This window comes from Miniopterus schreibersii (genome assembly GCF_964146895.1).
Source record: "Miniopterus schreibersii genome assembly, chromosome: 2".
NCBI lineage: Eukaryota > Metazoa > Chordata > Mammalia > Chiroptera > Miniopteridae > Miniopterus > Miniopterus schreibersii.
Window position 1 is genome coordinate 152,901,056 of NC_138102.1, and position 72,089 is coordinate 152,973,144.

General features: G+C 40.8%; 1 protein-coding gene across 2 annotated transcripts; it reads left to right on the forward strand.

Annotated features, from left to right (window-relative positions):
- The first annotated feature begins 9,855 nt into the window (after nt 1-9,855).
- On the forward strand, nt 9,856-58,223 carry IPO8 (importin 8). 2 transcript variants are annotated; one of them, XM_081129089.1, is made up of 25 exons: nt 9,856-10,166; nt 14,282-14,363; nt 16,751-16,907; nt 19,358-19,516; nt 21,073-21,229; nt 22,938-23,027; nt 24,209-24,303; nt 24,917-25,001; nt 27,415-27,549; nt 29,664-29,763; nt 30,916-30,992; nt 31,267-31,383; nt 32,204-32,293; nt 33,675-33,840; nt 34,871-35,031; nt 35,826-35,951; nt 39,789-39,855; nt 42,584-42,709; nt 43,367-43,464; nt 46,190-46,285; nt 48,965-49,185; nt 51,274-51,479; nt 53,371-53,574; nt 55,053-55,169; nt 56,012-58,223. In XM_081129089.1, the coding sequence occupies exons 1-25, from the start codon at nt 10,083-10,085 to the stop codon at nt 56,107-56,109; spliced, it is 3,114 nt and encodes a 1,037-aa protein (XP_080985215.1). In that variant the 5' UTR covers nt 9,856-10,082; the 3' UTR covers nt 56,110-58,223. The 2 variants fall into 2 exon arrangements, with proteins under 2 accessions (XP_080985215.1, XP_080985216.1); XM_081129090.1 differs by having other exon boundaries at nt 9,858-10,166; nt 55,053-55,196.
- The last annotated feature ends 13,866 nt before the right edge of the window (nt 58,224-72,089 follow it).

Consider the following 72,089-nt stretch of genomic DNA (forward strand, 5'->3'; position numbering starts at 1 on the left):
CATTACTTTTATCACCTTTTGTCGTCTTGGAGTTTCACTTTCCTGGGAGGTTTCCTGGATTTTATCTCCCTACCTTTTTACAGAGTTTTAAATTCCTGCCACATTTAAAATTTATGAGTACACTTCTGTTATCTGAGGGTTCCTTGCATACATGTAGTCTCCTGTTTCATGACTGCATTTTCTAATTCTAAGGATAAAGGTTTTTTAACAAAATTTGTTCCCTCTGTAGTCTATTTCCTACACTTTTTTGTTTTAGCCTCTTATCTGTATTGTTATATTTAGTTTCTTGTGATAATCAGTTGACTGTTTATGTTTAGGATGGGGCAGCAAAAATGACTGAAAGCTTTGAATGTGGAGATGGGACTTGCTGACGTCTGGGGAGAGCACCAATGGGGAGGTCTGCAAGAGTTTCCGAAAGTGGGACACACAAACCAGAAGCCATCAATTTAGGATGGACCAATTTGACTCAGACAATTTATTCCCCTAAAACTTCTGTTTAGGGAAAATAATGGCAGAAGACAGATGATCACCTGCAGTGGGAGGAAATCGAGAAGAAATAGATGGCCCCAAACAGGGCAGCAGATGTGGAGGGGCAGTTTGTACCTGCTGCAAAAAAGATCAGGAAGCATAGGTGGAGTTTTAAAGTACATATTTTGGCAAACGTGGGGAAATGGGCGTTCATATTGTAAATGGGGATAAAATTGGTACATTTTTGGAGAGTAGCAATCACTATCAAGATAAAGTACATGCTTTTGACCGAGAAATTGTTCTGCTAGGAATTTACAAGTAGTTCTGGGATTATGACAAGATATATGCATACGGATATTTTGTGTAGCATTAATTATAGTGAACTTGTAGAAACAACCTAGATGCCTGTCGATAGGGAATTGGTCAACTAAGTCATAGCGGAAGATACAGAACAGAACGTGCAGCGTTTGTGTAAAAATTCCTGAAAGCATGCGTCTGATCACCTAAAATCGTTTTTTTCTGGTAGTGTGTGTAAGAAATCTGATAGTGTTGGTCCTAAGGGGGTTGTACTAGAAGGAAGGGCGTCTTTTATCTTTCATTCTTGATCTTACCATAGAACTTGAAACGTACGTGTTACTCTTCTGTTAGGAAATCTCAGGTAAAAGGTAAAATGATAGATTTCTATGGTCTTTACCCTGCCTCGTCTCCCCTCGGACAGAGCTTGAGTCTGGGGTACTCCATCTTCTGCTGGCACGTGCCTGTCACCCCCTAACTGAGGGACTGGTCTTATCCCTGGCGCCTTGTCGGAGCCCCCGCGCCTTCGTGAGGCGCACGCACCGTGTTCCAGGGGCTGGAAAGCCGAGGCCCGGGCACAGGCGGCCGGGGCGGGCGGGCGGGCGGGCTCCCTGGGTCCGGGCGGCGCGGCGCCTCCCGCAGCTCTGTCCCGCGTCCAGGTCTCCCGCAGCTCTGTCCCGCGTCCAGGTCTCCCGCAGCTCTGTCCCGCGTCCAGGTCTCCCGCAGCTCTGTCCCGCGTCCAGGTCTCCCGCAGCTCTGTCCCGCGTCCAGGTCTCCCGCAGCTCTGTCCCGCGTCCAGGTCTCCCGCAGCTCTGTCCCGCAGCTCTGTCCCGCATGCCCGCCGCTGTGCCGCACGCGCCTCCCCCGTGAGCGGAGCCCGTGGGCTCGGCCGTCCGTCCTCAGTGGCTCCTCGGGGGCCCTGAAGCTGAGGCAGGGTGGCTCCTCTCTGCGCGAACAGGGCGAGCCTGAGGGAATGAGGAAGCGCTTTGGGGGGGGGGGGGAAGCTGATTTAAAAGTCGATGTTTCTTCTTTAGCTCTCGCAATGCTCCTGTTGTTAGCTTCTTTCCTGCCCACAGCCGCTACCATGTTAGTGTACAGGAACCTCCGTTACTTTCGCTTGCATATCACTGATTCGTTTTTCAAAACATTCCCCTTCGCCCGGCCAGTGGCTCGGCTGGGGTGTCGTCACACACCCCGAAAGGTGGCAGGGCCCCGGGCAGGGCACGTACAGGAGGCACCCCATCGATGCTTCTGTCTCACATCATGTTTCTCTCCCTCCCTCTCTCTCTAAAAAGTCAATGAAAACATATTCTTGGGTGAAGATTAAAAAAAAATTCCTCTGCTTGGCTGGCGTGGCTCAGCGGCTGAGCATCGACCTATGACGCGGGAGATGGAGGTGACTCCCCAGCAGGGCCCATGCCCGGGGTGCGGGCTCGACCCCCAGTGCGGGGCGCGCAGGGGGCAGCCGGTCCATGACTCTCATCATTGATGTTTCGATTTCCTTCCCCCTTCCTCTCTCTGAAATCAATAAGGACATATATTTTTTTAAAAAATTAAAAAAAAAATCCTCTTTAACTGAGCGGTCTGTCCTCTTAGTAAATTGTACTCAGAGCTTTTGGTTACATGGGATGTTTTAAAGGAGGTAACTGTTGACTTCTATTAACAAACTACGAAGAGTCTTACACTTACAGGATCCTTGTACATACTCCTGCGTATCTATCAGGTGCTGCGGATGCAGAGCTCTGCCAGTGGAGACGCTTTTTGAGTAGAGGTGTTTAATCACAAACTTCTCAGTATTCACTAAGTTTGTTTAACATGGTTTAAAGGCCATACTGTTAAACTTAAAGGTAGGGATTTTTGTGCACTGGGATTTGCTCCCATGTTCTCTCTGCCATGTGGACTAGACTTAAGCCTCCTCGTAGACCAGCAGATGGGCCGCTGCCAACAGATGGGGAGGACAGCTGTGATATTCCATCTCGATGATGAAGTGTTAGATCTCCAAGAAGGCCACAGCGGCAGTGCTTGGAGTAAAAAATTACTTTCTGGAATTTGAGCTGTAATCACGCCAGTTATTCTCACTGTGCGCTATATTCCTAGGGTAATGGCATCCACTCCTGTGGGGTCCCCTAACCTATGACCCACTTTTCTAACTCTAGCCCTTATTCCCTCTCCTCCTGCACAGCTTCCTGCCTGCTCACCCAGCTCTGCTGTGAGTGCCAGGTGTGGCTTTCCAGTGGTCACTGGAAATCTCTAGCTGTATGACCCATAAGTACTTCCATTTCAACATGTCCACAGGTAAATTCATCTTTCCTCCAAAATCTAATACTCCTTCCGTTTTCTCTGGTTAATGACTTCTATAAGCCATCAAAGCTTGAAACTTCAGCATCATCCTTTGTTACTTTGTTACTTTGTGTATCTTATCAGTCACAAATTCCTCTTTATTCAACCTGCAAAATGCTTTATGTCTGTCTGTCTTTATTCCCACTGTGGGTATCCTGTTTTGGACCCCCTATTTCTCTCACATGTTTTCATTGATTCATCCAGCCAGTAGTTATTGATCGCTTATTATGTGCCAGGCACAGTGTGAGACTGTGTCTCACTGTGTCACATTCATCAAAGATGGGTAAGGTTTCTCCTTTTAAACAGAATACAGTGATAATATTGCACCATGAACGCTGTGCTTATCTCAGTCTTCACAACAGCTCTTGGAAGCAGAAGAGGAAACAGGCACAGACAGGTGAGGCACATGCAAACCATGGTAACACAAGACAATACAGCTGGCTCAGACTCTACCTTAAACATGGCGACAATATCAATAGATACAGACATCCTTTCATACCGTGCAAAGAAATAGGAGGGGACTCATAAACAATGGACCAAATATAAGTTACACTTAATTTGTAGTTTAGGGAAAGCTACTTTAAAACACTTGCAAAGAGCCCAGCCGGGCGTGGCTCAGTGGTTGAGCATCGACCTAGGATCCAGGAGATCGAGGTTCGATTCCCGGTCAGGGCACATGCCCGGGTTGTGGGCTGCAGCCGATCAATGACTCTCTCATCATTGATGTTTCTCTCTCTCTTTCTCTCTCTCTCCCTCTCCCTTCCTCTCTCTGAAATCAATAAGGATATATTAAAAAAAAAAAAAAAAAGCAGTGTTGTGAGTTGTTCTGTTGAGTAGACATGATGAGAGTAGAGAAGGCGAGAAGTGGGCTGAGGACAGAGCTCTGAGGCTCTGGCAGTTGAGAGGTTGGGTGATCAAGTCCGTAATCAAAGGGAGAGGAATATATGCTTTAAGAGAGCACAAGGGAAAAGATTAAAAAGAAACAAGGGCATTTAGCATAATGCCAGATACCAGAGAGAGGATTTTTAAGATGAGAGCTGAAAATGTCTCTTGCATTTGGTATCTAAGGGATCAGTGTTGATTTTCGCTTGCCATTTTTTGGGAGAAAGGAGGGCAGAAGCCTGAGGATCGATCGCTGGTAGAAGTATTGAGTAGGAAATAAGGAAGCAGAGACAGTGACCGAAGACTATTCTTTGGAATGGAAAGTGCAAAAGATTGCACAGTAATTAGAAAGCATTACTGAAAAAAGATTGTGCTGTTTTTAAACTGGTATTTAGACTGAGATTGAGTCAGTGGAGAAAAAAGTTTGACAAATTGTCAACAATGGGCATGTAATAATACCCAAAATTTAATTAAAAAAATATAAAGAGAGTAGAGTTATGGAGCAAGGTCCCAGAGGAGATGGGACAGGATGGGGCTCAGGTTGAGGGGAAGGAGATTAATTCGTGTCTGAGTGAGTGGAGCCTGATGGCTTTGCTCATCTCTGCAGGGCTCTGTGAGAAGGGGCAGTTGCTGAAGGAGTGGAAGATGGTGCTGATCAAAGACAAGGAAGGGGATTGTGGAGCCAGAGAACACAGCACACATTTGTAGTGGTGTCGGTCTTCACAATGGGTCACGTGTAGACTTGGGAAGCGGGCGTCGGCCCACGGACTGAAGGGTCTCAGGTCTGATTCCAGGCAAGTCAAGGGCAGGTACCTCAGTTGCAGGCTTGATCCCGGCCCTGGTCGGGTGCAGGAAGCAACCAATCGATGTGTCTCTCTCACCTCGATGTTTCTCTCTCTCTCTCCCTCCCTTCCACTCTGAAAAGCAATGGAAAAAAATATTCTCTGGTGAGAATGAAAAAAAAAAAAAAGAAAGAAACATGACTCTGATTGCAGTGTGGAGAATGGGTTAAAGGAGGGGCAAAACTGGAAGCAATCAAACACACTGCTAGGCACTTTTGCACCCAACCGAGGGGCACTGTCCCACTTGCAGCCTTTGCAGAGGAGACAGCTTTCAGGCAGGCAAGTTTTCTGCCACATATACAGGGTGTCCTCCAACATCTATATACACTGTAACAGCTGGTAGTTCAATTTTCAAAAATGAAATGTATTTTAATAAACACTGCCTTTATAATTATTCAAGCTGTGTGTATACATTTTGGGGGGACACCCTGTATTCTACCCTCTTGATTAAACTGTGGTAGGCAGTGAGCCAGACAGGAACAGAGCAAGGATGATGGGCCAGGTACGGAAGGTCACCAGGGTGGAAAGCCCCAGGTGCCCAGCAACCGACAACTGTAGGGTCGGACCTCACCCCCAGGGTGGCCTTTCCTCTGCTAGCACTTGTGGTTTGGACCCCCTGACCTCTCCTCCCTAGAGATAACATCTAGGCCTCACTGTATTTCAGCTCCAGGTCCAGAAAAGCAACAAAACCAGCCACAGCTGACCTCAGGACCAGCTGCATTGGATAATGAGCCCCTGCCCTGGTGCAGATCAATCAATTAGTGGAGACCTAGACCCTGAAAGGACACACCTGGAAAGATGCTGAATATTCTATTGAGACCTTCCCTGAGACCTCTCCTAAAATCTCCATCCTTAAAACTATTAGGATGGGAGACAACAAGATGGTGTTGTAGGTAACTGCGGTATCCACCGCCTCCCACAACCACATCAAGATTACAACTAAAATACAGAACAACCATCACTCAGAACCTCCTGAAATCTAGCTGAACAGAAGTCCTATAACTAGGAACTGAAGAAGCATCGAGACCGGTAGGAGGGACAGTGACATGGGGCAAATTGGGGCTTAATCGCAGAGAGGTGGCTGTGGTCCCACACCCGGTGTCATGGTTGAAAACTGGGAGGGATATCTCGGCAGTGGAGGTTTCCTGGAGGAGCAAGGGGTCCCAGTCCCACATCAGGCCCCCAGCCCAGGGTTCCAGGGCCAGGAAGAGAAGTCCCACAGCTTCGGGCTGTGAAACCAGCGGGGATTGTGGCTGAGGGACGCAGAGGCTGTGGGAATCCCAGGTGTTCCTCTTAAAGGGCTGGCACACAGGCTCACTCAGACGCGCTCCCTCTGAGCCCCAGCGCTGGGCAACAGCTTGAAAGGAACCTGTGACGTTCCGGGAGAAACTAACTTGCCTGGAATCAGGGAGAGACCTGGAAGGGCAGCTTTTTCACAGACAGAAGTGCTGGCAGAGGCCATTGCTCCTTTGAAGAGCCCTCCCCTAACAGAGCCAGCAGGCAGGTGCCTTCTCTAAATCTCCATCATCCTGACTCACACCTTTTGCCCCACCCTGGTGATTCCCAGAGACTTCACCCCTCCCTACTTGCAAGCTCATCTAAGCCATTTCCAGTGGCTTTTCTATGCAAGTGGCCTCTCTAGCCTCATGCTTAAGACTTTCCTAAAATCTCTCAAACAAGCAGCAGCTGGCCTCAACGTGCCCCATATCTCTCCATAAGTGGCCCCAGGCCTGGCACTAGTGGCAGCCTGCATTGGTTCATAGCTTGGCCTCTCCTGGACACCTTCAATCCCAGCACAAGTAGCAGCCACCTACAGTTTGCTGTGTAGTTCATATTGGGTGGCCCTGGGCAGGGCAAAAGCAGAGGCTGACTTTGCATCTCCTGGGAGGCCCCAGAGACAGTGCACCAGATGGTCAGCTTTGACCATGCTGGATTACAACCCTACCACATCCATGAGTGACACACTCAAGGGGCAGAGTCAGTGAACACCAAAGCTCCACTAAAGTAAATCCTGCTCCAAAGGGATGTCTCCAGCACAGCAGCTCTTCAGCTGTAGCTGTAGCTGGTCCTTGCAGCTGACTGGCCTGGGGGTCAATTCCTCCCGGTGATGCCAACAGCAACCAAGGCTCAACTACAACAGGACAGTGCACACAGCCCACACAGGGGAGCACCTAGAAGGCCCAGCTCAGGTGACTGGGGAGACAGAGCCACTGGACCCTACAGGACACCTACTACACAAAGCCACTGTACCAATTCCAGGAGACATAGCAGCTCTACCTAATATATAGAAACAAACACCAGGAAGCAGCCAAAATGTGGAGACAAAGAAACACCAGGAAGCAGCCAAAATGTGGAGACAAAGGAAAGAACAGAAGAAATTTCTAGAAAAACAACTAAATGAAACAAAGCCAAGCAAGCTACTAGGTACAGAGTTCAAAACAATGGTTATAAGGATGCTGAAGTACCTTAGTAAGACTATTAAGGAAGAGGATCAATGGGGGAAAAGGGGACATCTGTAATACTTTCAACAATAAATGTAAAAAAAAAAAAAAAAAAAGACTTGTCCAGCAGGGTGTATTTCAGTGGTTGAGCATCATCGACCTAGGATCCAGGAGGTTGGGGTTTGATTTCCGGTCAGGGCACATGCCTGGGTTGTGGGCTGCAGCCGATCAATGACTCGCTAATCATTGATGTTTCTCTCTCTCTCTTTCCCTCTCCCTTCCTCTCTCTCTGAAATCAATAAAGATATATATATAAAAAAAAGACTTAAGGAAACTAGTGAGATCATCAATGACATAATAAGTAACTGGTCAGAAATGAAGGCTACACTAACTGAAATGAATAATTTACAGGGAATCAACAGTAGAGTAGAGGATGCTGAGAATCAAATCAGCAATATGGAATATGAAGAAACAAAAAACACCCAACCAGAAGAGCAAAAAGAAAAAAGAATCCAGAAATATGAAGATAGTATAAGGAGCCTCTGGGACAACTTCAACCAGCTTAAAATCTGCATTATGGGGGTGCCAGAAGGAGAAGAAAGAGACCAAGAAATTGAAAACCTATTTGAAAAAATGACAGAAAACTTCCCCTACCTGGGGAAAGAAATAGACTTACAAGTTCAGAAAGCACAGAGAGTCCCAAACAAGAGGAACCCAAAGAGGCCCACACCAAGACACATTATAATTAAAATGCCAAAGGTTAAAGACAGCGAATCTTAAAAGCAGCAAGAGAAAAGCAGTTAGTTACCTACAAGGGAGCTCCCATAAGACTGTCAGCTGATTTCTCAATAGAAACTTTGCAGGTCAGAAGGGAGTGGCAAGAAATATTCAAAGTGATGAAAAGCAAGAACCTAGAACCAAGATTGCTCTACCCAGCAAAGCTATCACTTAGAATTGAAGGTCAGATAAAGAGCTTCACAGATAAGAAGAAGCTAAAGGAGTTCACCACCACCAGACCAGTATTACAGGAAATGTTGAAGGGTCTTCTTTAAGAAGAAGCTAATGAACAAAATAATCTGACAAAATAGACCCAGAGACACTGAAGCATGCAACCGATGTTTGGTCGTATCTCAGAGGGAAGAGGGAAAGGAAGTGTGAGGTGGGAAGAGATTAACCAAAGAAGTTATATGCATATATGCATAACCCATGGACACAGACAATAATGTGTGTGAAGGCCTGGGGAGGGAGTGGGAATGAGGTGGAGGGGGTCAATGGGGGGAAAAATGGGACACCTGTAATACTTGCAACAATAAAGATAAATTAAAAAACAAAACAAGAAACTATTAGGATGGAGGACCCAGTGCACTCTCCCTCCTGGGAGCTCACCAGGGCCTTTCCCTTTCCCTTGCCCTCCCTCCAGGCAGATTACCATTAGCTTCCTTACTCCCAAACTCCAAAGCCTTTCCTTTGCCTCTATAACTTGTTTCCTAAGCCCATTTCTTCTAGGAATTGCTTTTTCTACGTCTGTGATTTACCAAATAAATGTTCTCTTATAGTTTGATTCTTGGCTCTGACTTCTTTCCTAGCCAGGACCCAAGTACCAAGGTTGCTGAACCCAGGTCCCATCTGACCCCACTGGTCAGACACCTGGTGCTGTGCCCACCACCTACAACAAAACCCCGTTGACTGAGCCAATATATCCCTTGCTGACCGACTATTTCCAACCAGAACTCTCTTGTGTCGCCAGCTACTTTGGTCAGCAAGGTGTTATTATCTGCTCCTGGAAAGATCACATTCCCTCAGATGTATCTTGCCCACAATATATAATCAGAATTTTCTTCTGGTTAACCTTAAGGAAAACTAGCTCCTCAATATTTTTATGCCATTGAAATTGGCCATAGTGTGTGGAAACGGTATAACCCTTCAATGCCTTTCACTACTTTTCTGAGAAGGTCTGGAAATTTTTCAGAAACTCAGGCAAGTAGTTTCTCTGATTTCCGTATTTCCAGAGTTGACATATTTTACCTGTTTACATTTGTCTCTTCTGCAGATTGTAAACTCCTTCATAGTAAACTGCATCAAATTCATGTTGCTACAATGTGGCACATGGATATTTCAGTTCCCTGGTTCCACAATAGGTTGGACAAACGTTCAGTGAGCGAATGAATGATTGAATATGAATGAGTGGTGGCTCCCACAGACCGAGGGGCCCTGTCCTCCCCGGGCTAGATGATCTCAAGGTCCTGCCAAGTCGGCCCTGGAGTAGGCTCCGTGGTGATGCCCGAACAGTTCTCGGGCTGACAAGAAGGGCTGGTCTATCCACATAAGGTGAATTTTGAAAGCACTTGTAAAGAGACACCTGGCCAGTCGGTTTCCGCAGAGCGGGAGAGGAGGGCGGTGTATTCTGCAAGCAGCTCCGCGGTCGCTGGGGGCAGCGAGAGCCGGTCCCCTCAGTCCCTCGGCCGAGACCGCGTTCCGTACAGCAGCATGGCGGCCGCCAGGGGGAGCCTCACAGGGAGCCGCCATGGCCCCCGCCGGGGGAAGGGGCCGCCGTAAAGCACGCGCGCTTCCTCTCCTCCCGCCTCCCGCCGGCTGTCGTAAAAGGGTGAATGGAGAGCGAGTTGTGGGGGGTAGAAAGGGAGGACAGGGGGCGCGGAGTCGGAGTGGCGCAGCAAGTGGCTGCAGGTGGCGACGGTGGCGGGGGGTGGGGAGTGAGGTGGTCCCGGGGTCACGGAGGAGGCGGCTGAGGGGCCGAGGGGAAACCAGAGCTGCAGCCTGGCCTACTGGCCCGGGGCCGCGGAGCCCCGCCGGGGAGATGGACCTCAACCGGATCATCCAGGCGCTGAAGGGCACCATCGACCCGAAGCTGCGGATCGCGGCGGAGAACGAGCTCAACCAGGTGAGGCCGGGCGGGGCCCGCCGGCGCCCCGACCCCCGCCCCGGCGCGGCCCCCGCCCCCGCCCCCCGGGTGCGGTCGGCGCCGGGCCGTCCCGAGCAGCCTCCACCTGTTGGCCCCGCCGCATCCCTCTCGCGGCTCTCCTGCCCCGGAGCCTGGTGCGCGCGGGAGCTGCGCTGCCAGCCTGTGCGGGGGCCCCGCCGCATCCCTCTCGCCGCTCTCCTGCCCCGGAGCCTGGTGCGCGCGGGAGCTGCGCTGCCAGCCTGTGCGGGGGCCCCGCCGCATCCCTCTCGCCGCTCTCCTGCCCCGGAGCCTGGTGCGCGCGGGAGCTGCGCTGCCAGCCTGTGCGGGGGCCACGGTGCATCTGGGGGCGCTGACGTGGGGACGCGGGTGGGAAAACCCCCTCAACATTCAAATCTGCGTTCAGCTGCTCTGCACACCCGGCCCTTCTTGGGTGCTGCTGTGGGAACCCTGCCCCTCGCCTGCCTCGGGGCGCTGGCGGGGCTGCCTGACGCCGAGGGGGCCGGGGTGGGGGGCGGGGCGGAGGGCGAGGCGGGGGGGAGGGGCGAGGCGGGGGTCGGGGGGAAGGGAAAAGGAGGGGGGCGGGGGTCGGGGGAGGGGAGAGGAGGGGGGCGGGGGTCGGGGGGAGGGGAGGGGGGAGGGGAGAGGAGGGGGCGGGGGGCGGGGGGAGCGATGGGGCGGGGGGAGGAGGCGATGCTCCGGGGCCCTGCCTCACACCTGGCACGTGCAGTGATTTCCTGCAAACGCTGAGATGTGCACGACTCTCTTACCCTGCATCCTCTGTTCCCACCAACCGGCCTCGGCCTTGTTACCCCGGCATTTCCAAATTCTAGCGACCCCAGACTCCAGCCTACGTTTCCCTCCTCACCTGCGGGAGTGACTCCGGGCCTCTCACTAACCAGCGCGAGTCGAGGCCACCCCTAGGTTAGGGCGACAGCTGCTGAGGGTGCGGTGACCCCTACAATATAAAGGAATGTTCCTAAGTGAGCGGTTCCCCCAGCGTGGCCCCGGGAGAGCAGCGGCCCCGTCACCTGGGGACTCGTTGGAAAAGCCAATGATGGGGCTTCAGCCCAGACTTAGAGCCTCAGCAGCCGGGCTGGGGCCCAGGTTTGTCTTCATCAGCCAGCAGGGCGGTTCCCTGCTCCCCCAAGTGTGAGCACCACCCGCCTCAGTCGGTTTGTGCGGGGTTCAGGGGGCTCCCCGCCTGGAGCTGAGTTGAAAGGGCAGGTGGGCCTCGTGAGCCTTTGAAAGGCTTTGCTTCCCTGGGACCCCGGCGGGGTCTGGAGTGAGTGTGACCCCAGGATTCCCGGAAGAAAAGGGACAGGGAGACACTGACTCGGGAGGGGAGGCTGAGCTGAACTGAAGCCCAAAGGGCATGTCTTTCTTCTTAAAAAGAAAAAGACTCTCACTCAGAATAGGAGAAAGTTAAAGTTAATACCCGTCCCAGGCTTTACAGGCAAGGACTGTGTGTTGATTGGTTAGGAAAATAGTCATCCTGGGGTTGGTTAGGAGGAACAAAGCAAGAGCTGGGCTTGCAATCTATTACCATGACTATTTGCGCCCCCTTCTCACGGTGACCAGATGTCACTTTGATAGTGTCCAGGGGGTTCCTGCCTTTGATACCATGATAGGCTTGCCGGCCTCTGTTAGCACGCCCTCGCTGTGGGTCGGGTTCATCAGTGCGTAAGTGCCGCTGATTGTATAGAAGTGGAAGAGGCAGGTGGGAGATCCCGTAGAACGAGAAGTGAAATTTAGAATCCAGTTCTATTTTTTTTCATGGTATTTTAATCCAAATTCATTCCATTCTCACTCTGCCCTACCCCATATTCACCCAAGTCGTCACAGACCGCAATTTCCTCTATAACTTCTAAAAGCAGCTTATTGCAGTGCACTCTTTCGCGTTTATATTTTGTATAATACTTTGGATTGTAATATGCGCTAAGTAATTTTTTGAATTGTCTGTAAGTAGAAGACTTCAATTATGAACCAGGTGAAGAACTGGGAGGGGGACAGAGAGGGAAGGGCAAGTTCAGTAGAAGCCCTCAACATGGCATGTTGGAGGACTAGAAAAGTGAATGTAGTGGGGCCCTTGAGGCAGAGAATGGGAAAACATCAAGTCTTTGTTTTAAATGAGCTCTCATGAAATGCAGAGTTTAGCTAAGCAAGTAAACTCTTTATTTTCAGAAAACTTCACAGATACAAAGTAAATAGCCTCAAGAAATCATTGAGAAATGTCTCCCCCCCCTCTTTGAAATGTGAAGCCCAAGGTGGAAAAAGAAATTGGATAAATATTTGTGAGGAAAGTAGTGTGAGAATACATCTGAAATTACCACTGAAGGTTTTAGCTGGTCAAATTAACAGACTGAATCAGGCCTAAATGAAAAGACAGAAAGTTGCAGATGTTCTTTGAAGTGCAAACAGTTGCAAAAAGAGGGAGTCCAAAATGTGTAAATGGCAACAGTGTTGAAATAAAAGTAGTCTCTGCAATAATTATTTTCAAATAAGTAGCATTAATCTAAGTATAAAGATTATTTTGTATTTATGTATAATAAGATTTAAAAAAAAATACTAAACTACATACATTAGAAGTAAACTATATAGATACTTAATTCACTATAAGATCTTCCAGAATCTCAAAAGTTGCAAACACAAGTTATTTTATAATGTAAATGTAGAAGGTGTAGAAGATTGGGCTAAATCTGTGTTAATTTTGACTCTTGTAAACTGTTGTTGAAAGAATTTTTTTTTCTTTAAAACTACTTAAAAATTCTGGTGGCTTCAATTATGGATGAAACAGAATTTACTTCATTTACAACAGATTGAGATTCTGAGGTTTATACAGGATGAAAGGAAGAACGATTATAAGATAATTCAAAATTATAGAAAGGTTTGGGAAGCATACTGTTCTTAGATGGAAAGGTTCAATATTTAAAGATGCCACTTTTCTCCAATTTTTTTTGGTCAGTCATTTATCTTAATAAATGCAATTATAAATAAATGAATAGGAAAGGTGATACATTAAAAAAATTGAGTGGTATGCCATCATAGATCCAGGCTCCTAGGGGAGGGTAAACTGAACATCATTTGTCTGGCTTTAGCTTTACTGCGAATTTATGAGTCTTTTCTGGGAACGTCAGCGGGCAAGGCCAAGTACAAGCTCTGGAAACCTTGCAGGGTTGTAATACGGTCCAGGTACCAGACATCTGGTGGGAGTATGTCAGAAGGAATGGGGTGCTTCTTTAGTTTTTTGTGCTTCTAAAGTCACCCTGGCCAAACTCAGAAGTCAGTCAAGTTAGAACATGGCTATGGGGTGAAATGACCCAGGCAGCAGGCACTTCAGCGCAGGCTCACTTGGGCATAGTTAAGTTTAAAAGATGCTCCGGCAGCCGAGGGCAGCGCCGATGGCAGCTCTGAGTGCTGTGAGGCATACTCTTCCCATCAGGACAGGTTCCCTCCAGAGCTCATGCACAGCTACTTAATGTCATCTTCTCCATTTTCCTGTGTTGGATCTTCTGTTTTCTATAGCACATGTTTTTCTGTTTTTGGTTTGTTAAAAATATACCATAAACAAAATCAAAGCACAAATAAGCTGGGAAGAAACACTTGCAATGTACAGGTCAAATAAAAGGTTGAGATTGTAGCTCTTAGAATTTATTAAGACTAAAACAGATATTCCATTTACAAAACGATAAAGGGAATAAGGGATTTGTAGAAAAGCAAATAGCCAACAAACAGGAAAAAGTTCAACACAGAGGAAATGTAATTTAAAATATGAATAAGATTTTAAAGTTTTTGAAGGAATGATAATGCCTATATTGGCATATAGGCACACTCACATGCTACTCTTGCTACTGTAAATTGCTAAACCCTTTCTGGAGAGCATTTTGACCATATATATGAAAAAACAAACAAATAAAAATGTTCATACTCCTTTATTCATCAACTTACTAAAAAAAAGTACTGTAGTAATCTTCATTTTGGAGAGTTTCTCTCACTCTGAAAGTCTCTATTATTCACAGTAGTGTATTTAGTAACAAGTACTAATAGTTATTCATTTATATTGCCCTATTTTAAAAAATATTTCTTTGTAATTTCAGTCCTACAAGATTATCAATTTTGCCCCCAGTTTACTTCGGATTATAGTCTCTGACCATGTGGAATTCCCAGTGCGTCAGGCAGGTGAGTTGGGTTTGTATCCTTTATAAATTTATTTGTGGTGAAAGGAAAATAAGAGTTTTATTTTAATTCTAAATATCTGTGATTTCTTGAAGAAAAAAAAAGGAAGTGCACAAGAAGTGTTTCTAATGGCTTAAAAATCACTTTCCTTTTCCGTGGAAACTTAGTGGTAGACACTGAGCTATTAAATTTTCCTTAGTTTTTTCTTTCTACTTTTCTTTTTTCTTTTTACTTTCTTCCTTGCTACTATACCTTTGCCGTTTTCCCCCCATCCTTCCCAATTTTAATAGCTTCATCTCCCTACTTTTTTATCATTCCTGGTGGCTTAGCCATTGGGCGCACAGATTAATACCATGAATTTATATATGTGAATTTGAGCTCCATTCATGCGTCAGATCATAGAGGTAAAGTATTACACAGGTGTCCTAACCACACGATTGGGGAGCAGGACTTTTGTTTTAAACTTAAAGGTAAATAGACTTACCTTTAAGTCTATTGGACCTGTGGTAATTCCATGGTGTTGTGTATTGGTTTATTTTGTTTTATTTTATTTTTTGCTTTTTTAAAAAAAATAAAAAATCTTTATTGATTTCAGAGAGAGGAAAGGAGAGGGAGAGAGAGAGATAGAAACATCAATGATGAGAGAGTCATCGATCGGCTGCCTCCTGCATGCCCCTGACTGGGGATCAAGCCTGCAACCTGGGCCTGTGCCCTGACAGGGAATCGAACTGTGATCCCCTGGATCCTAGGTCGATGCTCAACCACTGAGCCATGCATGCCCAGCTGGGCAACTTTTTGCTTTTTTAATAAGATGGTCATTAGAGCCCAAAAGGTAAAAAAAATGGAAAAAGTCTTGGAGTACCATGATTCCTAAAAAGAGAGTAACTTCAACATAGAGGGGGTAAAATAATAGCTAATTTAAAAATAAGTAGTTAAAAAGGCTTTTTAAAGTTATTATTTAACTGACATATACTCATTGTACATAATTTGGGCAATAGAGAAGAATACCAAGAAGAAAGTAAAAAATTACTCAGCATTCACCACTCAGAAATGAGCATCATTAACACCTTTGCATGTATTTGGGTAGAGGGATTGATGAACAGTTTTACAGAAATGGGGTTGTACTCTACATGCTGATAAAAGTATTTAATTTTACTTGAAATAATAATGAAAAAGTAAGGGATCATTAGGCTTCGGGAAAATACTTATAACTATATGTATGATTTCCTGAAAGATGCCTTTGTAGTTAAGAAAAATCTATAGAAAAACATTTGTATTGAAATATTTGTAAGACTTCTATGTATGTTTTTTGGAATGATTGCTCTCAGTTTATTTAATCTTTGTTTTATAAAACAGGCTGTTCTGAAGCCACATTTTGCTAAATGGAACCTATTTTAATAACCTAAGTATAGATACGGCCATTGTGAATTTCATATGGAAGCTTTGTGGAAACAGTACTTTTAAAGATCTTAAAGCGACTTATTAAGCTAATATACCTTTATATGACATATAAACATTACAGAAACACAGAATCTATATGTTAGATTGCTCTTAATCCCACTCCCAAATTAGCTGCCATCAACTTTGGTGCATGGTTCTCCAAGTCTTTTCCCCCCCCCGTAGATATGCTGGCTTTAAAAAGTAGCAAAAATCTGTTTATATTACATATGCCATTTTATAATTTCCTTTTTTTCATTTAACCATGTACCTTGGGGGATTGTTCCATGTCAGTGCATATGCATATACTTTATAACAATTATTTAGTATTTCTTTGTACAGAACTGCTGTGGTTTATTTAAACAGTTTGATGTTAATGAATATTTCCTTTATCAATCCTTTTTGTTATTGTTATTATAGAGGCAATGCTCAAATGAGCATCCTTGCACATATATTCCTGGATACTTGTGGGAATATTTTCTTAGAATACATTACAAGAAATGGAAATGCTAGGTCGATGGATCTTAATGATGTGAACATTTAGAACTTTGAACCTTATTGCCACGTTGCTTTTGCTTGCGTTTTCTAGCAACAGTGCATTAGAATGCTAGGTTCCCCATATGATGACAAAACCATTTAAATCCCTATAGAACTAGTCTCGAAAATAAAAAGCAAACTTCAGACAACAAAGATACATACATGGTAAAATCATGGACTTACAATTCAGTCATTGAATGCTGTTAGTTTTATAACTAGAAAACATTTTTATTATGGGGCACCACACGAGATGGCCTATAGAAAAGGCACAGTGTAAGATTTATAACTGTAAGATTTTCCATTTTTGCTGGCTGTCATGTTTAACATTGAAGGGCTTAGCTTTTTTTCTGTAAAGCTGAATTAAAGTCATCTTTTTGGTACTGCTACATTAACATTTTTTACCCCCTCTAACTTAGCTGCCATTTACTTGAAGAACATGGTGACACAGTACTGGCCAGACCGAGAACCTCCCCCGGGAGAAGCAATATTTCCATTCAACATTCACGAAAATGACCGCCAGCAAATACGTGATAACATTGTGGAAGGGATAATTCGATCTCCAGATTTAGTGAGGTACATTATACTGTATTTTCCTACTACTAGGAAGCACAAAAGCTATGGACAGGGGGAAGTTGGATTTAATCATCAGCCTCAAGTTTGGTTTTTCAAAGAGGTAAACTAATGAAGACGGACACTCAATGAATATTGTTTTACTGATTTGTCTTGCGTTTGTAACCCTTTGCAATTATTTTGGGAAAGATTTAGTTGCTTTAAGTTGCCACAAAAAAGAGTTAAGGCAAAAATCGCACTTAACTAAAATTGTTGCATAAATCCCTGCTGTGTAAATAACTTATGCTCTTAGTTACGATCTCTTGACTTTTTCCCGTCTGCTTTCCTTTTTCCTGACACAGGGAAATTGACTTCTGGGAGTTTTAACCTACCACATTTCTTAACACTTGACCTATCTTTTGATTCATTTTTCTGACCCGAGTCCCTCTGCCTTTGGAGGAGACAGGACAGAGTGGTCCGTGGTTTTTCACGTTCAGCTTAGGTGCCATGGAGCAGTGCTGCCAGGAGCCCTCTCTGCGGCCACGGGAATCTCCTGTAGCTGCGCCGTCCGGGGTTTAGCCACGCGGTGTAAGTGGTATTGAGTGTGTGAGACGTGGCTCTTCTAACTGAGAAGCTGAATTTTTAATTTAACTTTGATAAATTCAAAGTGTGCACATGTAGCTGGTGGCTGCCCCTGTTATTGGACCTCACGGCTGTAGAGTCATAAGCATTTTGCAGTCTTAAAATAGGAGAAACAAACTCTTTTCAACATGAACTAGTAATTAGATTTCTTTTGAAAATGGGGGAGGGAAATAGATGAAGCCAAGGTAGGGGAATGAAATTGTTTAATGTCAAGAGATTAGATATCACTTTCCCCCGAGGGTCTAAGGCACATTATTGACATAAGCAGGAGAAAGGGGAAGAAAGTGTGAGGAAAGAGAAGAAACGTTGAACTCCTCTTTGTTCAGTTATTTTGTCTGTTTAGAGGAGAAAATGGGTGTCCTGATTAAAGAAAATCACCATTATTCGCATTGGTTGTCCAAATGCCAACCTAGGCAGTGGCTCCTCTGATGTACCATCATGTATCCATTTCTTGTCAGAATCTTTGCATTTTCAGGTGGCCCTGAATCTTGCAGTGCTTCTACATAGCGATGTATGGAAGGATGGCTGTTCATAGCCGGCCTCTGCTTGGTTGCAGTGAGAAAGGGTTTGGAGGGTCAGCCTGAAGATGAAATTTGAAAAAGTGAAGTTTCAGTTTCGTTGCATGCAGATTACACTTACTAGTTGTTTAGGAACAGTTGCTGGTGGCACAAGGGGAGACCTTTATTTTTATAATGAGACGGTTCTTTGTGGCTTTGCTGCTTTTATGTCCTGAAGCCTTGACTAATCATTTTTGAAGAAATATTTTTAAAGTTCATTTAAGAGTATTGCAAAGAAAATTTTTCAAATAGGTTTGGTAACATAAGGAAAAGGCATTTTGTTTGTTTCATTTCAGTGAATCTAAGTTATTGGCTGTTCAACTCAACACACGCTTTTAATTTTTTTCACTGTAGAATTCTAATTTAGCCAGGCTCCCTTTCTAACCATTTACAAATGACCATGTAAGGACATATTAATAGTTTATAGAAGAGAACTTTTTCCTCTCATTTTCTTTTTAATAACAATTACAGTTGGGATCCTGTTGAGGAAATGATTACTGACCTAAGTGTTATGACATCACATCTTTTATTTTTTTACTTTGTGGTTTTATTGAAAGGATTCCTCTTTTTCTGTTTTTCCTGTGGCTTTTTTTCTTTATATCTTCAGAAATAGCTCTTAGATTTCCTCTTCAGAAATTGTCAGTTTGTCTCTTGTACACAAAGCACAAACTTTAGTATTTCAGGAAGCTTTGCTGGGCGCAGCGTTCGGTGTTGGTTGTTAACTGAAAGTAGATGCTTCCAGGTTTTGGCTCCCAGACGTGCTTCCCGTCACTGTGTAGGCCTCCGTTGTACTCTGACCATTTTTGGGCTAAGTTTGTCCACTTAAAGGGCACAATACTTTATTTGTTTTGTTTTCCTCTTAGGATGTGATAGCCAAAATATAAAATATAACAAGCTGGGAAATTTTGTAGAGCTAAATTCATAGTTTTTTTTTTTTTTTTTGAAAAATTTTAATGAATTTATTTTAAATTTATTTTTTCCCAAAACTGTATTTAGGATAAGACTGTTTGAAAGGTTTTATTTATTTATTTATTTATTTATTTATTTATTTATTTATTTTTAAAGAGATGACTTGTTCTCTTTATTTTCAGTAAGTTGAGCCACTGAGAAGGTTTGTCTCAATAGTACTGTTCTTTGTCTTCCCACCCCAGATAGATAACTATATAGTGTAGGTAAATAGGAGTTAGAGTGCTTGTATGTAAAATAGTAGGGGTCTTTGAAACCTGATATTTATTAACTACTTAGACTTTCGACTTTCCTCCCCCCACCTTATAGAGTCCAGTTAACAATGTGTCTCCGTGCCATCATTAAATATGATTTCCCCGGTCACTGGCCAGCAGTAGTTGACAAGATAGACTACTACTTGCAGTCACAGAGCAGCGGAAGCTGGCTTGGCAGTTTATTATGCCTGTATCAACTGGTGAAGACATATGAGTAAGTCGATTTCCACTGGCTGACAGTATCAGCCTTGCGTTACTTAGAGTTAACTTGCATAGAGGGGTCTGCTGTGGGTGTGCTGGGGAATCGGGTTAATTTGGCAAGTGGTGGCTGAGCACAATTACACTTGTTTATTTACGGCAGTCGTTTAAAGAACCTTTAATCTGCAAGTGTACATTGCTGATCTCTGAGGTGGTGATAGGATGTGAGAATGCTGTGCTTTTCAAAAATTATTTGTTAGTTTCAGAGGACCATTTATTAATAGCTTTCCTTGGAAACTTTGATATACAGGTATCTTCACATTTGTCTTCAAGTGAGCACATTATTTATTAAGTACACCAAACATTTAACTTTTTGGATGCAAAATAGGAAATATTAAAGCTTCTTTGCTAGTGATTTTCTTTTCCATAAAAGTTGCCTGGGAGGCGGGAGACGAGTGTCACATTTATTAGCACTGCTTTCTGGTTTCTAAGAGGACTGCTACTTGTACATGCAAAGTCCTGTAGTTCTTTTTACAAGCTAGCGAGTTCATACTCTGTAGAGCTTTTAGAAGATATTTTAGATTTGTAGAAGTTGAAGTGACCTAAGAGCACATAAGTTTGTGAACTGTTTTAACTTCTCAATTTAGGGTAGTATAAAAGGAAATGTTTTCCCCCACATTATTTGCTATATAATAGGAATGTCTATTTAAACAGACATATCAACTTGTATTTTATAGGAAGAACTGTGGTATAATAAAAATTAATTTAAGTTGGAGGAAAATTTATTTAGGAAAGTCACAAAATAGTCTTGGATTCTTTTGTTATTTTATTTTTTAATTTAATCCTTACCTGAGGATATTTTTTCCATTGCTTTTCAGAGAGTGGAAGGGAGAGAGAGAAACGTCGATGTGAGAGAGACACATCTATTGGTTGCCTCCTGCACCTGCCCCGACTAGGGTGGGGGATTGAGCCTGCAACCGAGGTACATGCCCTTGTCTGGAATTGAACCCGGGACCCTTCAGTCTGCTGGCCTGGCTGACGCTCTAAACCCTGAGCAAACTGGCTAGGGCAGTCATGGGTTCTTCTTCTTCTTCTTCTTCTTTTTTTTTAAATCAAACATTTTTATTGATTTCAGAGAATGGAAGGGAGAGAGAGACAAAAACATCAGTGATGAGAGAGTCATTGATCGGCTGCCTCTTGCACGCCCCCTGCTGGGGATTGAGTCCGAAACCCAGGCATGTGCCCTGACTGGGAATCAAACCTCAATTTCCTGGATCATAGGTTGATGCTCAACCACTGAGCCATGCCAGGCGGGCAGTTCTTTTAAACTAGTCTAATTATTTCTGAAAGATTTTCAGTATTCTTTCTAAAACAAGGATGTGCTCTTTTAAAGTTCTTTCAAGTTTATTCTAACAGTCCAAACAGAAAATGTAAGCCAATGGTTGGGATGTTTTTGCTTTGTTAGTTTTATATAGTTTAAAAATATATATATATATTTGTTTATTATTTATACTTCTTTTGTAAGGGGGGGGTGGAAATTATTTTTCTTTCTTTTTGTCTTTGCTCATGTAGATATAAGAAAGCAGAGGAAAGAGAACCTCTTATAGCAGCAATGCAAATATTTCTGCCTCGTGTTCAGCAACAAATTATGCAGCTTCTTCCTGATTCCTCACATTATTCTGTTTTACTACAGAAACAGATTCTGAAAATCTTTTATGCACTTGTTCAGGTAAGTTTCTGTTGGAGAAGATGAATATGGGGCCTTGCTTTCCTGCCTGACACATGGAAAGTGCTCAGTAAGCGTCAGTTATTGTCAAAAATTATTATATAGTCTCACATATGTTTCTTTAAAAAAAATGCTTATGAGAGAACTGGCTCAGAGAAATTAACTTGATTGGCCAAAGTCATCGGAGTGGCAGAGCTGAGATTCAGTGTCCATGTGCCTTTTTCTCCAGTGTCTGAAGTGCTGGGTCTGGAAGAACCGGGGTAGTGAATGGCCCCAGAAACCGGTTACTTGGTTGATCTGTCCATAGCCTTCTGCCTGTAGATTAGTTATGATTGTGGGAGAAGAGGAGGGAAGAGAAGACACTCCCTCTTTATCAGGAAATCATACTGATGGGAGTTTGTTTGCATTTGACCTACTTTAAAACTAACAAAGAAGATTTAGTGCTCTCTTCAGGTGAGGGGTAAAAAAAAAGTGACCTCGTCACCCTCCCCCAACCCTCTGTTCCCCATCTCCAGCCCAGACTCCCCAAACTCCCCACTGCACTTAGAACAGAGTGTGAACTTCCCAGCACGGCCTGTAAGCCCTTCGTCTCTCCACCTTTCACCTTTCTCACCTTTGTGCCTCACACTCCAGCGGAACTGAAATGCGTTCAGCTTCGTGAACGGGCCGTGGCCTCTCTTCCTTCCGAGCCTCTAAAAGACTGCGTTTCTGCCTGGCCCCTGCCTCCCCGTTGTACCCTGGCCGATTTGTGCCCTTTCTCCAGGTCTCGGCTTGCAGTCCTCCTTCCAGAAATTTGTTCCTGATGGCACCCGGCTGGACGAGGCGGTCCTCCTGGGTGCCTTTGTCGATACTGTGCCGCTCTCATCTGTACCCCCTGTAACCCCACAGGTTAACTCCTGGCGTACAGATGCTTTTTCCCTCAGCTAGATGCTTTCCCCTCAGCGAGAGTGGGAGGTGAGGGACTGTGTCCCCTCATCACTGCGTCCTTCGCGTGCAGCAGGTTTCGGGTTGCCCGCGTGCAGAGACGGTGCTGCCTCGTCTCCCTTTCCTCACGTGTAGCGCGGGGACCCACAGTGACACAGGGGCTATGTGTTATGCCAGCGGAGAGGAAAGTCGTTGAAAAAATGTTTCAAGAGGTAAAGGTTTTCATTAAAGTGGTTAAAATGAGTTCTCAGCACCAAATAGGTAATTATGTGAGGTGATAGAGGTGATCTTACTGTGCTAATCATTTCTCAATATATACACACGTATCAGAGCCTCACAGTGTGTGCCTTAAGTGTATCCACACAACGCTATATGTCAGTTATATCTCAATAAAGTTGGGAAAACTGGTTGAAGTGAAAAGTTTGAAAAAGGGGTAAATGTTAAAGGGGTAAATGGTAAATGGTAAAGGGGTGAATGGTAAAAATCACTTACGTGGAATCTAATGCTGAATAAATGAGACCTTACTGTATTAAAAATTTTGTTTTTCACTTAAAAAAAGTAGCTCCGAGGAAACAATTCATGGCATGTATACTACTGGATTTTAAAATTTTAATTTGCATGCATATGTTTATAGTCTGTTTTAAACTTGAGGTTGAACCATATGAATTACTGTTTTCATGGTCAAATGTTAGCCATTTATGTGTTTCTACCTCCCAGTGTGGATGAGATTGCTGACTTTTGGAGGAGGGGGAGTGACTGCTTGATGGCCATGTTTTTTTGTTCCCAGTATGCGTTGCCTCTTCAGCTGGTGAGTAACCAGACCATGACAGCGTGGATGGAGATCTTTCGAACTATTATTGACAGGACGGTTCCTCCTGTAAGAAAGAGCTTCTGTTCCTAAGAAAAATCGGGAAAACGTGGGTTTGGGGTATTTGTGGTAGACTGATTTGTGATCTTATCCTATTTGGGGGAAAAAATGTAGTAAAAATAATTAATAGTACATAAGCATTTTGGGAATGTTCCTGTAAGCGAAACTAATAAAATAATTCTATTTAATCCTACTAAACTGATAAAAAAAATTTTTGAAAACTGGTATTTATTTCTCTAGCCTTTTTTTCTCTGTGTCTATATACAACCACATTTTATTTATAAAAATGGTATATGTAGGTACTGATTTGAAATTTATTTTTCACTTAAAATCTTTTATAAATATTTTTTATGATTATGAGTGTTTTTACATTCTGTCATTTTCATTGAATGCTTCATTTGCCGGATATTTAGGTTGTTTTAGTTTTTTAATGTTTTAATTGTAAGGATGTAGTTAAAATTTTATAAACATACATGATTATTTTCTTTGGATAGACTCCTAGAAGTGTTTTAAGACTTTGACAGATCTTGCAAAGTACTTCCCAGAAACATTGCCCTGGCTTATACTTTAATAAGCGGTGACTAAGAATATTTTACATAAAAGCCTAAGTTTGCCAGTTTGATAGGTGAAAGATGGCATCTTATTTTTATCTGCAATAAATGATGCTATAGTTCACTTATTAAATTAACTGAAATAGCTAATAAAATAAAATTAAAATATATCAAGTATTTTAAGATTTAAGCTTGTCTTTAAATACGCAGTTTTTTTCCTTAGTCAAAGCTCATGACAAATTATAATTAAGTTTAATTTATAAACATAAATGCACAGAATTTATTGAACAGCTCAGTGAATTTTGGCAAACATACACTTGTATTACTGTCACCCAGACCAAGATATAGGACCTTTCTGTCATCCTAGAGTTTCTTCAAGTGACATGGTGTTTTGTTTTCTATTTATTTTGGCCTTTTGAAGATGGGAGATAAATGTGAACAGCATTGGTTAGTTGAAATTTACTTTGCTTATTTAATTTCTACCTAGCAATCTGTAAGAAGGAATTTGCATTTGTATGGCAATCTAAATTCCACAATTAATATTACTTAATCTATATAGCAAGATTTATTCAGCCTGTGTTATTCACATAAACCTTTTTATTATGCAGAAATTTAATCTGGGTGTTTTTGTTCTCTTAGGAGACTATGCAAATTGATGAAGATGACAGACCAGAACTAGTCTGGTGGAAGTGTAAGAAGTGGGCACTGCACATTGTAGCTCGTCTGTTTGAACGGTAATTCTCTTTATTAGATTTACGATTTTATGGTCAGTATCTCAGTATTGGATATAATAAAATTGGATAGGCCCCTTGATGGTTCACAGTATATGCTTATTTGTCTTTAGTGCCATAGAGGGTAAAAAGTCACCCTCTGTTTTAAAGTAGGCTTAATTGTGATCACTGACTTTGAGATATAATGAGGTGCTCAGTCTTCTCTGAATCTTTCTACTTTTCTATAAAAAGAATGGGGAAATAACATTATTTAGCTTATTGGAAATATCCAGGAATTGTACAAGAAAGTGCATGGCCATTCAGCTCCACAGGAAAGTTAGTCAAATTAGTTATAGAAGCATTTATTGAAAAAATATGTTAGATATATTTTTATTTGTAATATTTACCCTTTAGGAGATCTTTGTTAATTAAGTAGGTAGAAGTTTCCGTCTGAAATTTTAAGTATGACCAGAGTCAAAGTATACATGATTTCATTTTGGGGCTTGTGAAAGGGAGGGAAGTGTTAGTTTTCTGCCCCAAGAGACTACATCTTTCAACAAGGGACTGTATTTAAACTAGCGAACATGCTTGTTTTTAAAATGCATGGTATTTAAACATTTTCTCTTTGTCTTTTAAGATATGGAAGCCCAGGAAATGTCACAAAAGAATATTTTGAATTTTCTGAATTCTTTTTGAAAACCTATGCAGTGGGAATTCAGCAGGTAATAAACTTATGCTTTTTAAATAGAAGTAGTTAAGTAATTTCTATCCAGTTAAAAGTAGGGTTACAAACTTTAATACATTGTGTATTTATAGGGGATGAAATGGCAGCTCTGGGAATTTAAGACAGTGCAATTAGTTTTAGAACCAAGTGGCCTAGGACAGCTACTACAAGAAGTGCCCTTCCTGACTCCTAGATGCTGGACTCAAACCTTTTAAGTTTGTTGATACTGGTGCAGCAGTCACCAGTATTAGATTGGATTCTTCTATTAACTTTCTGACCTCTTATGAGTTTCTTAACCTCTCTTTCTTTGAGCCTCACCTCTTTGTTCCAAGCTTTTATATGGTAAGAGTTAATGGGATACTAATTGATCTATTTCAAGAGGATTGAGCTCAGAAGTTAAGACTTTCAGCTGAGAACTTGTACATTTTTTATGGAAGTTTGGGAACCATTTCTATGCAGTGAAAATTAGGTGTTCTTGAGAAAGAATCTAGGTTGATACTAATATTTAAAAAAAACTACAAAGGAAAAGTAGACATGAAGATTGATTGATCCGTATTGCCATTTGAATCGTATTTTTGTTAATATTTCAACAAATAAAATGTAATAACTATTGAGCACTATCTGTCAGGACCCTATTGAGGAGGCAAAGATTGATCAGATATAGTAAAGGGCTTTAATGATATAAAGAGGGTGTTTCTACGTTGGGGCTTCTGTGTTGTAAGTGATACAAAGTTGCCATTTTAAACCTGTCATCTGAGACGGAATGCTTCCTTTTACAGACTGTCATTTTATGGCGTGCCATTTCTAAAAATTATCTTGTAACAGTTCAGGAGAGCTAAGGCTGTAATTTTGTCACAGATTAGTTTGTTGGCCCTTGAGACAGGCTGTAGGGAAGATGAGTGAGTGGCGGATAACATGACCGGTCAGCAGTTCACCGGGATGCTGCGTGCTCAGGCCGGTCCGCTTTGCCTTTGTCCTCGCTGCTCGAGCACCGTGAGCCGCCTCAAGTCCATGCCCCCTGGAAGTGCCTTCGGTGAACTTTTTCCAGTGTCGCATAAACGCACACATGCATTTAAATTTCACACCTTTGCAGCCATGTCATAAACTACTTGTACCTTAGTTATTGAAGGCATATATTTCTAGTTTTGAGAAATAGTTTTCTCATCAAAAACTGTTCCTTTCTTTACTCTTACGTGCCGTCTGCCTCCACCGCCGAGTGGTGTGAGCCCCAACTGTACTGGGAAGAACCTATTCAGTAGCATCCATCTTTAGCCTGCTTTGCTAAAAACTGCACAGGTGATGGCAGGCCTTCTGACAAATTTTATAAACCCGAATTTTACATAACTTGAACTGAATTTATAAATTCTGTAATGTTTTGAAAGAACCCTTTTTATTTGTTCAGTTCATTTCTAAGCCTGCCATAGTGAGGAGCTCTGGAGAGCAGGGATTAGAAGACTTGGACTTTGTTTTGTTACCTCTGCTGGGGTTTTCGGGACAGTCATGGATGCTTTGGGCATGGTTTCTTCCTTATAAACATTCTCTCTCTTTTTAATCAATCTTTTGAAAAATAACTTCTTGCCCGCCTGGGCGGGGCTCAGCGGTTGAGCGTCGACCTAGGATCCAGGCGATCGGGATTCAATTCCCAGTCAGGGCACATGCCCGGGCTGCAGGCTCGATCAATGACTCTCTCATCATTGATGTTTCTGTCTCTCTCTCTCCCTCTCCTTTCCTCTCTCTGAAATCAATAAAGATATATTTAAAAAACACACAAAACTTCTCAATTTTGTGTTATGTTTATAAAGACTTTCTGTGGTCTGAGATTCTAAAATGAAATTCTTCCATATTCTAGGAATTTTATGCTTTCATTTTTTTTGTTGTTGAATTATTTCCCCATCTGGAATTTATTTTGGTATGAAGTTTAGTTAGGGAACCAACTTCATTTTTTTTCAGGGGATTAATCAGAAGTCCCAGTACTATTTTTTGGATAACTTATCATTTCTCTTCCTATTTTAAATGCACTTTTATCAAATATTAAAATCTGTGGTGTCTGTTTACTGTATGGTTGTTTTCAGTGTTCATTTAGTCAAGTTTGTTGTTTTATTAACAGGATTCTTAACTTATTTGAAGAGCTAGTATATGGAATAGAGTATGAACTTACTCTGAGTAGTTCCACAGGTTAGAAGTAGGACAAATGGCTGGGCATTACAGTGAGACACCGTTCCAATATAACATGGACCTGTCTAATAATTAAAACTGCCCATGTGCTTTCTTTCAAAATACTGACTTCCCTTAACATCTGTTAGTTTTTACCTTTATGCATTCTGGGTTTTAGGTCATGCCTAAAATGCCCCTCCCCTTAACCTTAATATTGTTCATGTTCTCCTATATTTTCTCTTCCTATTTTCCTATAGGTACTACTGAAAATTTTAGACCAGTATAGACAGAAAGAGTACATAGCCCCTCGTGTTCTTCAGCAAGCATTCAACTATCTCAACCAAGGGGTTGTTCACTCTGTAACGTGGAAGCAGATGAAACCGCACATGCAGGTTGGTATCAGGGAGCAGTTCTCCAAAATTATTCAAAATGATAGAAATCAGGTTTTCGCCCGGCTGGCATGGCTCAGTGGTTGAGCACTGACCTATGATCTAGGAGATTTTGGTTCGATTCCCGGTCAGGGCACATGCCCAGGTTGTGGGCTTGACCCAGCAGGGGCCGTGCAGGAGGCAGCCGATCAGTGACTCTGTCTCATCATTGATGTTTCTCTCTCTTCCTCTCCCTTCCTTTCTTTGAAATTAATAAAAACATATTTAAAAAAGAAAAGAAATCAGGTTTTCTAGACAGGTTGGTGTCAGGGACCAGTTCTCCAAAATTATTCAAAATGATGAAGTCAGGTTTTCTAGACAAAGCAAGTGTTACTAATTCCATATTTTATATTGAATATATTTTTATTCCCTTAATAATTACAAATGGGTGCAGTCATATCTGATATGAAGGGCTTGGAAATTTAAGTATTTGAGAAGAGTGAGTACTTCCAAGTTTTTTTAGTTGGAAGACTTGGATTCAGTTGACCTTGTTTAATTGCTTACTTAAGGATAGAATTCCACATTGTTATTTAATTAAAAAATGAGAATGAAAAATTATAGGCCATTAATAAATAAATTCTTATTTGCATGCAGATAATTTTTGGGTAATTCAATAATGTTAGGAACCAATTTTTTTCCTCTCTCAAACTATAAATTCTTAAATTCTGTAATCTATAAGATGGTATCTAAAAAGGAAAATAAATTCTTTTTCTTTGCCTGTGGTGTTCAGGATAAAATTTGTTTAGTGTTATTACAGATCTTAACAAATATAGTATCTTTTGCATTGTTTTCTGTGGATGTCTTAATAATATTTGCCTAATCTCCTTGATCATAGCGGGATCACTTCTTTGCAATTAATAGATACTGATGTCCAGCCTGTGTGGCTCAGTGGTTGAGCATCAACCCATGAACCAAGAGGTCACTGGTTCGATTCCTGGTCAGGGCACATGTCTGGGTTTCAGTTTCAATCCTCAGTGTGGGGTATACAAGAGGTGGCCTGTCGATGATGTATCTCTCTCATCAATGTTTCTATCTCTCTTTCCCTCTCCCTTCCTCTCTCTCTAAAAATCAATAAAAAAAACCCCCCACATATGTAAAAAAAGTAGATACTGATTTCATTTTATTTACTGTGTTCCTGTAAAGTAAGGCTGAATTGCAATAGTATTTTTTCTACTTGATGTCTTTGGCCCTAATTTTACATGGCTGAATGTAGGAATAAGAAACTGATCCTTAGGCTGAATTTTTTGCTCTTAGAAATATTCCATTCATTTAAGAGATGAAGGCGGGGAGGGGGGGAGAGAGAGAGAGAGAAAGAAAAAGAGAAACATCGATAGGTTGCGCTCTGACCAAGGATCGAACTCGAGACTTAGGTATGTGCCCTGACTGGGAATCAACCCACCACCTTTTGGTGTACGGGACAGGAGCCACGGTGGCCAGGGCGAGATGGTTCTGTTTTTACATAAGTAATTGTTGGAGCACAAAAGGGCTTAGGACAGTGTACATACACTTAGCAGCAACGTACATACAGGTGTGGCTTTACTTTTCCCCCTGAAACCTGCATGCGTAGAGTAGGAAATTAGGTTTTTGAAAATGGAGGAAGAAAAGAAAATTTTAATATTGTTGCTATGTTGACATTTAGAACCAAAACAGACAGGTAAAAATGTTCATAAAAGGAAAAATAACAGTAAATATAACCTTCGCCTAATATTTATTTCTCCTTAAAGAGTCAAGTTATGCTTAACGCTGATTTGTTAGTGAAACTTTATTATCCTTTCTATTGCTTCAAAGAATAGCATTTACATTCATCTCTTTCTCTGTTTCCTTAATCAGTTGTTGTTTAAAAACAGTCTTACGTTTAACCCACCCCTTTACCCCCTCCCCCCCTCACCCCTGCCCCCCACCGCCCCCACCCTAGGCTCTTGCTTTCCTGCTTTCACCTTAGTCACTGCAGGCTTAACAGAAAGATTAATATAACAGTTTGGAAAACTAACATCATAAAGGCAGTCAGTAAATACATTATTAGTATTCCCCAAATTTGAATGGCCTGTACTCATTTGTTGTTTTGTTTCTTTTCTTAGAATATCTCTGAAGATGTGATTTTTGCTGTGATGTGTTACAAGGATGCAGATGAAGAGCTATGGCAAGAAGACCCACATGAGTACATACGGATGAAATTCGGTAATCGAGATGGTTTCGCTCCCCCTCAGTTCCTGGATACGGAAAGTCATACACCTAAATGTGTATCTTGAGGAGATTTTGTTACTTTGTTAAATTCCCGGAGTTCTGCTTTGCACAGTAACCTGTGAAACTCATGAGGGTTTGATGTCCTGTTGAGCCAGTAAGCTTGAGGCCTTGGGTGGGAGGGATGAAAAGCCGCCCTGTTTACCCACCTCATGGGGCTGTAGCAGTCTCAGAGCCATCTGCAGCCTTTTCTGCTGTGATGTTGATCTGCAGGGACCATCCCTGTCCGAGCCTTTTGGGATACACGCGCTTGTAGATTGGGCTGTGCTCAGTCAGGGGGATCCTTTGGATTTCTGCATATTTTAAGAGCACCCCAGTTTAGTTTAGTTTTCCCCCTTATCCCAGAGGCAAGTATTCACTAGAGAATGAGACTATCCAGTGGCCCCACTGTGTGTCCCAGTTCTCCGGGGGTCCTTTTAGCTTGGATTTTCCTGGAAGCTGTTGAACTGTGTAGGCTGCCCGAATTCATTTCCTTTTATCTCCAGTTTGAATTGATTGCTTCTTGAAATGCTCAGGCACTTCGCCGGGCAAAATCTTATTTGCGCACCTTTGTTTCTCCCACACCTTAGAGTTGTCTGAGGGCAGGGGCATTATTGTATCTATTTCCTTTATTTTGAATTCTCCATTCCTTCTACATCTCTACATTCTGTTACTAGTGTTTGGTTCTAGGATGTCCTCAATAAATGTTGAGATCAGTACAATATTGCTAAAGCTGTGACAGTGCAGTGCTTTCCTTTGTGGGACCAGGTGTCTCTGGCTACCTGAGTGAAGCCTACTGGTAGGGATGCGAGGTTGTTTCTACAGTGCTTTGTGTTAGTACTGCTTGATTCAGTAACTGAGGAAGTGCCTCTTCTCTTGGAGACAAAGTACAGGGAAAGCAGATGAGTGAGAAGTGATATTTATCATCTACTTTCCCTTCGTTTTACCTTTGCCTTTTAAAAATCACTGGTTTTTTTTTTTAATTCTGTAAACCAGTGTCATATGTGGACTGTTTTATTTCTTGATTTTGGAATAGTGATTAATCAGGTTTAAAATCCATAATAAGTAATTGTATTTTTACTAACATGGTTTCACCTTTTAAAATCTTAGATATTTTTGAAGATTATGCTTCTCCTACCACAGCAGCGCAGACTCTCTTATATACTGCTGCAAAGAAAAGAAAAGAGGTATGTAGCTATTCTTTGTAAATCCTGTGTTGATTTGATGCTCTAATATAACCCTAGTATTTGAAAAGTTGTATTACTAGTTATAATTTGTCACTTTAAGAATATTTTCCTGTCCTGGTAAGGGCAAAGAGTTATTTTGTTTTCTTAATTATACTTGTTTGGTAAAACACAGTAAAATGGCTTTCATTTTGAAAATTTGTGCATTATATACTTAAAACTATAGTAATGCAAGGAAAATTAATGTAGACTAAAATGGATTCTTCTATTTCTTTAGGTGTTGCCAAAAATGATGGCATTCTGTTATCAAATCCTAACAGACCCGAACTTTGACCCTAGAAAGAAAGATGGAGCCCTGCATGTGATTGGTTCCCTAGCTGATATTTTATTGAAGGTTAAGTTACTTAAAATTTAATTTACTTAAAACTACGAAGCATAGCCAAATGACAGAATATGAAAGCTATGGATAATTTATAACTGGTGACTGCTTCTGCATAATTGAATTGACTGTAAATATTCTTCCTGTCACCTGTTTCTTTTTTCTTTTTTTTTTAAAAAAAATATTTTTTATTGATTTCAGAGAGAGGAAGGGAGAGGGGGAGAGAGAGGAAAACATCAATGATGAGAGTCATTGATTGGCTGCCTCTTGCACGCCCCCTGCTGGGGATTGAGCCTGAAACCCAGGCATGTGCCCTGACCGGGAATCGAATCCTGGATCCTAGGCCGATGCTCAGCCGCTGAGTCACACTGGCGGGGCAGTCACCTGCCTCTTTAGTTAAAAAGAACATTTGACTTTTTTGTTTGTCAGTGTTTCAGTATGAAACTGTTGCTATATAAAAAAAGAATATGAAATGACTTTGTTTCTATAAAAATCAATCAGTATCAAATTATATTTAAGGTACTATTTTTGTCTTGTTTTAAAACATGCAATATGTAGGTGAGGTAGTTTTACAAAATTGTAACTAGAAATATATATAGAAATATATATTTTTATATTTTATATAAATATTTATATACTTATATTAATATTTATATATATATTTTATATATTTCTATCCTATATAAATATATAGAAATATATGTATTTCTGTAACTAGAAATATATATAGGAATATATAGAAGTATAAGTTATATTAAACATACTTTATTAGGATGTGATTTTTACATATGAAAAAGACTTGATAAGTTGAAACTTAATTTCTATTTTCTAACAGAAGAGTTTATTCAAGGACCAAATGGAGCTGTTGCTGCAGAATCATGTATTTCCATTATTATTGTCTAACCTGGGGTATCTTCGAGCTAGAGTAAGTTTTCCATATTTCCGTTATGTATCTTAAGATCTTCATTTGTAAAATAATTATTGAACTAAATGTTTTTGGATAAATTGACACATATTGAGGTAAAATGAATAAAGAACAAACTAGTAAATAAAGGGATTTATGGATTTTAATTCCAGCTGTTTTCGTTTTTCACCCTAGCCTCACTTCCTGCATATGCAAAAGATGCAGTGAGAGGAGTGATGTTACAGCAATGGTACAATGTAAATTCATAGACTGATTAATTTTCAGTGTCCAAAAACAGCATGAAATTCTAGTTTGGCTGAAAACTTGATTATGATTTCCAGTGTATTAGGTAGATATACCTTAGTGAAGTGGGAGAAATAATAATCCATGTAAGCTTATTTGTGTTCTAAGTGTGTACTACTTATAGAATCAATATATTTTATGGAGAAATAAAAATAGAACTTTAATTCAAGCTCCTAGAATTTATAACTGCATCAACATATAAAAAAGTTTGCTAAACACAATGTATGTTAATAATACCTTACACATTCTAAAGCATTTTATAAACAGAAGATAATCATCACTGGAGAAATATTTGGGCAACTGAAGATTAGAGATGTCGAGGGCACATGGTATTTTTATAGGTAGGCTGCTATCTTTGAGATGATGTGTAAATTGTAATTCTTTTGATAAAAGTCTTTAGTAATTCAAATTAATTACTGTTGATTGTGTTTTATGCACATAGAAAATTTAAAAAAGTAATATGATTCTGTGGTCTAATAGTTTAAAATCTGGTAATCTATACAAGGTTTAAATTCTTTGTATCTTATGTGAATGAAAAAAGGAAGTTTGCTATAGTGGAAGGAAAATGATGTTTCATTTGTTTACTGTAAAGGCCTGCAAATGAATGTCGAGCACTGGTTTGTAGTAGCTTTTACAAATAAATAATAAATTAGTTATGAATCATAATATTTATTAGAAGCATAACCGGGACTTTTTAAACTCGTGTTTTCTGAATTTATTTAGTTTTTCAATATATGGTTAAGAAACTTGAAGAAAATTCAAGTATAGGGGTTAGGATTTATATTTGAAATAGGGTAGACTTTTTTGTTTTGTTTTTCAGAGACACTTAAATTTGGCTCTGTTTTCTTTTCCCTGTGAAAAATACCATTGTATATAGGTAATTTTAGAAGTAATCAAACTGCCTTTTTTTTTTTTTTTTTTTAAATAAAACAACTGGGAGATCCAGAGTTAACAACTAAGGCTTATATGCTACCCTTCAAAAAACAAACAGTGCTTGTTAGAATTAATGATATTTTACTTGGTAAGAAGTTCTGTGTGACATTATTACAGAATACCGTAATCCTAATAGTTCCCTGTTTACTTCCTTCTTATAACATAGTCCTGTTGGGTACTTCATGCGTTTAGTTCTTTGAAGTTTCATAATGAGCTCAATCTAAGAAATGCGGTTGAACTAGCAAAGAAGAGCTTGATTGAAGATAAGGAGATGCCTGTCAAAGTGGAAGCTGCCCTTGCTCTGCAGTCATTAATTTCTAACCAGACACAAGGTAAAGCCCAGAATACCTTTTAGAAGGTTTGTTTGTTTGTTTACTTATGTTTGAACGTGGTTTTCTCAAATAGTTTTGTTCATTTCCTTCCCCAGTAAGGATGATTCTCTAAGTCTTGAGGTTTAGGGTTTGGATTTCTGAACTTCTGCCCCCTCAGAATTTTATAGGAGTTTACTTTTGACCTTTTTTAGGAGTTCCTTTTGACTGTGGTTTCCAGAAAAATTTTAAGTTAGGGAGCAAGTTGATAATTGTTGGGTGTTATGATAGACTGGGAATTAAGAGACCTGGTATCTAGTTTTGATTGTGCTACTAATTTGCCGTATAAACCTGGGCAAGGCACACGAATTTGTCAAGGCTGAGAATTCTATACATTTAACTTTACGGGGGTTGGACTAGAAGGCTTTAGGATTCCTTTCAACTCTAGGATTCTGTGGTTCTGCTACTTCTGAAAGTAGCAAGTATTATTTCTAGTGCGTGATAACACAGGTATCTCCTTTGTTTGTTTAGAAGAATATTCTGTCCAAAGTTCAAATAAGCCTTTAAAAGTAAACATGAACCTAGTTTACCTCTCTTGAACAGTGTTTTAAAGGAGGTCTGAATATTGTATAAGGATATGTGGGAGGAAGACGAATAGAGATGCGGTGGGACAGGGAATGGGCACCATCAATCAGTATTGGGCATGGTTTATGTACATGATTTTTTGTATTTGTATCCTGGTGTCATATCCATGTTCTATAAGTCGTGCTGATGACAGAGCCTATGTGTGATTAAAGCTTATCCATGGGGGCTATTGGCATTTTGGGCTGGACAGTTCTTTCCTGTGCAGGACTGATTCTGTATTACTCATGGGAATATTGATACATTGATGAAGATTATTTTGGTGCAGCTTTTTAACTTACTCATTACCGCAAAGCAAGTATCTATCGAGAACCTGTTACCCTGTGTCACTTTACCTTGTGAGCAAGTTAATTCTTTTTATCACTTGTGCATGGCTAACTTTTTAGTGATTTTGTTTGTTTTATTGCATTAGCTAAGGAATATATGAAGCCACATGTGAGGCCTATTATGCAGGAGCTGTTGCACATTGTTAGAGAGACAGAAAATGATGATGTAACCAATGTTATCCAGAAGATGATATGTGAATACAGTCAAGAAGTAGCTTCCATTGCTGTCGATATGACCCAACACTTGGTAAGACTGGCAAAGTTTTATGTTTGGTTGGTATAGAAGCCTTGAATAATCTAAATAAATTAAACTCCAAAGTTTGGAGTTTGGTTTTATGTGTAATTGTAATGTTAATATAAAAATGTTTGTTCTTCTGATTTTGACAGTTAATTTCTATAGTTAATTAGATTTAAACCTAATAACATTTAAGATGGTCTCTTTTCATCTATAATATTCTAAGATTTCATAGTGATTTGCTTTAATGTGAACCTTCTAAATTTTCACTTTCTGGACTTTGAATCTTGAAACTCATTTTCTTCAGTTTTAGGCAATTTCTTGTGTTACCTCTTTGATGAATTTTTCTCTGCTATTTTTCCTGTTCTATAGTTGTGATGTAGAATATTGGGCCAGGACTGAGTTTCTGATTTCCTTACTTTTCTCTCCTGTCGTCCATGTCTGTTCTTTCTGTTTCATTTTCTAGGCGATTCCTTGACTTTGTCTTCTAAACTTTCTATTGAATTTTTTGTTTGAGTATTACTAGATTTCGGTTTTCCTAGAATTTGGATTTATTTGTTTAATATCAACCGTAAGTTAAATATTAGCTATCTGATTGTAATACCTAACATATGTTCCACTCTAGTTACCAGATAAGGGAAAAAGGGGCTATATTTAAAACATAACAGTTTCTATCATTGATTCACTCAGCAAAATGCATAACACTGCTGACATTTACATGTGTGACACTGCTGTTTTGCCGACTTATAATAGTGAGGGATGGGAATAACTACTAATTGTTGAATATACTTATGTTATCTTCATAGGCGGAGATATTTGGCAAAGTTCTTCAGAGCGATGAGTATGAAGAAGTTGAAGACAAAACAGTAATGGCCATGGGAATTTTACATACCATTGATACCATCTTGACAGTTGTTGAAGATCAAAAGGAGGTGGGGTTTCTTTGTGTTTTATTTTGTCATCATAGTAACATTAACTGAAATTTATATGATCAGTGGGCACACATTTTAAAGTCTTGACTTTTAAATTGCTATTTAGTTGTATTGCTAGATTTTAAAAATTACCCTCAAATTTAAAGACACATATTAAAATGATTGAGGGGAAATATTACATGTGGTTATAAAGTGTATACTACATACCCTTCGTTCTGAACTGAAGTAAGTTCAGTATATCACGTCTGCTATGTCCCAGGCTAGGTTTTTAGGGAATACCAAACTGAAGAAGATATGACTCTGCCTTCCGGAACCCATAGTCTAGTCTTCTTGGTAGAGAGTGAAAACCATTCAGTCACAGTGGCAAATACTAAATAACAGAACAAAGTTCAGAGTAACAAATACTGTGAGGATGGAAAGGAAGAATAGCTTAAAACATCATTTTCCTGAACTGAATTCCAGAACAATGTTGGGATAAGAATTGTGCAGACAGTCGTCAGGTGCTTTCACATCCATGAGCTGATGGAATCTTACCCACACCACTGTGAGTGAGATGGAGCAGGTAATGGTAGTGTCGTTTTGCAGAAGTAGAAATAAGATCAGGTAGTATCAAGGGACTTGTTCATGGTCACCAGGTTTTGGGTTTGCAGTCAAATCATCCTGATAACATACCAATTTATCCCCACCTAAAACCTGCTGCTTTCTTCCCCAAGCATCACATAACCTTTCCTTAATTCAAATTAGATTTGTGTTCTTTATGTCTGTGAGCTCAAGTCGACTTGTTTGGCAGTGATGGCAGCTCTTGTTTTACACAGCGAGGACTTAGGAAGCAGGTGCCTGTTCTTTAAATAGCAATGTTAAACCCTGTGGCTGCTGATTTATCCTGTGTTTATCATGTATCAATGCAGGATTACCAGATTCCTAACAAGGTTCGGTGTTCTTCTCCTAGGCAGGCCTTCTTTCATCTAAAAGGCTTAATGTGAACATTTTTTTAAAAAAAATCCTCACCTGAGGATATTTTTTCCACTGCTTTGCAGAGAGAGAGTGGAGTCTGGCGGGGAGAGGGAGGGAGGGAGAAAAACATCGATGTGAGAGAAATGCATTGATTGGTTGCCTCCTGCACGCGCCCAACTGGGGCCTGGGATCCCGCCTACAACTGAGGCATGTGCCCTTGGCAGAATCGAACCTGGGACCCTTCAGTCCACAGGCCGATGCTCTAACCACTGAGCTAAACCGGCCAGGGCCTTAATGTGAATTTTAATTTCCATATTCATTCTTTTAGTTTTGTATCCTTTTAAAACTATACAGGCCTCTTGGGAACAGTGAGCTGATCCAAATTAAATTACAGCAAGTATGCTTAAGGATAATTCTTTTACCTTCTATGTAGAACTTGTATTTTAAGTTTGAAGAGACCTAGACCTGAGAAATCACCTCATCCAGTTTTCCCAAGTATGTGTGTGTAGGATGGGCAGTAGTAGAATGAGCAGCAGGATTATTTTGAAAACAAAATAGCATAGCATTTTATATTTTTGTTTTAATTTCTTTACTCTTGATATTAAATTTATTTTGAATTTCAAATAAAGTGAAAGGAGCATGTGAACTTACTGTAATTATCAAGGGAGGCAAGGGTTAAAACTGAGAGCAGTAATCATATCCAGCTTCTTTACTTACAGATGAAGAAGCTAAATGGCTTTACCAAGGTCATAGATCAGCCATTTTCAACCTCTTTCATCTCACCGCACACAGAAACTAATTACTAAAAATGATGTGGCACACCAAAAAATACATTTTTTGCTGATCTGACAAAAAAATAGGTATAACTCTTATTCATTCACACTGGATGGCTATTGTGTTGGCTGTTGTCATTTTTTTATTTGACAGTCTAAAGGAAAAGAGGTCAGTGCCCCAGACTAAATAGTCAGGTATCGCATGTTTTAAGAATTCTTGAGGCACCCCAGTGTGCCAGGGCGCACTGGTTGAAAATCGCTGTCATAGATAATTAGGGGCAAAATAAAAATCAGAATCTTGTCTCCTGATTGCTTGTCCTCTGATTTTAAATTTTAGCGTGTTAAAAACAAACTTTGAAAACAGTATTTTCTCAAAAGGGAAAGTCACAAGTGATGAATACATGTATAAATACTCCGTGTGTGAAGAGCACAAGTGAAAGGCTAAAACAGTTCTTAAGCACAATGCATTTTTGCTTACTAGTTTCAAACATATTGACAAATTTTTAAACTGGGAAATTTTGATCATTTGAACTTTAAGACAGAAGCTTAAGCTATTAAAGAATACTTGTGAAAGTTGAAATAAGATACTTAGATGAAAAGTGTAACCCATAGTGGATTTTAATTTTTTCTTATTTAAAAAATATTTAGTACAAACGTTGAAAATTCAAAAGGTGTGAAAAGGTATTCAGTGAAATTTCACCTTCTCACTCAGCTCCCCAGACATCTGATTCTACCAAGGAGGTAGCTCCTTTACCAGGTTTTTTGTATCCTTCTAGAGATTTTTCTACTATAATATCAAGGCAAGAAGTGAATATGTGTATTTTTCTTCAATGAAAATGATAGCATACAGCTCTTATCTGCCATTTTTACTTCATATTTCTTGATGATTCTTTCATATTAGTCAATAAAGTTACATATTTTTAACAGTTGCGTAATATTTCTTTGTATGATAGATCAGATTTATTTAACCAGTCCCTTGTTAATGGATATAATTTAACTGACTCTTGTTAAGTGAACATTTGGTTGTTACTAATCACAAATGTCACGGCAATGAAAGATCTTTTACATGTCATTTTGTACATGTAATAAAATATCTGGAGGGGAAATGCCTTTAAGCTGAGTTGCTGGATCAAGAGATGTATGTATGAGTAAGTTGGAAGGATACTGCTCACCTGTCCTTCACACTCCCTAGATCGAGGTAAAGTTTCTCCTTTTGGTGGTGGTGGTGTTAATCCTCCCTGAGGATATTTTTTCCATTGCTTTTCAGAGAGTGTGGAAGGGAGAGAGAGAGAAACATCGATCGGCTGCCTCCTGCCGGCGCCCCCACCGGGAATTGAGCCTGCTACCCAAGTGCGTGCCCCTGGCTGGAATCGAACCCGCGACCTTCAGTCTGCGGGCCGATGCTCTAACCGCTGAGCCAAACTGGCCAGGGCAGCTCCCTACTTTTTGATTACTGCCAGTTGGATAGGTGAAAAGTGTTAATTCTGTGCTTAGAATTTGTACTCTTATTATGTATTAGAGTAAACATCTTTTTATAAGGTTAAGGTCCATTTATATTTCTCTTTTTGTAATCTTTGCCGTTCTTTTTGTTGGTAGGATCTCCTGTGAGGGGAATTTTATCTTTGTGATATCATTTGAAAATAGTTTCCTCAATTTTTCATTTATCTTTGACTTCCCTGTGCTCTGTGCAGACATTTTAAAATTTTGATACCAAATGCCTCAGCATATTTATTTCTGGTTTCTGGGCTTTCATTCGTTTTCCTTCTTTAGGGTTATACACAATTCTTTTTATATTCTCTAGTATCTTTCATGTCTAAAGTCTTAACATTGAAATCTTTGATCTATTAGGAATTTATTTTGGTATAAAATGTGAGGTAAGGAACTAATTTCATTCGTAATTTTATTATGGATTTGACTCTCAATTCCTCTGTTGGTTTAGTTTTCAGAATTTTCTGGTATTCTTACATGTTTAATTTTTCACATGAAGTTTAGAATTAACTTGTCAACTTCTCTCAAAAATCCTGTTGGTATTTTCATTGGGATAATATTAAATTTACAGATTAACTTAAGAGTTATGATGAATTTTAAACTGTTTAAAACTTGTCTTTAGGTTACTCAGCAGTTAGAGAATATCTGCCTACGGATCATTGATCTCGTTTTACAGAAACATGTAATTGGTAAGTTTAAGGGTTGAGTAAAAATGTAAATTGAGAATTAAAAAAATTTGATGACCTTTCAGTGCATTGTTGCCCCTTTAAATTCAAGAAGGTGGACAGTACTGAGAAAGTGAAAAGGCATTCTCTTCAGTTTTTAGATATACTTTCTAATATCTGTTTTTCATTTAGAGAGAAACTTGAATACATTCAATTAAGAACTTTTGGTTTTAGAATTTTTAAAGCACACAGAATTTTAACTTTTACATTTTGAGAAACCAAGAACTGGGATGAGGTTCAGGTGATTTAACCTGGGATTGAAAATTTGAAATGATGGGCATGTCTTAGCAGAAGTGTGACTTAATTGTTCTGATATCTGTTATGGTGCCTGACTTCTGAATAGAATCAATAACTAATGCCGGATATTATAAACTAATGGGAATTTTTAGAGGAGGCTACTTTTCCATAGTATCCAAGTATTTTGAAGATGCTAACAGCTCCAAGGCATTTTCGCATGAGGGAGATGTATCTGTATGGTATACAGATAGAAAGATGCAAGAAAAGCATGTTACTCCTTAAGAGCAGTTGCTCCCAAAGCTTTTATCGTTTACCCAAGTAGTGAAAAATTGAGCATCCACTTCTAATATATATGAATAATTTTAAAATATATATTTATAGGCAACATACATATATTGCTATACTATATGTACATACATAAAGATAGAAATATAATGCGATGAGATTAAAAGTGCTCTAATACATACTCCCATCTTGGTGGGTTATTTTGCATACTGCCTCAGGTACAAACTCCTTACTTTTTGGAGTCATTGCTGTAAAGCAGTAATTCTCAAACTTTGGTGTGCGTAAGAATCACTAAGGACCTAGTTAAAGGGAGGATTCCTGGACTAGAACCCCAGAGATTCTGATTCTTAGTTTGAAGCAGTGCCCAGGAATCTGCATTTTTACTGAATATTCTGGGTGATTCTTATTCAGGTGAAACTAACCTGGAGGTGCTTTTTGCTAGTAGGATCCCTGAATACAAATGCCTTTCTTTACTTTCTTGCTAGAGCAAATGCAAAACAGGTAACATAATCTAGTAGCCAGGAAAGATAGTCGCTAGTAATTGCAGGAAATTAGGTGACTAAATCTTAAGCCCTGGCTGTTGTAGAAACAAAAGGAATTCTTAGTGAAAGTGGTACACTAATAAACAGAGTGATTTATGTGACGTGGTTAGAAACTTATTTAACCTGTTAGGGACTCCAAGGTCAACTTTTATTTTTTAGCAAAGCATCAATTCCTATAAAGATTAGGCAAGTAAGGATATTACTGTAGTCCCCCCTTATCCTCGGGGGTATGTTCTGAGACCCTCAGTGGATGCCTGAAACCGTGGATAATACCAAACCCTTTATGTAACTATGTTATTTTCTATACGTGAATACCTGTGATAAAGGTATAATTTATAAATTAGGCACAGTAAAAGGTTAACAACAGCAATAATAAAATTTAACAATCATACCAACATACTGTAATAAAAACTATGGGAATGGCTTGGTGGCCATTATTAAGGAACACAAGGGTTATGGAACACAAGTACCTGAAACTGTCACCGTCCACCTGATAATCAAGAGGGCTGCTAAGTAATGCGGGGGCATACGTACAGTGTGGGTGCTCTGGACAAAAGCATGACTCATGTCCCAGGTGGGACGGGACGGGATGGTGCGAGATTTCATCCTGCTACTCAGAACAGAATGCAATTTAAAACTTATTGTTTACTTTGGGAATTTTCCACTTCTATTTTTGGACTGTGGTTGACCGCAGGTAATGGAAAGCGAAACTGGGTGGGGGGAGGGGGAGATGACAACTCTATTGGAATCATTTGAGTATTATACCAATACACAGATAAGAGATATAAAAATTATTATATACTTGAGGGTGGGAGAAGTGGCTGTGGCCAGGCAGCCCAGATTTGCAAAGGCTCCTGCCGCCGCGATGCCCACGACGGGCGGCTGTGGAGCAGCCCAAGAGGAGACCCGAGAGGCTGTCCGCTAGACCTGCTCCTGTGGAAGTGGGAATGAAGCAAAAAAGGGTGGCAGGAAGGGATGAATCTGCAGACAAAGCAATGCAAAAATAGGGAAAACGGGAGCAAGGGGAAAAACAGGCCGAAGTGTCTCACCAGGGAATTAAAACGGAGAAACTGAGAACGGAGAGGGCAGCCTCTGATGGAGAGAAAGAAGCCGCGTCTGATGAGTATTGTTTGCCTTGCCTTGTCAGTGGTCCCTTGTACAATCCAGAGGAATATTTTTATCAACTATTTTGTCAATGCAAGTTTTTGTAGCTCTAAAAACATTTTTAAGAAGAGAGAAATTCCACTGCATCCCATTTTTAAGTGTAAATGCTTTAAAATTTTTTTTTTAAAGAGATGAAGTCATTTGCTGGTTGTTTATTTTTTGGTACAAGGCTTTGATTTATAACTTTACGAGGAACTATATTTTATATGTTAGAAAATATTCAGTATTATAAGTATTGGTAAAAACCCCCACACCTTTGCCTTGTCTGATTGAGGAGGGGCAGGTCTTGGTAAGAATGGAAGCTGGCTGGCAGTATATGTGGGTGAAGACGTGAGGGCCGAGAAAGGGGTACGTTGGCTGTTAAGAGCAGTAGGTGTGCCTGTATAGCCTGAATCCCCATGTGGTCTTTGTGTTTAATTGTTGCTAATTCCTAGCATTCTAACTAGAGATTTTCTTCTTTCCAGAATTCTATGAAGAAATTCTTTCCCTGGCATATAGTTTAACCTGCCATGGTATTTCCCCTCAAATGTGGCAGCTTCTAGGTATATTATATGAGGTTTTTCAGCAGGACTGTTTTGAATATTTTACAGGTATGGTTTTGACCGTGTAGCATTACTTTTCTGTGTCTAGATATTATTTCCTTTGACACTTGAGATAAAGACATAGATGATTTCAGTACCAATCAGAAAATAATTGTTCTTATTTCCCTGTGAGTAAAGGGTGGGGCTGCTGTGGCAGGGATTTTTCAGCCTCAGGAATAGAGGCAAGAGGAGGGAGCCCGTGTTTCCTGTTGTATCTTAAATTAGTTTGCGATCTGTGTGTGTAATTCAATTACTGTTTTCTGAATACTGATTATATTCCAAGCACCGTTCTAAGCTCAGCAGTGCAGCAGCGAACAGAATAGCCCTTGCTTTTTTGACGTTTCGTTCTGTGGGGAGGGGAGGGGAGGTATGGAAATGCACAGACAAGCAGGAAAGTACGTAGTATGTCAGATGGCGATGAGTGCTCTGGAGGAAAGGAGAACATTCAGATCAATCCCTACGTCAAAGGATGAACACTTTAATCTTTCTCATCCACACTTGCCTCATCTATAAATAGGGCACATTTATCACGTTTGTTTCTAGCGTTTTGTAGTTGCGAGGAAAGATAGTAATGTGTGGGTGCAACAGAAATGTGGTTTCAGTGGGAATAACTTATTTCTACTCCTGTTACTCAAGTCTCATTGGGATTTTGAATTTTTTTTCCAGACATGATGCCTCTCCTGCATAATTATGTGACAATAGACACAAATACTTTACTCTCCAATCCGAAGCATCTAGAAATACTTTTCACCATGTGTAGAAAGGTAAGCATGCCGTAGTCAGTGGTCGTAGGGTCGAGCGTTTTATGCTTTCATTTGTTTCTTATGCATTTAGCTCTCCTGTATTGCCTTCATCAACATATATTTGTCGTTTTGCTTTTTAAATGGAATTTGGAATTGTGATTTGAAATTTTCATGTTGTATGTTGTACTTGAGAATGTTAGCCACTATTCTAGCTGTGTACTTTATAATGTTCAGAGGTAAGTGATTTTCTTTGTGCCCTTTTCTTTCAAAAATGCAAACCTGCTACTTGATTAAAGAAAAGTGCTCGGAAAATAACCATAGTATGTCAGTCATTGATTTTTCTCTTAATTGAATGCATATATTGGAAGTCACTAGATATAGGATGTAAGACAAAAGATTGAAATTGTTGGAAAAACAGCATCATTTAGTTCAGTCCAGGATAATTTATAAACTACATAGTGGTAACTGTTATGTTTATGTACAAACATGATTGTCTACTGTGTCATCTTTGTCACAGGTTAGATTTGGCCTTCTGTTAGTTATTTCTTGGAATCATTAATGACTAAATAATGTTTCCCTTCTGTAGGTGAATATATATATATATATAGTCATAAATATAAAACTGTATTGCATACAGCTGGCAGAGTTTAGGAAGCTCAAATAGCCAGATCTAAGAGTTTGGCCTTGGAGTTGGGAGTAAAATTATAGTGTACAACTTGTTTTCCTCACTGGAAGGGATGTGTTCCAGGATCTGCTAAGAGCACTGGACCGATAATTAGTATATCTGATTCAGGTCGCAGTTCAGTTAAAAAGAGCCTGGAAGATGTGGGGAAGTCACTAAGTTTCATCACTTATAGACTGAAGGAGTAGAATCATGATTGTAAAAGATCGCTGTAGCTGTAATAGCCCAGCTTCTTAAATCATAATCACTTGGTGTTCTTCAGTTTTTCTAAGTTACAGAAACTGCTGCTAGTGAGGAAAAGAGGAAGAGAAAGCAGCAAGTAGGAAGCATTCCGTTAGTAACCCGGAGCTGCTTAGTATTATAGCAGGTGGAATAAAAGTGATACTCACACTGATGCACTTACGCTTGTCAAGGAGTGAGAGTGTTTCATAGTCCTCGTGTTAGTAATAATTAATACTTCTTGAACTCTTACTGTATACTAGGTATTTCCTAAGCACTTTATACCTATTATTTAATCTTTACATTATGAGGAAGGTATCACTTCTTTGTTGAAGAGGAGACTGAACCACAGTTTCTTGCATTGTGCCTGAAGTTTAGTAAATTGTCCTGAGTCACAATGCGTTGGAATCACACTTGAACCCAAGCAGTCTGGTGCCAGAGCCAGACTTAATTTAATTTTTAAATTACTGAAATATTTTTTGTTTCTTTTCCTTTTGAGGAGTTGGGGCGGGAAAACAAAAGCAACCAACAAAAAACCCAAGTAAATGCAATTTGGTCAAAGGGAGTGATTTTTTCCTTTCTGTATCGTACAGCCCCATGAGGCAGATAGATTATCACTCTCCTTTTACAGATGGGAACCACAAGACAGAGGTTAAGTAGCTTCTCTAAAAACACAGCTACAAAGTCGCAGAGCTGGAATTTGAACCAGCATTCTGGGCTCCAGAGCCCATTCACGTTGAGACTCTAGATCTAGACACATCGCCTAGAGGTAGAATGTTAAATTTATGTAAACAGAGTTGATTCTTGGTTTGGCGGGTACCTGCTTATTATTCAACTCACTGTTCCATCTGTTTTCTAGCTTCCAAAATTTTATAGCTGTCTCTTTTTCCCTTCTCTCCATCTTTGAGAATCTGTGCCTCTAAAATCTCTTCATTCTCATTTTAATGGCCATGTGGGAAGGAATAAAATCAAATGGGAGTATTCAGTCTGTTGTCTTTTTCTGGAATTTCTTTTTAATTCAGTTTTCTTAAATTGTATTTGTCTAGGAAATTATCCAGTTCATCTGAGTTTTCAAATATATAAGGAATAGAGTGTTCCCCATAATATTCTCTTATTTTTAATCGCTCCTTTGTATTTATATCTTTCATTCCTAATATTTTATTATTTTGTTTTCTTCACTTTTTAAAAATAATTTTTTATAAAAGTTGTCTATTACATCTTTTTCTCGATGAATCTTTTTTTGGTTTCTCTCTCTTACCTCTTTTTGTCTATATATTTAATTTCTGTCTCATCTTTATTCTTTGGATTGAGTTTGTTCTCTTTATGTCTTGTGTTTGAACTCATTATTTTCCCATCTTTCTTAGTTTCTATCATAAGCATGCCTCTAGTCTACAAATCTCTCTTCTGGGAACCTTATAAAGTATATAATATTGAATTATGGTTATTATGAAAAAAAAGGTACATATGGACAAGAAATCAAAAAGATCGGAAAAATACAGGGTTTGTTTTACTGTTTAAAAGGGAGATTTAAAACATTTTATTTTAGTATTTTGTTGTTTTGGTGCCTTTAAAGAGAAACTTCATTTATCTAGATAGCTAATTCATACAGCCTACTTTATTAATTCAAAATTAAGTAAGTGAATTTTTACTCCTTATGAGGAATTAGAGTAAAGAAGATAGATCGACTTTATTTTGACCTTTCCTCTTTGGGTTGGCAAAGTAAACTTAGAAAGCAAGCAAAGCTATAATTTTAATGGTGAATTTTTATGGGATATTTACTTCATGTGGACTCGATTTAATTTTATGCAGTGCCACTTACTGCTGAGCTAATTCTAATTACTGCAGGTACTGTGTGGAGATGCAGGTGAAGATGCAGAATGTCATGCAGCCAAACTTCTTGAAGTCATCATTCTTCAGTGCAAAGGAAGGGGAATTGATCAGGTAATATGCATGGAAAGCCTCTTACTTGATGTTTACATTTGAAATTACATTCCTGATTGACTTTTGTTTATATTATGATGGAGATTTAAAAAGATAGCCTAAGCCCTGTCCGGTGTGGCTCAGTGGCTCAGTTGGTTGAACATAGTTTCATGTATCTAGAGGTCACCAGTTCCATTCCCAATCAGGGCGCACGCCTGGGTTGCAAGGGGCGTGCAGGAGGCAACCGATCAGTGTTTCTCTTTCTCAGCAATGTTTCACTCTCTCCTCCTCCCTTCCTTTCTCTAAAAATCAGTGAAAACATATTTAAAAATAAATAAAAAGATAGCCTAGAGTTTGTGTGTACTGGTACAAATCCTATTTAAATGACAAAGAAAAATATCCGTGCAATTTGGAAATTGTACCTTGCATTTTTGCCGAGAAGGAGATACACAGAAAAATATGTAATAACTTAAGGGGCTATCAAGCAAATCATAAAGAAGATAAATGTGTTAATGCCACACAGTTGGATTCCCAGAGATTTGAAATTTGTCTTTGTTTTTGTGTGTATTATTGCAATATTCTCAGATTATCTTTTTTTAAAACCAGAAATGAAGATACTATGTAAAAAAGAAAAAAGTTCCTGTTCACTGATTTAAAAAGTATTATAAATTTTCAACACGATTACTTTAGTTTTTGATGTTATTGTGGTGTGATAATCAATTACTGTGAAAAAAGGATTTAAGTGTTTAAGTAAAACTATAGAGTTGTCTCTTCTTTCCATTTTTATGACAGCTTTATTGAGATATAATTCACATACCATTCAATTTACCTCTTTAATGTGTATAGATTTGCCTCTTGTAGACATTTCACATAAATGAAATCATATGTCCTTTGTGAATGACTTCTCTCACTTAGCATAATGTTTTAAAAGTTCATCCATGTGATAGCATGTATCAGTACTTCATTTATTTTTATTGCTAAGTACTCTGTTGTGTGCACATATCACATTTAGCTTAGCCATTCATCACTTGATGGATATTTGGAATATTTCCATTTTTTGGCTATTATGAATAATATTATGAATATATGCAAATTTTTATGCAGGCAGGTTTTGGTTTCTCTTGGTATATATCTAGGAGTAGTAATTCTATGTTTAACTATTTTAGGAACTGTCAAACTGTTTTCCAAAGTAGCTGCACCATTTCCCATTCCTCCCAGCAGTGAATGAGGGTTCCAATTTTTCCACATCTTCACCAACACTTGCTTTGTTTTCCTTGTTATAGTCATTCTAGTAGGTGAGAAGTGGTATCTTGTGATTTTGATTTGCGTTTCCTGATGGCTAAAGATGATGGTCTTTTCATGTGACCATTTGTATATTTTTTTTGAGAAATGTCTATTAAAATCCTTTGCCTATTTTTAATTAGGTTATATGTCTATTTATTATTGAGTTGTAGGAGTTCTTTATATGTTCTAAATTTAAGTTCCAAAAAACTTGCAAAAATTTTCTCAACTTGTGGATTGTCTTATTTTCTTTTTTTTAAAATGTCTTTATTGATTTCAGAGAGAGGAAGGGGTAAGGAGAGAGAGATAGAAACATCAATGATGAGAGAGTCACTGATCGAGTAACCCGGGCATGTGCCCTGACCTGGACTCGAACCACGATCTCCTGGGTCATAGGTTGATGCTCAGCCACTGAGCCACACCAGCCGGGCTCAATTTATTTTTTAATAAACTTTATGTTTTAGAGCAGTTTTAGCTTCATAGCAAAATCGAGCAAAAAGTAGAGATTTCCCATATACCCCCTGCCCCCACGCATGCATAGCGTCTCCCATTACACCCCCATCTGAGTGGTACATTGGTTACAATTAATGAACCTACACTGACGTATCAAATTCACTCAAAGTCCATAGTTTATATTAGGGTTCACTCTTGATGTATGTTCTGTGAGTTTGGAGAGATTTATCATGACATATATCCATCATTATAGTAACACAGAGTAGTTTCACTGCCCTAAAATCCCTCTGTTCTGCCTGTTCATCCCATCCTGCCCTGAAACCTTGGTTTTTAAAATTTACTTCTAAAATGAGCTTATATTAAGACGTCAGAATTTTATTTTACAGAAATGGTTTCAGCCCATCCATTTTAATTGAAAATAACTGCTGGCGCAAATACTTGTAATACAATTAGGTCATGGGGTCAGACGACTTTGTTTTATTGTGCCAAGTCCAACATGCTTTTCTTCAGTCTTTTTCTTTTACTTAGACCAACAGGAATTTTCTCTCCCAAGAGAAATTCTGATCAGATCGTGCTTATTCTCAATCCTTTCACTTATCTCCCCAATTTGATTAATCACTGTAGTCATTTTACCTTAAACTTAAACGTGGGAAGGCTGAGTCCGTATTGGATTGTTGCCACCGTGTGGGTGTGGACTCTTTAGGACACTATCCAGCTGTGATCTGCCCTGGAAAGGGAAGGAGACTTCCTGGCACTCCCCTAGGACCTCTCTTTGGCCCTTTCATCTCTCTGGGTTTTTTTGAGAATATAAATTTAATATCTCTAAAAATGATTTAAATAAGCAAAGGTTTTATTGCCATTAAGAGTATCTTATTTACTGATTATACTTTTTACCAACATCCAGCTTTCTATAAGTTACTTACCTTCTCTGTGTATGTTGATTCTCTTTTTGTGTTTTTCCTCTAGTGTATTCCACTCTTCGTTCAACTTGTTTTGGAGAGATTAACCCGAGGGGTCAAAACTAGTGAGCTCCGGACTATGTGTCTCCAGGTTGCGATTGCTGCCTTGTACTACAACCCTGACCTGCTGCTGCATACCTTGGAAAGAATTCACTTGCCTCACAACCCTGGACCTATAACTGTACAGTTTATAAATCAGTGGATGAATGATACAGATTGTTTTCTTGGGTAAGTGTTTTCTTAATTTTACACTATATTTCTGTTTCTGGAAAGTTGAATTTTTAATATATACACATAATAGCATATAGAAAGATAATTTTCATATCTTTTAGTGTGTTGCTAACATATTTAATTTTTAGAGAATTAAGAATGTGCTTCAGGAGTTTAATCTAGTGAAAAGAATGGCGGCTTTGGAAATTAGGTATAGCCCTTCTCCACTTGTTTTTAACTTGGCATATTATTATATCTCCACGTAACAAAAATTAAGTGTCCATCCAGGTTCCATTACTATTAAGTGTCTGTGGGTAAAAACATTCTAAATTGAGTCAGGTTTCTAAGGAAGTTACCAGTCTGGTAGAGATATAGTGTCTGTCCCAGGATATGAACACCTGGCAGAAGGGAGCCCGTTTTCCAATGTGAGGTCAGGATGGTTACTTGTAGCCTAGGTGCTGCCCTGGTAGGAAAGCTTGTGCTTATATGAAGCACCCTCCTAGTTTTCTAGCATAGGGAAAGTGAGATTCTTTTTTTTTCTTTATTGATTTCAGAGAGAGGAAAGGAGAGAGAGAGAGACAGAAACATCAATGATGAGAGAGTCATTGATTGAGCTCGAAACCCGGGCATGTGCCCTGACCGGGAACCGAACCCCGATCGCCTGGATCCCAGGTAGACGCTCAACCGCCGAGCTACGCCTGGCTGGGCAGGGAAAGTGAGATTCTAAAGTAGTTATATGCCCACTTCAAGTGACCCAAAACATAGTAGTGACTGCGTTATGCTAAAATTTGAGCTAAATTGCGGACTAATGTGTTTAAAGCATTAGAAATAATGAGTGTTCTTTTTAAGCTTTGTAAGATATCATTTAGAAAACTTTGCTGTGGGGCAAAGACTTCCAGCAGGGGAAATAGTTAGGAGACTGCTAAGTGATGGGGAGATAGTGGAGGCCCAAATTATGATGGTAGAACATCTTTATAAGCTGCTATATTTATTCAAATTATTCTATTTGTAGGAGACTGGAATTTGGCCCTGTTTTAGATTTCTTACCAGAGCCTTGGAGGGACGAACATAGTTTAAAGAGAAATTGTGCTTCAAGTTGTCTCTGACAAAGATTTAGGGCGTAGAGATCTGGTCCTTCACAGTTGTGCAGTTGGCACGCTTGTCTCTATTAGTGTCTATAAGCAGTTTTCCAAACATAGAAAAGCTGCCTCAGCTATTGCATAGACTATGCATGCTTGGACTGCGGTTCCTTGGATTCTTTAGAGCCCCACTTGGTAATCATCTTTCCTGCTGTGAACCCCTGACACCTGGTGTGCGGGACTAGTTAGGGGCTACATGGATGGAGGGCCTTCTGCATGCCCCCCACTGGGGACTGAGCCCACAACCCAGGCATGTGCCCTGCCTGGGAATCGAACCCCGATTTCCTGGATCATAGGTTGATGCTCAACTACTGAGCCACACTCGGCCGGGCCATGCCACAGTTATACCATATGATAGCCTTTTTATTCTTAATATTTTTAGTTTTAAACAACTTAGAAGAAACATTTAGTAGAAAAATGTATGTAATGTATATTGGTCAAACTTCTTTCCTTCCTAATTCAATTTTCCTTATCTTGTGTTATAGCAAAAGACATTTAACAGATTTACTTATAAACATTAAGTTCAGCTTATTAGATGCTGAGTTTTTGAAATAGCTTTTTGCACCTGGGGTTAGTGTAGAGCATATCTGCCAAAAAACCTTAGAGAAAGTCTAAGGGACTCTCCCCTTTTTCCTTTGGATAGGAATTTTATGCTGCCAAATGCAGGTATTCCTGCTTTAATAAAACTTGTTATGCTCAGGCCCTGGTACAGCATTTCTATTAATCACAAATTGATAACACAGTAAGGTTCACTATCCTAATTGCAGACTCCCATAGGTCTTTGATGATGATAATTGGTTTAGAAAACTTCATTTACGTAGGATTTCATATAGTACAAAATGGGGCCTGTGTCTGTGTAATTCCAGTGAAGGCACCGTAGGGTCCCCCTTGGACAGCCCTTGTTTATTTCTTCAGACTTGGTCCTCACTCCCCACATGCCCGTTTCTGTTTCCTCCATCACTTGCAGGCATCATGACCGGAAGATGTGTATAATAGGACTGAGCATCCTCTTGGAGCTGCAGAGCCGGCCTCCTGCAGTGGATGCGGTGGTGGCACAGATTGTGCCCTCAATTCTCTTCCTCTTCCTTGGCCTCAAGCAGGTCTGTGCTACCAGACAACTGGGGAACCGGGAAGATCGCTCAAAAGCAGAGAAGAATGATATGGAGGAAAATGGTAACGGCTTCTGACGGCAGGGGGTGCTGGAACTGAGTTTTTTCGAGCATACATTTCCTTTGAATCTTAGTCTATCTAAGTCGTTAAACAGATTTACGTTCTTTGGCCTGTTGCACATTTAACAGATATTTTGGGTTTGGTTGACTTAATTATATCATGTGATACAAATTTATATTTGGTCACTTTTGACGTTTAAATGGTTTATTATTGAGCCTAGTGAATGTTGTTATACCCTGGAAAATACATTTATAACAGGATTAAATGATCTTGACAATAAGTTAACAACCCAGTATTTGTTAATTTTTTTGTGCCAGTGGTCGCAGTGAAGGCCGCAGTTATGAGTTAAATGAACCGTTAGACTTAGAAGTGTTGTACAGCAGATTTGTACAGAGTGCCTGGTTTTTTAAAAATGATTCATAAGTGACTCATCATTAAAAGTGTAATTGGGAGATATTTGTGGCTTACATATTATATATTTAGAATAAAGCACATAAGTGAAGGTGATTTACTTAATCGAGTCAGAGTAAGATTGTTAGAGTCAAGAATATTAGATCTTTATTTTACTTAATGATATTGCAAAACTGCTTGCTAGGGCCCAGGAAGTAATATTATTGAACTCCAAATGGAGTTTTTCCTCTTCTGGTTAAAAACAAAAATTTTTCTGGAAAACATACAATTCTATTTTTGATTCTAAATTCTATGGAATACTATGTAGGTCTTTTGTAGTAATGTTCCTTTATTAGAAGGTTTTTTTTTTTTCTAAGCATATGCCAACAATGATAGATTTTTTTTAAGTATGTTACGATATTCTCTTTCTAATTTCTTGTATTGTCCACTTTTTATTGGCTTATAATTAATATGACTTGAGGGAAAAATTTCTGTAATATTCCAGACTTTCTTGTTGAATTTCTTACTAAAGCATAGAATGATAAACTAGCAAAGGTATTTCTTGCTCTCTTTGTAATTATACCTTTGTTATATGTGTGTGTTTATGTGTGTATATGTATATGTGTGTGTGTGTGTGTGTGTGTGTGTGTGTCAAAACTATGGTTTCTTGCCTTATTTCTAAGCTACCTTACAGTTTAATCCAGGTATTTACTGTCTACTGGTTATTTAAAATACTGGTCTAACTGCTTAGATCAGACCAGCACTGAAAATAGAAACAGTCCATGGTAATAAATAATTCGTATTTTGACTTTTCAACCCACATATAGCTAATTACCTATTTTATTTTTCCTTTACATTTCTATATTTTTCTGTTTCTATTAGCAGAAGTGACCTCTTCACTCAAGCGTTTCTGAGCAGTTCATAGTCAACTTAATTAATTGTTAAGACTGAATTCTCAGTGGGAGCTCATAGTTATTTAAGATGTGTTGTATACTTTAGTGCATTAATTGCGCCTATATGTAGACTCCCTGGCAGTGGGAAATCTGAATTCTTACCAACACAGGTGTTAATCGTTGTGTTCAGAGACCATCAGCAGCATTGCCATTGGTGACATAATAAAAGTTAAAGTTTCAAATTAAAAAAAAACAACAACACACGTGCTGACTGCACAGTCATTTTATATCTTTTATGACAAAACAGTTAACTTGGGTATCTGCTGTTAAGCAGTATCTTATATTGATGAACGTGAGGCAGCCACGGCCAGACACCGGCAACGTTCAGCTGGCCGCAGACTTGGGCATAGCTGGCGATTGTTTTCAGAGAGGGGATGGCCCTTTTCAGTGGAGCAGCTACCAGAAAGCTAAGGGTTATTTTTAGACATATATTAAATTGTGTGGTAGTTTTCCCATTTCCAGAGTGTCATTTTGTACCTTTTGTTTTCTTTATGGAGCCTCGTATTTTGTTCTCATGTTTTATTTCCTGTCCAATGGCCAATGGCCTGCAGAGGAGATTTCCAGCGACGAGGAGGAGGCGAGTGCCCCGGCGCAGGCCGCGCCGCCGAGCAGCGGCCGGGGGGACGGCGACGACGAGGACGGCGACGACTGGGACGAGGAGGTCTTGGAGGAGACCGCCCTCGAGGGCTTCAGCACTCCGCTCGACCTGGACAGCAGTGTGGACGAATACCAGTTTTTCACGCAAGCTCTGCTAGGTATGTCTTCCTTCCCTAAGTCCTCAGGTATGTTGTCTAAATTCTCTCCCCATTTCCCCTTGTTGGAAGCTGTGGGATCTTTTTACTTTGTTAGCAATTTATCAAATTTGTACATCGGAGGACACTATAAATACAGTTAAGGACGTATGAAAGATTGGGAGAAAATATTTACCACGTACATGTCGTGGGCTTAAGATCCACAGGTAACGAAAACCTTCTACAAATGAGTAAGACCAGTAACCCAGTATGAAAATGGGAGATGCAAATGGAAAATTGATAGAACTAAAATAGTAAACCAATGAAAATGTTTAGAAAATTATAAAGTTATAATGAAAATATTTTATTAGTACAGATATTTTTGTCTTATAGCTACATAGTATTCCTGTGGTTGTATTATAACTTATTTCCCCTGATGGACTATTTACAGTTTTTTTTGCTATTATAAGCAATATTAAAGTGACCAACCTTATGTATAAAATATTGTTACCAACAAGGTAATGCTAGTATAATAAATTGGCATTATTTAGCATTGCTACAAATGCTGTTAATGAAGGTAAAGCCAATTCTATGTTTTATTGAAATTTAGCAGGAATTAGAGAGAGCGAGCACAGGGCAGGACGCCCCAGAGCACGGGGAAGTAAGAGCATAAGCGTGGAGGCGGGAACAGGGAGAGTCGCCCTGAGGCCCTTGCTGCCACGCGTGGGTGTGCGTCATGATCAGCAGGAGCTTTTCGGTCTTGAGTGGGGTCTTAGGATATGTATTTTAAAATGTTCCTTAAGTGATAGGCAGTCATCTTTGGATCGGCATGTGATGGAAAGAAGCATGTAGATGAAAGCCTTTCAGAAGGCAGCAGAGGGTGATGGGAGGGGACATGGGTAAAGGGGGCAGGGGTGGGGATTTACGGTGCGTGGCTGGGGGAGGGCAGAACTGTGATGGGGATGGGGAGGTGAAGAGGGTTTGGGGGGTAAGATGTTAAATTTGGTTTTAGTTGTGCTGAATTTGAGGCACTGTCCAAATGGAAAAGTCCAGGAGGCTTAGGGACTGATTTTGCCTAAAGGTCCAAGTTTGAGTTCTTGGTGTAGGTGCGATGCGGAAGCTGCAAGTAGCATGAGGATTCTGGAGGAAAATGGTAACAAGTGGGTACAGGGGCTTCCCAGTATCTGGATTTTAGGGAGCATTCATTGTTAGTAAAACCCTAGGGAGAAGCGGAGATGGTGAAGGAGGCAGAGAACTAGTAAAGCAGAGGTTTTTCGTGTCCAGCTGTCCTTTGATAGCCCCACCTAGTTGGCTACTGTGGATCCTCAGAAATAATCCAGTGTTGGAGTAAGTTTCATCACCTTGTGTTTGTACTTTCTGCCTCTTCCCGTCTGCGATCACTCCATTATAATTTGATCATGTCATTATTATTCTCTGAAGTAATTATCACTGGGCTCCCTTATCTTTTCCTCTACCTACCCCCTTCCCTCCAAATGCAACAGCTGTGCAGAATCGGGACGCTGCCTGGTACCAGCTGCTGGTGGCCCCACTCAGTGAGGACCAGAGGAGAACGCTGCAGGAGGTGTTCACCCTGGCAGAGCACCGGAGGACGGTGGCAGGTCAGCCAGAGTGGTTCTCGGATTAGAGTACGTGTGTCAGAGTGCCAAAGCAACCCCATTCAATAAACCCGGGGCACCCACATACTGTGTTTTTAATTGTTAGACGCCACCCTTTCAAGATAATAAGAAGTTATTATTTTTTCCATCTTTTTAATCACTCGTGATACCTTAGCCCTAGGAAACAAGGTGGGTTACTATGTATCCGTTAGTGGTAGTGTCATTCCCATGTTTGTCCTGTTTTGGAGCCAAAGGTAAGACATAAGGGTTGGGATGAGTCTTGCTGAGGGAGAGTGAATCATTCCTCCTAAACATCTTACGCGCAGATGACCAAGGCACTTTATGAGCTCGGGCAAGGAGCTGGCATTCCTGGAAATGAAGGACTCTCCGTTTCTATTTGTTGGGCTTTACATGGTGGTGATTCTTGTTGATTTTTAGTTTTTGAGCCGGAGACATTATTTTATGCCGTCATTATTATGGTCACTCCTAGGAAATCAGTGGAAGAGATTTTGTAATTACAAAGATATTTTTGTGGGAAACATCATAGCATAGGCATCTAGAGTTGAGAACCCAGGCTTTCTTCGCTGACTTGGGTTTTCAGTCCTGCACAGATTCTCTTCCTGGTAGGAGAGGCCTAGGCGTCTTTCCTGGAGCTCGTGGAACTCAACTTTGAGGCTTGTTTTCATTTTGCTCATTGTTAGCAAACAGTTTTTCCATGATGGTGAACATAATTACTTACTGCCCTCAGGAGGGCAGGATCATTAATACCATGAGTGACATTTCTTTAATTCCAGCTTCGCACCTTAAATGCTTTTCTTTCTCCCCTCTCTCTTGGCAAATGCTAGAGGCAAAGAAGAAGATTGAACAACAGGGAGGCTTCACCTTTGAAAATAAAGGAGTCCTCTCTGCTTTTAACTTTGGGACTATGCCCAGCAACAACTGAAGATGGGACATCAACTGACCAAGACCAAGTGTCATCGGGATATTTCACTTCACCAGGGAAACGTGGGGTCCAGGGAGGAAGGGTTGGGAGCTGCTGTTTGGCACCTTCCTGCTGTGCCAGTTACTGCCTGGCATAGGGCGGTATTTTTATCCACTCTCTCCTTTGCCCTTTCTCACCCTGAAATATGTATTTTAAGCAGCTACTGTAATGTATGAAATTAAAGGAAAACAAAATCATTGGACTGTAAAGGACAAATCATATGCTCCAAAGGATGAATGACCAAGGTGGTGTTGGAGGATTGGATCAGATGCACGTCTCAGGTTTTTGCAGAATCAGTGGATTGATGCGGATAACAGTGCCTTCTGTTGTACATGAATTATCTGACAACATTTTTTTTGGAGTGCATTGCGGTTTTTTTTAAAGCATAAAACATATTTCTAGATATAATGTAAACCTTGGCGATTGTTGACTTATTCTGCATTTTACTGTGTGAATTTACTGTTAGGCAGTTAGCTCCAAGTCACTCTGGTTTCAAAAACGTCACTGCTCCCCTTGCTCACCCGGCTGCTGGGGCTTCAGGGGCTGTAACATATGCGCTGGCTCTGGGTTTTCGTAAGGAGTTCTGTGGCTTTTCTGAGTATTGTCTTATTCCCTGTCCCATCTTGTTTTTCAGCTCTGAAAGGGTGGTTATTTTTTTTTTTCTTTTTTAAAAAAATATATCTCTACCGATCTCAGAGAGAGGAAGGGAGAGGGAGAGAGAGATAGAAACATCAATGATGAGAGAGTCATTGATCGGCTGCCTCCTGCACGCCCCCAACTGGGGATCTAGCCCACAACCCGGGCATGTGTCCTGAGCGGGAATCGAACCCCGATCTCCTGGATCCTAGGTCTATGCTCAACCGCTGAGCCACGCCTGGCCGGCAGAAAGGGTGGTATTCCTTTCGGAGGCAGCAAATATGAGTATCAATTTTATTTATAACCTGATAAGTTCAGGACTCAAAAATTTCTTGGCAGCAAGTGTCAGGCACTCTTGAGTCACTGGAATTAGTAAGTCCAAGTATATTCTGAATCTTGTGCTTAGTTATGCAGTGAATTGATAATTATTCTAAAGCACATTGAACCAAGGGGAAAGGTACTAATGAGCACGCTGTCTTTCCGGATGGGGACTTGCATTTTAATAACATCATTCTAGCTGTGTTGGACCCCTGTCCAAAGCAGTTTGTAACAATGTTTTTTTAATCTAGGAAGAAAGAGCCCAATCTAACTTGTTGCTTCCTCACACATCAGAATTTTCTCCTGCCTGATTCATTCTAGTCTTTATCACAGCTCAGTGTGGCTTCTTATTTTTTTCAAGGGTCGGGGCTATTGGTCGGCTGCACTCGTCAGTAGTAATGATGTCAGCCTGTAGACAGTATTGCAGATGGAAATGACAGCTGGTTTTCTGAGCTGACTCAAGACCGGCACATGGGTCATGGTGTTTTCATTCAGTTAAGTGGAAACGTGTCTTCAGAACTTCCTGTGTTACTCTGTGTGATACAGTCCGTTTTTGTGAGAAGTCTGCAGCTTATATTTCCCATCGGTGACCGGAGGAATTTTCTCCAGGTGCTTCCTATTGTACCGTCTCTTATGAACTCTTTTTAGAATTTTGGGTTATTAAAGTAGTTTTTACAGAAGCAGCCTAAGAAGCCATGAGTTTCGAGTTAAATGATCCCTTGCTTTCCTCGGTCCCTCTCTTCCCAAGGTATTGATGTCACGTCGAATGTGCCAACTGGTGGCTGGAAGAGGAAGATGGCACTGGGGGAAAGTTGAGCTATCTTAAGCTTTGAAACTCTTTTTATTCCTCCCATGTCCCGAATCATTTAATTTTAACGTAAATAATATGCCTTCACACTGGATTGTCAAAGGCATGTGATTTCATTTTTGTGATGTATCGTCTCCTGCAATATGAAAGGGAAGTAACTGTCAATGTGTATCAACCCATCTTGTTTTTGAAGCCAGGGTAGTTGTATAATTTTGTTACCAGCAGTGCTGACCTGAATGTGACCTGGTTATCTTGGCCATGCAGGAACTTGTATGAATGTACTGTAAAGTAAAATGCGGACTGATTCCCAGGATCCTGAACTTTCCTGTGTGTAATGTTTTCTGAAATGGGGAGTTTTGCTGAAATGTGGCAGGTGATGAAAAACCCACTAGTGTTTTCCTGACTTCCGGGGACCTGAAGCAAGGTGGCTTTGGGCTGGGAGGGTAACCAGGACCCATCGGGAGCAGCTGAAGAGTGGGAGCGAGAGCCCGTCTCATAAACCGGGATGCTGACACGAGTGCGACAGAAGCTCTGGAAAAGCAAAGGTCCCGTCCACATCAGGACCGGGAGGGAAAGGAGAAGGTGCCCAAACGGGCCATTTCTAATGGGCTGCCATCAAATTAGGAGCCCTCACAACTGAGTGGAATGGGCAGTGCTGGCCTTTTGATGCTGAAACCTTACCTATCATGGCAGTAAGCTCCTCCCCACTTACAATTTCTATTAAGACCACATGGAACCAGTAAATTGTTAATCAGGGAAAATTCCTAAGATAGGAAACATTTATTTTAAGTTATATCACTTAACTAATATAGTGAATTACAGTCCTGTTTTCTGTTCAGCAGTTGAAACTGAAAACTAATAAATCTATGGAGGAAATCCAGGGAAACTTGGCTGTGTGATCAGAGACTGCCAGAGTGTGTGTGTGTGTGTGTGTGTGTGTGTGTGTGTGTGTGTGCGTGCGTGTGTGCGCGTGCGTGTGCACATACATGCCTTACGTGGTCATGCTTCTGTCCCTGTTTTACACTCTTCATTGAGCTCAGTGTGCAAGTGCTGACTGGGGTGGCTTCGAAACTTTTCGGGCAGTCCACTAGTGACTAAGGTGCGAAATCAATGAACAAGGGTAGGACTATGCTTTAGGAGGAAGCACCAACATGAGGGCAAGTGTGGCTGATCCTGTAGCCAGGAGAGAGGCGGATGCAACAGAAAGCGAGTGGCGGGCCGCAGGAGGGGCTGGGCTGTGTTGTGGAGAAAAGGGAGTGCAAGGCTCTGCCATCCAGGGGGAGGTGAGTGAATGCACATGCTCCCTGGGTGTGCGCCTCGGAGATATCACCCAACTTGGAAATTATACAAGGAGATGGGTGCCTCTCAAAACCTGGAAACTGGAGGCTTCCCAAAGGGCTTGAAATTGGCAGAGACGAAGAGCAACTCAGGCAGAAGTGACCTTATGGAGACTTTTTCCCAAAGGACCTCCTTGGGCATGTAGGGCACAGCCAAGGAGGTTGAGAACTACACAGCAAGGCCTCACGGGCAGCTTTCAGCTGTGGCCCAGGGTCCCACACCAAGCTCTCATTAGTTCAGAGTGACCCACCATTCCTACTGGCCAGCTAGTGAAGATAGTTCCCTCATTTCTCTTCCTTTGCAGCCATTCTCTCCTGGGAGCTTGACCTTCACCCTGCTCATTTCCAGGCAGTCTGACTCCACTGGTCTTCTCTCTCCTTATGCATATCAGTGGCTTAGAATTGCTTCAAAGTGGTAATCTCTGACCTTGGAATTAGCTCTCTCTCTTTTTTTAAAATAGATTGGAGAGAGATGGGGAGAGGCAGAGGGACAAAGAGACAGAGAAACATGGATGTGAGAGAGAAATCTGTCAGTTGCCTCCTGTATGTACCCCATTGCAACGTAGGCATGTGCCCTGACGGGGAATTGAACCTGCGACCTTCCGGTTCACAGGGCAACACTCCCACCAACTGAGCCACACTGACCAGGGCTTCTCCTCCTTTCTCACAGGACTTGTTTTTTGTTTTCACCTTGAGTTACTCATGCCATTGATTATAAACTTGAGGGCAGAGACTATGCTTTGCATAGTATTTTGTACACATTTTGTCTTCTTTATATACCTTGTGTCTGGTGGCCAAGCATAATTAATATGAACAGATGAATGTGTTTCTGCCAATGAACTTGGAATTTAGAGGCATCTCAGAGGCCACAGATAGGATCTGAGAGTCAAGTAGGTTCCTGTGGAGGCACCTGGTTTTTTAGGAGAAAAAACAAATTTGCAGCAGCAGCAGCTAGATAATGAAGTAGATACAGGCCACTGAAGGTAAAATGTGGTCTGTAGATCCCTGTGGTCCCCGCTGATCTTCCCATTTCTAAATCCACAGGTTTTCTCTGCAGCAGCATCACAGGCAGTTGAGTCCCCCTTTTTTCAGACCTCTGTTTAGTGTCCATAACAAAGAACCCCTTTCTCCTAACTCCATCTGTTTCTTTCCTTTCCTCTATGGGTTCATTATCCTCTACTTAATTTTTAAGAGCCTCTTTATTTATTAATCGGGTATTTATTTTGTAGAAAGTTCTTCCGAGATTAGCCCTAGGCTCTCTCCTACTGTCTTGGCTTTAGTTAACACTCCCGACCTCTCTGGCGTCAGACTTCTAGAACCAATGGCCACCTTTTGAGGGTCGCAGGTAACTCCAACTCCACATGTCCACATAGAAATGATATTTTTAACCCTCTGTCTCCAACCCTGCCCTGCCCCAGTGTTTCTTGATTGGTATTACCAGTCAGTCAGTTCTTGTTAGATAGTTGGGTGTCAATGTTGATGACTCCCACTTCCCTCCTCAGACTGATTAACTCTTCAAAAAATATTCTGAGTCTCCCTGTTTCTATCTTATCTTACTGTAGGCCATCACCATTCCTTGCTAGGATATCCTAGTGCCCTCCAATCTGAGATCTCGCATCTGCTCCTGTGCCCCACCTCACTGCCCTCACCTGTCTACCAACTAGGCAGAATGATTTTTCAAAATGGAAATTTTGGTTGTATCACTAACCTGAGAGATTACGATCTTACTGGCTTTTGGATACAGATAAAATCGTTAACCCGGCGAGAGACTTGGCCCTATATCAACTGTCCATCCTGAGCTACTTCCTTAGCACCTTCCAGCTGCCTTTTCTCACCGCCTCCAATTCACTGATTTCTTCTCCCCCTTGGAGGTTCACTGGTGTCATTTTCTTTTCCTTCTCTCTACTCTTTACCTGGTAAATGGCTCTTCACCTTCACTTGGGAACCTAGAGAAGCCTTTCTACTCTGCCAACTTTGAATCATGCATCCCACTTATAATCAAATAATTGTGTAATATGAACTCGAGAGCCAAAGCAATGCCCTACTCACTGCGGAAACCCAGCAGCCGGCATAGTGCTTTGCTTACAGTGGCTTTAGCATTGGTGGCCCGCATGATCCAAACCTGTCAAAGGAAGACTCTGGTAATGGCTAAGTTGGAGAAGTTGATGGGACTGAAAATATCCTCCTTGAGATGGGATTACTTGCCTAGTTTGAGTCAAGCAAATATGTAAGGGTCAATAATTTGATCTCCCCTTTCATCTAGTGATATTTAAATGCTCAACATTTATTTGGTGAATTAGGGAGAAACTGATCTATTACTAATGAAACTTGTATACTTCTATTTTCAAAATAAGAAATTTATTGTATGCATTTATTACGCACAGTTTTCCAAACCAGATAACTCCATTTTGGCCATTCCCAATAACCAAAACTACAAATTCAATTTCATAATGTTTTAGCTCCCTGCAGCTGCTGATGTCAGAAACTCCCAGCTGGGTTGTGTCGGCATTGGTCGCACGTTTACATAAAACAAAATGCCCAGCATTGGTAGACAGCAGCAAGAAGTGTTTATTTCTTCGTGAAGGTGGTGTCTGCTCTGGTGGGAACAAGAGCGGTTTTCCTTTCACCAGCTCAATGGGGAGTCGTATTTGGAACCCCTCATCGCCTGGGACCGTGCTCCCAGCGAACCCCCGTGAGGCCTGAGCCCCCCTCACAGTCGGTGTCCAGGCTGTGGTTGGCACCGGGGTCCCCTGAAGGCAGAACCAAGCAGGCGGGCGGTTGGCCCTCTCCACGTGCCTGCAGCGGACGGGCTTTCAGCCCCTTTTGACCAGGTTTGAATGATAAGCTCTGACTAAACCAGGGCAACTGCCAGCTGGTGCTCCTTCCCCTCCTGCGCTTTCATGGTCCTGTCACCTTATATCGATCCTCACCAGTGGTTGTCCTTTGCTTGGCTGCTGTATTGCAGGCTGCGGTAAGCAGGATAATGACACCCCACCCCACCCCAAAGATGTCGAAACCCTCACCCCCAGAACTGGTGAATGTGGCAAAGGGGAATGAAGCTGCAGGTAGAACTCGGTTTGATAATCAGTTGACCGTAGGATAGGGAGGGTGTTGTGGGTTAGCAGGTCTGCCCAATGCAATCACAGTCTGTTAAAGTGGGAGAGGGAGGCAGAAGAGAAGGCCCGAGTGAGGAGCTGGAAGAGGGACTGAAGCCACCGGTGCTGGCTTTGAAGGTGGAGGAAGGGGCCGTGAACCGACAGAGCCCCTAGGAGCTGGAAAAGGCCAGGACGGGATTCTTTCCTGGAGCTGCCAGCCCCGCCAGCACCTTGACTTTAGCCCAAATGAGACCCGTCTGGGACTTCGGACCTCCAGAACTGTAAGATAACAAATCTGTGTGTTAAGCCTTGATGTTTGTGGTAATTTGTTATAGCAGCAATAGAAAACGAATACACAGGCCCTGGGTCGGGGGAGGGCAGGTGCAGGAGTCTCAGCTTTGAAGACTGAAATATTGGTTAATATTTGTGGCTGGACATTTTAATTTCTAAATCAAGATCATGTTTTGCAGTATAGAGTGATTATGGGGCCTATTACTACCTAAGCGTGATGAGAAAATTATTGGGCCTGCTGGGTGTTTTCATCTAAAAATGGGGAAACTTTCTGCAGTGGATAGAATTTAAAGAGCAAGTGGGAGGTAAAAATAAATGTGCACTTTGATTGTATTCCATAGGTTGTGATTGTTTAATGTCCCTCTTATAATAGTACAGTACCTAAACTAGTGTAAAATATTATATTTTGTATTTAATACATTCATTCAGCAAATATCTCTTGGTGCCTGACGTTTTCTGAGTGGGCCTCTTTTGTGAGCTTTCCTTTCAGTTCTGTGAGAAACTAAGGTTTTTTCATTAAATTCCTTTCCTGCTTAAGTTAGCTCAGCTGGTTGCTGTTGCTTGCAACTAAGAAGGCTAAGTGATGCAGGAAACAAAATAGTGCTTTTTCATCTGGAGAACTGTGTGACTCCAGATGGACTGTGCTTTGCTCGTGGTAGCCAGTCTCCAAGATGGGCCCTGTGGTCCTCAATATCCCTTGAGTTGTTCCCTCTCACATTGTTCCAAGGTTGGAATGTAGGATCAGTAGCATATAAAAGAAGTTATCATGTCATTTCCAAGGTTAGGTTATAAAAAAACCGTGGCTTATGTCTTGGGTGCACTCAGGCTCTGCCACACTCTTGCCCACTGTCTCCATTTACTTGCTCTGTTGGAAGCCATGTCATGAGCGGTCCTATGGCGAGACCCACCTGGTGAGGGACTGACACCTCCTGCCAACAGACACATGAGTGAATTAAGAATTAGATGCTTCGACTCTTGTCAGTTCTTCAGAGACTGCAGCTAAACCACTCCTGGAATTCTGACTCTCAGACCCTGTGTGAGCTAATACATGTCATTTTTAGCTGCTAAGTTTGGGGACAATTTGATACTATAGATGACTAACACGTTGCTTATTAAAAATGCTCCTACACTTTGCAATGTGCATAACGGCACTACATCCTGAACTTGTAGGAATACAATCGGGTATTTCTCGTACAGGAGCACTGGAGAGGGAATGCTGGCATCGGATAGGAGGCAGAACTAGGTAATCACCAAGGTTCCTCCCCAACCTAAGATTCCACAGTAGATCGAAACTGAAAAGTGAATATAATAACTGAATTTTCCTAAATGAATCTTATTGTCTACTTTCAAACTAGGCTTTATCTAAAAACAGATATGACAAAATATGTAGCTTAGATTCAGTTTACTCTATTTTCAAATGTTAGGCATTTATTCTCAGGGACTATCATTTTTATTTATTTGAAGTCAGTTTTATTTTTAATATGCAAAATGTTTTACAAGTGAAAAGGCATGATCTAATTCATAGGCTATATTTATAAGGACATAAAACCCCATTTGCAACCATGGCTGAATTAATTGTCCCCATATTCAGACATTATCTCTAGTTACACTGACTCCATGGGTCAGTCCTTCTAACTCATGCAATTGAGACGGTTCTTCAACAGATCAGTTTAACATGTGTGACAAACTTGCATTGTTATAAAGCTATTCCTGTCTCTGTCAAAAACATTCACAAGCCTGGACATGCCTCTCTGTCCTTGGGCTATATTTTTACCATCTCATATATTCAATTTGAAAATCTGATTTTCAGAGATGTCTGGGTTTAGAATGGACTGTGGGTTTAAACAGCAGAACAGGACTGCTCGTGTAATATAATAACGCAGGCATTTGCCTCCCCAGGTCTTTTGTTGAGCTGTCACTTGGCGACAGTTATTTGGTGATACTGTTAATTTTATCTGCCATGCAAGAACCACTAAATTAGAGGAATGGATTATGCTGTCAGTCAGGTTTGACAGAACCTCTATGAATTTTGTGATGGAATGAAATCAACACGGTCCAGGGGCACTAACTGTGATAAGCAGTATACCTTAATAATTAAAGGGCTAAAATGCTAAAATGCTGTAAAATGCATTTTTTTTTACGGTGGAGCTATTTTCCCCACTGCCTGCTTTTGTAAGATTGTAAATGTGGTCCTCAGGGTAAATCTTAACTTATGACACTTTCAAAGCAAAGTTTAAGTGTGAAGTTTAAAGGCGTTTGATGATATATACATATATAAGTGTATGTGTGTCTCTGTGTGTTTGTAAATGTATGTGAGTGTTTGTATACACACACACACACTTCAACATCTGGGAGCTTGAGAACTAAACCAACAAAGACACACAATTTTTATTAATATTCATGTTCATGGGAGTCACAGACAAGAAGTGAACGTTCAAAAAAGGGATTAGATTTCGGGGCTTATATACCATTTTAGGGAAGGAGAGTGGGTTTGGGCTTCAGGGGAGGGTAAAGCCGCGGCAGAGTGACTAGGAAATCGTGCGGAAAGCTAACGGAAGAGAAAAGGTGCCTTACGAAGCCTGTCTATGCAGACGCCTGCGGGTGCCCCCCTGGGCGGTGGGCGCCTTCACAGAGGGGGGCGTGTGCCTGGCTCGCAGGTGGATTGCCTCCCCCTCAAAAGAATTCTTGCGACAAAGTGGCGTATTCTGGAGTGACATATCCTGATCCCCTTCAAGTGAATGCCCCTTTGCATAACTCTGCTATTTTGAAAGCTGTAGAAATGCTCAGACGTCACAAGAAACAGAAAGAAACATCATCTTAAGGGAAAATGCTAAAAGTCGAAATATAAGAACATGGCAGCGAGCAGGGCCTTGGCCAGCTGCTCGCGCACCGGGCGGCCGGGGGACAGCGGGGGTCGCCTCCGCTCTTCCCGTCCCCCTCGCTGCCTTCCTGCTCTGCTACCAGCAGCAGGCAGAGGAGGGAGACTTTTCTTGTCCCCAGGATCTCAGAAACGATTTTGCCCCCGTAGGTTTCTTGATGGTCTGTAGAACGTTCTAAAATTCTTCATTCTCGGCACGTCCTTTGCTGCTTTGATAAAGAATCTTTCGGGCCCAAGGTGACGTTTAAAGGGCATGGACACCAGCTTTCGCAAGCTTTTATGTTCATTTCCCTTATTTATGGTCTCTGTTGGTTTCTAATTTTTCTTTAGATTTCTCCTTGTCTCATTCTACTCTTACCTGAAAATTTAGTTTGGATTAGGAACGCGCCGAGCTCAGTGCATACCTGCTGGGATTTAAGGGATGGAATGGCCGTTAGCCTGGCTGCCTCTGGATATTCTGGCCGTGTAGCAAAAAGGGAGAAGGTGAAGGGAGAAGAGGAGATGTGAAAACACAGTGCACAGTGGGATAAACTGTGTTGCGGTCATTGGGACAGTTAGGAGCTAAGCCCGTCCCTGTCCCTTCCAACCAGAAACTCCCCTCCCACGCAGTGGGGGGGCTCTGCCAGAGCAGGCCGTGCGGGGGTCTCCAGTGGGGGGATGGAGCTGATGCGGAAAGGCCGCGTGAAGCACATCGGAGGTGTGCTCATCCTCTGACCCCCCCCCCCAGTGCCTGCTTTGTGCTGGGCGCACAGTAGGTGTGGTTATTATTGTTGACACTAATAGTCAGTACTTATTGTTTTCTTACTTGATACTCTGCCACTTTTTCTCAGTAACTATAGAAAATAGTCAATAAGAGAGCATTCCTGCAGCCCTCAGGGCAGAAAATGAAGTCACTTTATCAGCTTGTAGTAGGGTTCTCCAAACAGAGCAGATAAAAAGAATATCTATCATCTATCTATCATCTATCTATCTATCTATCTATCTATCTATCTATCTATCTATCTATCTATCTATCTATCTATCTATCATCTATCTATCTATCATCTATCTATCTATCTATCTATCTATCTATCTAATCATCTATCATCTATCTATCTATCTATCATCTATCTATCTATCTATCTATCTATCTATCTATCTATCTATATCATCTATCTATCATCTATCTATCTATCTATCTATCTATCTATCTATCTATCTATCTATCATCTATCTATCTATCTATCATCTATCTATCTATCTATCTATCTATCTATCTATCTATCTATCTATCTATCTATCTATCATCTATATCTATCTATCTATCTATCTATCTATCTATCTATCTATCTATCTATCTATCATCTATCATCATCATCTATCATCTCTCTCTATCATCTATATCTATCTATCTATCTATCTATCTATCTATCTATCTATCTATCTATCAATCATCTATCTATCTATCATCTATCTATCTATCTATCTATCTATCTATCTATCTATCATCTATCATCTATCTATCTATCTATCTATCTATCTATCTATCTATCTATCTATATCATCTATCTATCATCTATCTATCTATCTATCTATCTATCTATCTATCTATCTATCATCTATCTATCTATCTATCATCTATCTATCTATCTATCTATCATCTATCTATCTATCTATCTATCTATCTATCTATCTATCTATCTATCTATCATCTATCTATCTATCTATCTATCTATCTATCTATCTATCTATCTATCATCTATATCTATCTATCTATCTATCTATCTATCTATCTATCTATCTATCTATCTATCATCTATCATCATCATCTATCATCTCTCTCTATCATCTATATCTATCTATCTATCTATCTATCTATCTATCTATCTATCTATCTATCAATCATCTATCTATCTATCATCTATCTATCTATCTATCTATCATCTATCTATCTATCTATCTATCATCTATCATCTATCTATCTATCTATCTATCTATCTATCTATCTATCTATCTATCTATCTATCTATCTATCTATCATCTATCATCATCTATCTATCATCTATCTAGCTATCATCTATCATCTATCTATGATCTATCATCTATCTATCATCTATCTAGCTATCATCTGCCTATCTGGGGAGAAGGCTTATAATATAAGAAACTGACTCACAGGATTATGGAGGCTGGGAAGTCCCATGACACGCAGTCTGCAAGCTGGAGACTCAGGGGAGCCAATGGTTTAAGTTCTAGTCCAAGCAGGAAAAGACCAATGTCCCACTTCAAAAAATGGGCAGAGAGAACAAATTCTTCCTTCCCCCACCATTTTTTCTCTTCAGGCTGTCAGTGGATTGGATGATTCCCACCCACATAGCAGGGCCATCTGCTCTACTCAGTCTACAGATTCAAATACTAACTCATCTACAAAAATCCTCACAGACACACCCAGAAATATTGTTTAACCAAATCTCCAGGCACCTCGTGGCCCTGTCGAGTTGCCACATGAAATTAGCAATCACGCATCTGTGTGTTAATGCAGCTCACTGTTAGGAACCCAGAATGAGGTGGAGAGAAGGAGTATGGAAGAAGTTAGTCCATGGTGAGCATGCTAGATGAGCTTCTGCAGGGTGATTTGAATTTTAAAAATTTTAATATTTTAGACATTAAAAAATATTAGAAGGCTTTCTTATTTTGGAAACTAAAGGCTGCTATCAACTTGACAGCAGTTGAAGAAAAACTTGAATGCACCAATCACTTGGTTATCTTAATTTTTGTTTCCAAAATTGCACATGAGCTTTTTGGACTGAGACTCTTAAAAAACTACCAATTTCTGTTTTGATTTTTAAGAAAATCAAAATCAAAGGATGAGAGGTAAATGACCATATTTTTGTTCTTAGAAATTAAGCCAAAGTATCATAGGAATATCTTATGAAGGGATAGTTTCACATTCCCCACTGAGGTCATTAGCCAATAACTAAGTGATTCTCTGTTTTACAGAATTTTATTTTTATATTATTATTATTATTACATATTACTAGTTATTAGCTGAAAGTTGTTCAGGCAAGGAGAAGGGCAATTTTTCACAACAAGCACTGTAGGAACCCTTAGTCTCTGCACGTTGGCACTATCCGGAGAACAGAAATTGTAGAAGGAGGCCAGCTGCTCGGGGAATTGAACCCTCATAACCATGATGCTGACATTTTATAAAAGGAAATATATCTTTTTTTTTTTTTTTGGTGCTATTTAAAAATTTTTTTTATTTAAAATATTACAAATGTCCCTTTATCTCCCCAATAACCCATTCCACCCCCCCTCCCAGTCCCTCTCCCCACCATTGTCCATGTCCTTGGGTTGTGCATATATGCATATACATTCTTTGGTTACTCTCTCCCCCTCCACCCACCCGCCCTCCTCCATCCCTCTGACATTCTTCGGTCTCATCTATGCTTCCATGTCATTGAATCTATTCTGTCCATCAGTTTATTAAGTTCTTTAGATTCCACGTATAAGCGAGATCATGTGATGTTTGTCTTTCTCTGCCTGGCTTATTTCACTCAGCATAATATTCTCCAGGTCCATCCACACTGTCCCAAAGGATACGAGATCCTTCTTCTTTACAGCTGCGTAGTATTCCATGGTGTGAATGTCCCACAGCTTTTTTATCCACTCAGCTACTGATGGGCACTTGGGCTGTTTCCAGATCTTAGCTATTGTAAACTGGGCTGCTATGAACATAGGGCTGCATATATTCTTTCCGACTAGTGTTTCAGGATTCTTAGGGTATATTCCTAGGAGTGGGATCACTGGGTCAAAAGGCAGCTCCATTTCTAATTTTTTGAGGAACCTCCATACTGTTTTCCGTAGTGGCTGCCCCAGTCTGCATTCCCACCAGCAGTGCACCAGGGCTCCCCTTTCTCCACACCCTCGCCAGCACATGTCGTTTGTTGATTTGTTGATGGAGCCATTCTGACAGGTGTGAGGTGATACCTCATTGTGGTTTTAATTTGCATCTCTGATGATTAGCGACATCGAGCATTTTCTCATGAGTCTCTTGGCCATCTGTATGTCCTCTTTGGAGAAGTGTCTATTCAGGTGCTTTGCCCATTTCTTAATTGGGTTGTTTGTCTTCTTCTTGCTGAGTAATATGAGTTTTTTTACACTTTGGAAATTAGCCCCTTATCAGATTCATCCTTGGCAAATATGTTTTCCCAGACCGTGGGGTTCCTTTGTATTTTGAGGCTGTTTTCTTTTGCTGTGCAGAAGCTTTTTAGTTTGATGTAGTCCCATATGTTTATTTTTTCTTTTGTTTCTCTTGCCCTAGGAGATGTATCAGTGAAAATTCCACTACGTGGGATGTCTGTGATTTTACTGCCTATGTTTTCTTCCAGGATTTTTATGGTTTCGTGACTTACATTTAAGTCTTTTATCCATTTTGAGTTTATTTTGTGTATGGTGAAAGTTGGTGGCCTAGTTTCATTCTTTTGCATGTATCTGTCCAATTTTCCCAGCACCGCTTACTGAAGAGACTGTCCTTACTCCATTGGATGCTCTTGCCTCCTTTGTCAAATATTAACTGACCATATGGTGCGGGTCTATTTCTGGGGTCTCTGTTCTGTTCCATTGATCTATATGCCTGTTGTTGTACCAATACCAGGCCGTTTTGATTACAATGGCTTTGTAATACAGTTTGAAATCCAGTAATGTGATCCCTCCCACTCTGTTCATTTTTCTCAAGATGGCTGCAGCTATTCAAGGTCTTTTTTGGTTCCATATAAATTTTCAAAATGTTTGTTGTAGATCTGTGAAATATGCTGTTGGTATTTTAATAGGAATTGCATTGAATTTATAAATTGCTTTGGGTAGTATGGTCTTTATTTCTTATTTTTTTTTAACCTTGAAATTTAGAAAAAAAAATCAGGGAGAAAAGAAGAAGAGAGAATATGCAAAACTATTTTATACTTCATTTTTAAAACCAAGTTATGTTGTTCTATATTTTTTAAAATGCTCTATTTTTCAAAGGAAATATGGTTCTTAAAAAATAGTGCAGCTGCGCCGCAGATCATGCTATAAAAATTTCAGAAAACTACGGTCATAAAGGAGATGAAAAATAAGACACTTAGGACATTTATAGGAGCAAAAGCAAGTTGAAAATGTGAAACTAGTTGCCTGGGAAACTGCTGAGTGGGTGTGGGGGGAGGTGGCCATTTCTGGGATTTCTGATGAGGTTGTTACATTCCTAAACCTCCGTCACCTCCTGTTGTGAATGTAATCCCCCCCCCCTTCTGCTAGGCGAGGAAGAGAGAAGGGACTTCCAAGGGGCGGAGCAAGCCTGGCCCGAGCCGCAGGGCGCTGAAGGCTGCCCGCGCTCAGGGCGGGTCGCAGCGGCGCCTGGTAGCGGGAGGTGGGGACGGGAGCGCGGCTGCGCCTCTGCTGCAACTTCTAAGCCGTATTTAGGGAAAACTGCAGAGATCTCCTTCTTACTAAGCCCCTCTACATATCTGTTCATTCCTTTCGATTATTAGTCATATGGTTCTTATCTTTGTGTGCTTAGTAATTTTTAATTTAGCGCTGAAAATTGTGTAAATATAACAGAGGTTCCAGATGATGATGCCTTTCGGTGGAGAAAGTTCAAACTCTTCCTCTGCTAAGAAAATAGAGCGGGAGGGGAAACCCATTGTAGCCTAATGGGGCTCAGCCGGCCGGAGCTACGCGCGGTTTCGGCAGGTTCACTCTCCCCTCGCCTGCCCCCCGGCGCTTTCGGCGGAGCTGGGCGGGTCCCTGCTGCCTTCGCCCCCGTGACCGGTGGGGGCGCTGCTGCCTTGCTTGTCTGCCCCGCTTCCCACAGCTCTTCAGTTTAGCTCTTCAATCTCCCACCACTCACGTCTTTGGAATTAGTGGAACATCTTGAGTGGGGAGACCAGCTCTCAGGTTTCCAGTTTTGTCATTTTCGTCCGACTGCCCACTGAAAGCTCTATGAGCTTCTCTGTCTCCCCAGCAGAGACCCTGGGTCTGGACCAAGCCCAGCTCCTGAGCCTCTAACCTGCTGATCCACGGTGTCCCTTTCCAGTCGCTGGGCTTACGTCTTGCATTTCAGGAATAGTTTCTGTCTTTCAAATGTGCCCTATCCCACTGTTCTGACTTTCTCTATGCATATGTAGGGTACCCTTTGCCTGCCTCGAGCTCTATTATTTTGTTTTTAATCCCTCCGATCTCTTTCTCGGTTTGGTTTCATTTTGCTCGCTTTCCCCATTTTTCCGCCTGTCTATCTCTTACAGCGCTTTTCATAGTATTTATTTTCACTTGTGTTTTAAATAGTTTATTATGGTTTTTTGTTTGTTTGCTTTCTTCCTGCGTCCTGCCAGTTCCTCTCCCTTCCTATTTTCCGTCAGACCATCGGCCGCCGCCTCTTCCCTTTTTCTCTCTCCTGTTTCTCTGTTGCTGATTGTCTGCAGGCGCCTGTGTCTCTCTTTGTTCCTCCTTTATTTGTGTTAAATAGATACATTGTGGCGAACCATTTAGTTCCTTTGTTGGTTCTCTTTACTATATGTTTTTGAATTATTTTTTAGTGGCCGGTCTGGGGATTACAGTATGTAATCTCT

Bases quoted from the DNA above. Each gene is read 5' to 3' on its own strand.
- IPO8 (XM_081129089.1), top strand. From the start codon at position 10,083: ATGGACCTCAACCGGATCATCCAGGCGCTGAAGGGCACCATCGACCCG. The intron at 14,364-16,750 runs GTGAGTTGGGTT...CCTCTAACTTAG, and splicing joins ATTCCCAGTGCGTCAGGCAG to CTGCCATTTACTTGAAGAAC. The intron at 33,841-34,870 runs GTAAAGCCCAGA...TTATTGCATTAG, and splicing joins AATTTCTAACCAGACACAAG to CTAAGGAATATATGAAGCCA.